The 72089-nt window shown below is 32.8% G+C and overlaps 1 protein-coding gene across 1 annotated transcript; it reads right to left on the bottom strand.

The window, feature by feature from the left end:
• Window positions 1–17137: 17137 nt before the first annotated feature.
• LOC134689935 (uncharacterized oxidoreductase TM_0325-like) lies at window positions 17138–51929 on the bottom strand. The gene is made up of 9 exons (XM_063549901.1): window positions 51765–51929; window positions 29034–29173; window positions 28577–28669; window positions 27678–27816; window positions 26826–26866; window positions 25944–26013; window positions 22550–22586; window positions 18322–18394; window positions 17138–17290 (listed from the first exon to the last, which is right to left on the bottom strand). Exons 1-9 carry the CDS (start codon window positions 51799–51801, stop codon window positions 17138–17140), a joined length of 783 nt encoding a protein of 260 aa, XP_063405971.1. The 5' UTR covers window positions 51802–51929.
• Between the last annotated feature and the right edge of the window lie 20160 nt (window positions 51930–72089).

Genomic DNA, 72089 nt, shown 5'->3' with positions numbered 1-72089 from the left:
ATTTCAAACTAGTTTTTTTCATTGGTTCATAAGGTTCTTTCTTTAGTAAGTCTAAGACTAAAGGTAAATCCCACTCGGGTACAAGTTTTCGTTTAGGCGGTCTCGTATTAAAAACCCCTTTCAGTAATCTTAGAATGTAAGGGTGTTGACCAACAGGGATTTTTTTCAATAGGAGATAATACTGAAGACAGCATAGACCTGTAACCTGCAATTGTCCTATACTGTAAACCTTTGTCAAATAAATGTGTTAAAAAATTTGCACAATTTTCTAAAGAAGCTGTATAGGGATCGATATCCCGTTCAGAACACCAGCTATTGTATTTTCTAAATTTAGCTTTGTAATCATTTTGAGTACCTGCCCGCCAAGATGCTGACAAGAGTTTCCTAGCGTTTTCAGAAAAACCTTTTGTTTTGAGCTGCTGGTCGATAGTAGCCATGCAGTTAACTGAAACACTTCTGGGTTCGGATGTGCCACTTTTCTCTTGCCCTGAACCAGCAGATTTTCTACTAGTGGAAGTTTTAGAGGACAAGCTACTAGTAGTTGTAACAACTGGGGATACCAATGTTGTCTTGGCCAATGTGGAGCTATCAGTATTATCTCGCACTGAAATTTTTGCATGTGCTGTAAATTTTTTGGAATTAGTGCAAGGGGGGGGGAAATGCATAGGCAAACATGTTGTTCCATTCTATGGATAGAGCATCCACTGCTAATGCTTGTGGGTGATTCATCCATAAGCAAAACACAACTGCTTTTTTGTTTTCGTTTGTCGCAAAAAGATCGATTGTTGGATGTCCCCAATTTTGAAAAATTTGATGCACAACTGAATGGTCTAATTCCCACTCTGTTGCCTGAATTTTTATCCGACTCAATTGATCTGCTAATACATTGTTTACTCCCGCAATGTGTGCTGCTTTCAGATAAATTTTGTTTTCTAGGGCAAACATCCATAAATCCCAAGTCCTTTGACATAGCTGAAGTGACCGAGTCCCTCCTTGCTTGTTTATGTATTGGACTACCGTAACATTGTCTGACAGAATCAAAACTAGTTTGTTTTTCAAAAATTTCTGAAATTTCTTCACAGTCAGAAAAACTGCTTCCAATTCTAGATTGTTTATATGTAACAGTTTTTGCTCCTCTGTCCAAAAGCCCTGAGCTGTTAGATTGTTCATGTGACCCCCCCCCCCCCCCCCCCAAACCCGACTTGGAGGCATCCGTCGTGATTGTAACTGAGGTCTGATTTTGTTTTAAAGATCTTCCCTGCATAATGTTTGCTAAAGACAACCACCATTACAAATGAACTTTAAGGTTTGGAGTACATTGAATTTGAAAATCTAAACTCATTTTTGATGGGGTCCAATTTCGAAGTAAATGTAATTGGACAGGCCTCATAAATAACCTGGCATTCGGAATCAACTCTAGACAAGATACCATTTTCCCCAATACTTCCATGTAATGTCTGGCTGTTACCATGCCATTCATTACTTTTTGTACTGATAAAAATACACTCTGTATCCTGTCCTGAGTTGGTAATACCAAACCTTGATCGAACTTGAACACCGCTCCCAAATAAGTGATTGTTTGATTTGGTATTAAACTGGACTTTTCGTGATTGATTAAAAAGCCTAGTCGAACAAGGAGATTCAACATTATTTCTCGATCTATTACAAGTTTTTGCTGAAACTGATTGACACACATCCAATCGTCTAGATATACTGCTAGACGTATGTTTTGTTTTCTTAAATGGGCTGCAACTACTGACACCACCTTCGTAAAAACTCGTGGTGATGATGTTGGGCTAAAACAAAGGGCTTTGAACTGGTAAACTTGACCTTGAACAGAAAATCTGAGGTATTTCCTGTGATTTTTGAATACTTTTATATGAAAATAAGCGTCTTTTAAGTCCAGACTTATTGCCCAATCTCCTTGTTTTACTAAGTTTAACACCTTTGACATTGTGTCCATTTTGAAGTGTTGCTTCCGAAGATACTGATTTAGTGGTTTCAAATTTATAACCGGTCTCATTTGTCCATTCTTTTTTGGAACTAGGAACAATGTACTGTAAAAACCTGTCATTCGTTCTTTGACTGGTACTTTTTCTATAGCCCCTTTTTCCAAAAGAGAATTTATTTCTAAATTTAAAATATCAAAATTTTTGTACTGACTATTGTCTTTTTTATTCCCTGAAAAGGAGTTTTTTTGGCAGAAACTCCAGTTTGTAACCGTCTTTGATTATTGACAGAACCCACTGATCCTGAGTTATCTGCTCCCATTCTTGTAAAAAAATGTGTTAACCGCCCCCCGACCGGTATGTGTATCTTCGGAAACTTCACTTTTCTCACCTTGTCATCTAGAGTATCCTGAGATTTTTCCTCCTCTACTGTTTCTAGCCCATCTTTTAAACTTAGGGATCCGAAAATGTGGAACTTCATTTTTAGTCTCACTATGCCCAACTTTTTTTATCAAACTGTCTACTATTAAAATTTGGCTTATTTGAATAACCAGAACGATCTTATGACTCTGTTTTGTCCTTTACCACAAAAGAGTTCTTAGAACCAGAGGCTTCTGAAGAAGACACAGTCTTTCTCTTACCCAAATAGGATTTTTTTCACACTAATTTCTGGTAGAAAGTTGTCCAGAGCTTTTTTTTTCTCTTAACGAGTCTTGAGAAATTTTTCAAAGTCAGATCCAAACACACAATCTGCTGATAATGGTAAATCAGACAAGTCTCTAGCCTCATCAATTTCATATAAACCTGTATCAGTCATAGCTACTTGCCTTCGTGCAATGAGATGAAAAGTACCTGTACGCCCCACTTGATCTAAGCTTTTAGTGGACATGGCAAATACATCTCTAACCTGTTGTATTACTTTATCTGAATCTACATTGTCTGACTGTAAAGTTTGCATTAGCGCACCCAAACCTTGTTGCATGTACATATGCATAACAATACCCATGTAGGCAGCTTGTTGATCTCTGTAAGCTACTTTTTCAATCATTTTACTAGGTTGACTGAATAAACATTTACCCCCTTTTGTAACTGAAGCTTTCTTGCCATGTTTTTTAATCAAACATCTACTTATCAAATCATCAATAGTAGGAACCAGTAAAAAAATTTCAGTATCTTCATGTACTGGAAACTCATCTTTGCTTTCTTCAGCAAAAGCAGAGACTAAATTAGGATGTTCAGCTCTCCAACTATTTAACAAAACCTGCTTTTGTGCCTCGTCAATTTCAATGCCCATTTTCTTTTCAGACTTTTTTGTCAAGGCATCATCCCTAAAGAGATCAAACAAACACTTTTTTGTCTCTACGGACGAGTGTTCTTCATCAAAGGACTTTGTGTCCCACTCATTGTCACTTTCACCTAATATTTCATCGTCTCTTGGTCTGATTGAAACATTGTCGTCAGAATTTTCATTTTCTGACAATTCCCGGCGCAAACTTTGTGTTTGCTCACGCTCACGACCTTCAGGTTGTCTTTGTGACAAATCTTTTGCCTCAGAATTTTTGTCGCCATATTCTGATCTCGTTTACCTGGACCGGAAGTCATAACAGTACACCTGAGTACTAGTTTTTAACTTCCGGTGGGGAGCGAGTTAAATACCAACGAGAGAAAGAAATCCTAACGGACATATGTCAGGCAGGTTTTTAATTTATGAAATTAAAATTCAAAAATGATAACAGGCTATTTCAAGGTTGACGGGACTATTGTTAAATTGTGCTATATTCACCACTTATGGTCATACTATATATTTATATTAAGGCTAATATTTATACTGTACAGCTGTTTGCAATACATCATACGTTATTATACGCCATCTTCTCCATGAGGGATGTTATGTATGAATACGCATGGTTTGGTTGTTAGTGCATCGGGCTACTAACACAAAGGTTTCTGAGTAGATTCCCCCTCGAGGAGAAAATTCCAGGGACTAAATTGTTGGCTCCCCCTTGGCCCCATCTGGTCTTGGTAAACGATGATAATCCATCGGTAGGAGACGGTAAATGTCTGATCTGTTTTAAGAGAGAGCCATATCTCTTGCAAATACAAACACTATTGTAGATTTCGAAAAAGAGCAGGCTGATGCCGCTACAAGGCATAACTCGCATCTGCAAAGTGGAAAGGGATTTATATAAGTTGCAATAACTTGTTTTTTTTTTATATCCACTATAGACAAATATGTTTGAAATAATGTACGAATACAACAATAAAAAGCAGTTGAAAGCAATTAAAGAAAAACTTATTTGTTTGAATTCTTTATACAATGATATATTTGATTTATATTCAAAACTACAAACATTTTTGTTTTAACTTTGTATTTCACGAAACATCTGTTCTTGATTTTTTTTTAACCTTTTTATCGTGTTTCACCTGATTTCACATTTCGAGAAAAATTCTTAATTCACTAGATCACTCTGCAAACAAAATACTAGATAAAATAGTTAGAAAACAAATTTAATCAGAAGTACACGGAGAACAAAAATCAACCCCACCCCTTCAAAAAAAGAAAAAAAAGAAAAAAGATAACGATACAAACGATATTAGGAATAACAAAACATTACATTTTACTCTGTATAAGGGAAAAAAAACAAAAAAGTTAAACTTTCGCAATGTAGAGTAGTTAATAATAATAATAAAAACAAATGTAACTTAAGTTGTGTGTCCACTGAAGTTGGTCTTTCCGCCATCAACTATTTTATTTAAGCTATAAATATATTACAAGCCTGATCTGCTTACACTTACACAGTACATCGCATCATCCGATTTTAAACATAGATAACCGATAACTTTTTATCTGATTTGGGGTGTGTAGCATTCAAGTGTAAAGTACGTTCAGTATTAATCTTTAGCGTCTATTCGTCTATTCGTAATTTTCATCGAAATTTTCTAAATTTAGTTGCAAAAAATTCATAGCGTATCAATAACTGTAAAATACTTTATCATTTCATAAGGTAAGTTAAAATGTGGTTTTGTACTTTTGTTTGAGCCTAACGATTTTTCTGTTGTAAACAATTAATGCATTTCAATCTTTCACCATAAAACATAATACATTCTTATGTTATTTGATTTCAATTAATTTGTGTTTGACCACTAGTATTTCTGAAAACAATTGAAATTTTCATACTTAAACTTGTCTACTGGATATTTGCCTCAACCGGTTATATTCGTTCGACATCCATTACAATGATCGAAGTCTGGGAATCAAAATCAAAAATATGTTATACTGTCAAATAATTTGCAATCAACTTCAAAGAAAACAAAATTAAAACCGTATTTTTGTACAATATATTTGTGAGATAATGTGGACTTGAATGTTATCTATACAATGACTCCCAGAGCTACAAAATTCAAATAAAATTCAAATAAAATGAATTACAAACATGTTTGATTCTAGTAAACTACGGTAGCATTAATTATTCTTGTTGTTTTTTAAAGAAAAATGTGGCAAGTGTTATTATCTATTGAAAAAAGAAGTTCATGTAGCAGCGGAATAGAGATTGAATCATTCATAAACAGTGTTAGCAGTGTCATTGCAGACAGAGCATCATATAAATTTAGGGTAAGCTATGAATTTATATCAATGAATACCTACATATGTTGTGGCGGTTTTGTTGGTGTATTATCCTACATATTTCCTCTAATGACACATTAATTCTATCTTGACTACTACTCAAAGTGTTTTTTTTTTAATTGTAAAATCACCTTTTTCATTTAGGAGTAGTTCAATAATTTACAAACGAAGTGAGTCTTTCAATTTACTTCAAGTATTAAAATGTTTGTACATATACCCTATTTATGGCAGTCTAACAATAACTTTATTTGATATTTATAAGGAAAATAATTTATTATATTTTCAACAAATACTTTCAGGTTTTTGGAGAAGCAAAGTTTATTGCAAGTATGTTCTCTAACAGTTCTATAACGAAAAAAAAGGGGACTATACGATAAGATATTTTATATTGTTTAAATGTCTTGGGAGGGACAAACACATTTACAAACTATAATATTTAAAACTTTTGTATGATATTCATACATGTCATATGAAAAGTAAAATCACAAAAGTTCTGATCTTCGAGGAAAATTCATAACGGAATGTCCCTCATTTAACAAAAAAATCAAATGACAAAACACATCAACCAAATGAACAATAACTGCCATGTTCCTGACTTGGAACAGGCTTTTTTGAACGTAGACAATGTTGGATTGAACCTGATTTTATGGCGCTAAACCTCGCAGTCGTATCAAACTCCATTATATTTGCAATGATGTGTGCACGTGGACAGAACAGACATTATAGGTAAAATTGTCAAAATAGAGCTACAGCAAACATCACTGTGTATATATAGAGAATAATACATGGCAAAATCCGTATCATATGTTGTATCATCCCGAGACATCAATATCAGCCCAAGGGCCTTTAGGCCCGAGGGATGATATTGGTCGAGGGTGATACGGCATGTGATACAGATTTTGCCATGTATTATACGCTTTATCATATATTTCAACAGAAGAGTATTATATTATATGAACTATTTTCTGATCCATAGCACTGGGTTACCTTCAGTTCTACTTTTGTCTTGTTTCAAAGGCCTTTTATGAAGCACCTTACAATTTGCGTGCTGTTGTTTTAAAAACATATTTTGATTATTATTGTATTTATATGTGTGTTTTGTACTTTTTATAGTTGCATTTCGTTTGCCAAAAATATGAAAACTAGACATTCGTGACGTCACGTACAATATAGAAAACTTGACTGTGACGTTCGTGACAAACAATGACGTCATTAAAAAAATTGACATACATTGTATTTTGAGGAAAATTTTTTCTTGAGCCAAAAAAAAATAAAACTGACTTTATGTTAAAAAAAAAAAAAAAAAAAAAGTAGGGGTGTGATAAAGGGTAGGGGTGCGATAAAGGGTAGGGGTGTGATAAAGGGTATGCGATAAAGGGTGCGCATCAAAGTTGCGCGATATGGATTAAACAGCAGGCTATTTATCACATATGCAAAACTACTGTATTTACTACTAAATATATGATAAAACACCTTAAATAATGAAATTTTAAAAGTATTACATTGCATTTTCAATATTGTCCCTTGTATCAGCCATACTCTCTCATATCAAGCCAGAGGACTAGATATGGGTCGTGTGCTGATACCATGGACCATATGGAAAATGACATGTTATTATCTATTTTTTGACAAATTTTCAAGCAAGAGAAAAAAGATAGCATATACCATAGTATGATTGATATTTTCAACAAAATTATAAAAAAAGATAAACGAAAAAAAGTAAAAAAATGTATCACAGTGAGTAAACAAAGGTCTGTGAAAAGTTTAACAAATTGTTAACAATAAAGATATAAACTCTTAGCATTGTAAATATTAAACGCCTTAAAGCGTTACATTTCCAATTAATGCTGAGGAAGAATACAACATACAAGTTTCGTGACTATGATTTGGAAACATGTTCCGCTTGAACTTCGATGACACAACAATCACTTTTCTATTGTGGCGTCAAACATATTCTAAATTTGTTTATGACGTAAAAATATTACCGGAACTTTATATTTTCATGCATCGTCATTTGATCTGTGTTTCTGATTGTCTACTTGCTTCGGATGAGTACTTGTTTGATTGACAGGTTACCAGAAGTAAAATTTGGGGGCTCGATATGGATTTCGAGGGCTGATATCGATATTGGCTCCGAGGGCTGTTAACCAACATTGACTTCCGGCTTGAATTGGCCATGCAAAACAATCATACATGTATCAGTAAAAAATATGTGATGAACAGTGATACGTATAGATTATAACATGCCCTTTTTCATATTAGCCATGGTATCATCCCGAGACTCCCATATCGATACCAGGGCCAATATGGAAAAGACATGTTATAATCTATTTCTCACATATTTTAGTTTTGCAGGAAAGAGGGGAAACAAGCTCAATTATAACAATGTAATGAAACAAAAAAGGTAAATCTCAAAACAAATTTACAAAAGTTTTATCACATTTTCAAATTTAGTTTTTATCATTTACTTCATAGAAATATATTGTCATATTTTCACTTATTTTAGAACATGGCAATACACAAATGCGATAATTTTAATTTTGGAATACGGCAATACACTAGTGTACCGTTATTGTTCTCTATAGTCGTTTAGGACGCAATTTTGTCACGTCATTTAGAGGGCACAATATCAATATACTCTTTTTTGCCCCGGGTAATTTTAAGGTTATTGCATAGGCAAAACCTAAGGTATCCATAACAAATATGTGATACAACCTATTATACGTTAAACAAAATAGGCGATGCTACTACAAAGATGCGCAATGACTCAACTTCTGAAAGTAATCATATGATTAAAATAATAATTACAAAAAAAATATGAAAAGTCTATATTCAGGCATGACAATATATTAAAAGAAAATTTTAAATTCATACATATATCATGTACATATTCATATATTTATTTTTATATCATTTGTTTTGCTTACATGAGAAACAAAGTAACGACTTTTAACATGATAAAGAGAACTATAGCTAGACGTATAATAGAGGAATTGTGATCTCACAAAATATGTCAACCCAGTCGAATGTATGTGCCTGTCCAAGGTCAACAGTTTCTAGTCTTTATTAGTCTTGAACTGTTTTTTACTTTATGTGTATATTTCAAAGTTAAATATGCCATGGAATTGTTGGATATGGTGAAGATCCATTGGTGGCTTTTGGCTGTTTTCTGCTTTTTGTGGTAGTTGTCTTTTTAACACATTACCCCAGGAGTAGATTACCTTAGACGTATTTGGCACAACTTTTTGGAATTTTGGGTCCTCAATGCTCTTCAACTTTGTATTTATTTGGCTTTTTGAACTATTTTGATCTGAGCGTCACTGATGAGTCTTATGTAGACGAAACGCGCGTCTGGCGTATAAAATTATAATCCTGGTACTTTTGATAACTATTTACACCACTGGGTCGATGCCACTGCTGGTGGACATTTCATCCCCGAGGGTATCACCAGCCCAGTAGTCAGCACTTCGGTGTTGACATGAATATCAATTATATGGTCATTTTTATAAATTTTCTGTTAACAAAACTTAGTATTTTTTTGAAAAACCAAGGATTTTCTTACCCCAGGAGTAGATTACCTTAGACGTATTTGGCACAACTTTTTGGAATTTTGGGTCCTCAATGCTCTTCAACTTAGTATTTATTTGGCTTTTTGAACTATGTTGATCTGAGCGTCACTGATGAGTCTTATGTAGACGAAACGCGCGTCTGGCGTATAAAATTTTAATCCTGGTACTTTTGATAACTAATAAGACACATTATCAAACTGGCGTCAGATATTTTGTTTCGTGTAGTTAATGAAGCGACAACAAAGGAATGTCAATATTTAGTTATTATTTTTTATGTTCTGAAGCATTCTTTTAAGATCGTTGTTTAATATATTGGTGTTATTTTGACTGCTGTAGACACTTCAATTCTTATGTTTATGTTTTTGTTTAATTTTAGTTTTTGAAGTAAATGATGATTCAGTTGTGAACACGGTAACTGCTGATATAATGAGGAATGGCCCCTATAATGTTACATGCACACCTCTCATTGGTATTGGAAGGTTGGCATATATTTCAGGACTCATTTACCAACGAGATTTACCAAATATAAGCCGATTTTCTGAGAAATATGTGGTATGGTTTGAACTGCCTTTGGACATTCATGGTAAATTTAAATTCTATTAAATATCGATTCATATCTTTGCGTTTTGAAAAATGATATTTATATATAGATATTCTTCTAAAGTATCTGTGAGAAATCTGTTGAAGTTAAGGTTTTGTCTTGCAGTTTGGCGATATTATAGCGCTGCCTTCTCTTTACCTCTATTCAAAGGCAGTGCTTGCTTAGTCGTAGATAACAAACAGGAAAATTAAAAACGGAAAGTTCGAATGACACACACATATCAATTGGAAACGAAGGGATATCAACTGTCGTATCCCTGACTTAGTACAGGCATTTGCTTATGTTATTCTAACTATTTTTTCCTTTTAAATTAATCAGATTTTGTTAAGCTAATACCTTGTTTAGCTCAATATGAAAAAGGCTTTCGCTCATTATTGAAGGTCGTGCGATTTTATAAGTTTTGCATGGACGATACAATAATATAGAAATCATTGAACGCTACCAATTCCCACTAACGGTTGAAAAAAATAGTGACACGTGGAATGATAACCAATGAGACATCTATCTACCAAAAAGTTAAATGATAGAAATATGACGACCAACATCGACCCTGCGTCTGGTTAAGGTCAGCTAAATAGAGAATAAGATAGGAACTACATGTTTAGTAGTGCACAAACTTCGATATTCATCTTCAGTGCAGTAATCTGTATTCATCAACATTTTCAATAACTTATAATCGTAATTTTATCAATTTCACAAAAATACTATATATTCACTACTTACTTTTAAATTATATTTTGATACTTTATTAAATAGTTTGATGAAATAAAACCTATTTCAAAATAAAAAAAGAAAAGGAAAATACATGTTGTCCTAAGATGAGCTCATTTGAAATAAAACTCCGTAAAGAATAGTGTTAAATAAATTTAAAATTAAGATGTGATGACAGTAACAGTAGTAAACCGCTGTTCGAAATTTATAAATCGATTGACAGAAAAGCAAAAAAACTGAAAATAAGGGAAACACATCAAATATAAGAGAAGAACAACGACACAACAGAAACACACATTTTAAATGTAACACACTCACAGAAACGAACTATAGTATGACAATGGTCATTTTCAAGACTTGGTACAGGACATTTAAATAAAAAAAATGTTGGGTTGAACCTGATTTTATGGCATGCCAAACCTCCCGCTTTTAGTGCAATGGTGAATATAACACTAAAATGACAACATTACATGATAGGACTACAATTTCAATAAATGGTAGAACATATAGGACAGAGAAACACACGAATGATGGCTAACAAAAGTTGCAAGGTTTAAAATTTAAACGTGTGTTTCGTCTACACAAGACTAACCAGTGACGCTCTGATGAAAAAAGTCCGAAAGCCAAAAAAAGAAAAAAGAACAGTATTGAGGACCAAAAATTCCAAAAAGTGCACACTACGGTCACGTCCTGGGATAAGAACATCCTTATCATTTAGAATAATTCATACTTATGCAAACCGTAGATTGTTATAAAATCTCTTTATATAACATATATCTATTGTGTCTAAAAATAGCAACAATCGGCATGCAATCTTTCTAGGTGTGGATCAGTTTGTAAATAACTGATGCAGTTACTAAATAAAATTATATGAGTGTCTAAGAATGTAACTTTAACACACTAATGAGTGTTACAAATTAGTTGTTATATTTTATATATTTTTCGCTAAAAAAATTAGCTTCATCGGGCGTGTGCATCTATCTATGTGAAGGTGAAATCGGATGCATGACAAAAAAATATTTTTGAGCTTGAGCTACACAAAAATCGTGAAAAAAATTAACATATTGATTGATAGCGTATAAACAACATATTTTTTGCCGTTTATTGTACATAACAATTTTTTAATTTAAACAAATCGTTGTTTTAGTTAAATAGAATTAAAATTCATGATTTATTTCTTTGGTTTTGGGTAGAACTGTTTTTCATTCCTCTCATTAAGTTCATTAGATTCAAGAGTACGTAGCTGATGCATCCAGAACCTTTTTCTCTGTTTTCTCGTTTTGGAGTCCCAATTTCGGTTTACCTCAATTATTTGAAAGGTGATATTATCAAAGGTATGTCCTGTTCTTAAGAGGTGTCCCGTAATTGGACAGTTTCTTCATTTGTATAGAACGACCGGTGATTGTTAAGTCTGATGTTGAATGTGGTTTCTGTTTCACCAACATACTACAGCTTGCAAGTTCCACAAGTAAAAATATAGATACTATTTTCCGTTTTGCAATGAGATTAAACATAGATGTTGTATCGCTGCTTTGTTACTGTGCTGCTGAAAGAGTGGTCAGTGTTGGTAGCTTTACAGCAGTTACAATTACTTCTACCGCATTGTTTGTAACAGCCAAATTAAGACGTTTCTTGTTTCTTTACTTTTGGTGTCACAAGTATGTCTTTGAGATTTTTGGGTCTGCGATAGGCAATAACAGGAGGTCATGGAAAATTTATGTTAAAGAAGAGTCATTTTGATAAGACGCCAGTGCTTTTGGATAGTAGATGAAATATTTGTCAAATCGAGATGGAAGGTTAAAACAAACGGAATTCTATCTGCACGGGTCGTCTTATCTTTGTATTCCATGAGGCTAGCTCGATCTTTTTCTTTGGCTTTATCAAAAGCGTCTGTGATGTTTTTGGTTTTATATCCTCTTGATTTCAGCTGTGTTGTATATATATATATATATATATTATAGAATAGATAAATTGTTGATTTATCATAATGTTATGACAACAAATTAAGTTAAGAATTTGTGTTGTCCTCTTGACCTACTATCCCAATCTTTTTAAGATTGTACAAAACATATCATTAAATCATGGAATGATACAAACTTCACGTGTTATTGTTTTGACAGGTATTCTACCAGAATTGTGCTATTGTCTAAGTGGACAAAAGATGTTCATTCGATCTTGGAAACACTCAGGCATATTAGAAACAAGATAGAGATATTCCAAGTTGTTGGGGAAAGACGAGTATATTTATTTTTATGATTTGTAATATGAGCAAATATTGCAATTAAAACATCACTACCATTATCAAAAATAATAATACACTTAATAACAACAAATAACATATCATATCTACCACTTTCGGTAATACTATTGCAGTCAGTCTCGCCTCATATATTTAAAATTAAGAATGTAAAACACACAGTACAAACTCTAGGTCAGTTTTAAAAGAAAAGTCCATTAAAATTGTTAAAATAAATTGTAGGAATCAACGGAATACAACAACATTCATCATCACAGCCACATTTGCAACGTCCTCTTATTAAAATGTGTATTCGTGAGCAAAAATTGATGATTGATTCAAGTAGTTTGTTTATACTTATCACTGGTCTACCAACTTTTCCTCTCCAGGCGAAGTTTATATGAACCAGACTTCAATGAAAATGAGTCGACAATTTTCTTGCTGGCGGTAAAAGGTTTACCATTCAGCACTTTAAGGTTAAAAAAGGAAAAGAAAGATACCGCCAAGTTTTGCAAGTGAAGTAAGAACCAAAAAAACACACCAACCAAAAATATTATGGAACCATAATATCAAATCAGCTAAAACATCATCACTAATATAAAAGCTTCTAATGATGTAACTTCCATTACCACTATCACACTATCGCAATTGCATTGTTGTTCATGTTGGCACTGCTTCGTTAATAAATAATTTTGGTATAATAATACTTATACTACCCCTGCATCACTGAAACATGTATCTAAACTACATTGAACATAGAGGGACCTCTTCCAAATGAAATGCCGAAATATACTGAATAAAAAAAAATCGTAAAGCTGAATTCATCAAGTCAGAAACTATTCAGAATAGAGCATTAAATACATTGCGCGCCAATTAATTCAATCATTATGTTAGGGATTAATTTGTGATTTGCTTTATAAATAACGCACCAAATTATCAAAGTTTTATGTTAAATGTCACGCTAAAAAAATGTTTCACACGTTCACGTGTCTCTGTAAAGTTCTACTATATATTATGATGAAGTCTTGTCCCTGTTGTGTACTAACGGAAATTCCCGAATGAATGTTTGTATCAATATCTAAAATATCACTTGGAAAATATATTTTGTATACTTAGCATATTCTTGTTCGTCTAATCATAGATAATAAACGAATGCAATCATTGTAAAAGAAGGGCGAAAGATAAAAGAGGGACAGTCACCCTCATAGATCGACAAGAAACCAAGGTTCCGTGTTGAAGACCGTACATTGACCTATAATGGTTTACTTTTATAAATTGTTATTTGGATAGAGAATTGTTTCATTGGCACTTATACCACATCTTCATATATATATTGACAATACCATGGCGAAAAAAAAGAAAAAGACAAACAAACAAATGATAGTACACAAGACATTACATAGAAAACTAAAGACTTAGCAACTGGAACCCCATAAAAGAAAGTGGTTGATCTCGGTTGCTACGGAAGGGTAAGCACATTTGGCGTATCAATTTTGATCGCCAGTAGTAAGCTATAGCATATATGCAGGATTTGTTTGAGGTTTGGTTAAGGAATTGGGGAGGTGGTTTGAGCGAGTTTAGAAAATACATACCAAGCTTATAAAGCGGCTTCATTATGACTACGCTTGTTGATTTGGGTCGTTTGATAATGGCAAAGATCATTAATATTAAATTTTTTTTACTGAATCGAACACATCTTATCTGTGTTTGACACTTTAACTTTATCATGTTCATTATTAACCTGTATCTTGTTTCAGTTATATGTGTTCATCAGTCAACAACATTATGAAGAATTTGAATCGCAACTTCCAATGGGAGACAAGTCTAAGATCCTTACACAAATATAACGATAAAGAAAGACTAAAAAGTCGGTGTTTCGTCTAACTATGCTGACATCTAACGTATTTACAAATTGCTGATGTCATAATAAAGTTTGTTATTCATTTTGTCTTTTGGCTTAAAAAAATCATTATATCTTTTGAAAAATCACCACATGGGTAATGCATTTATGCAACAACATATGAGCAGCAAAAATCAAAAGCCAAAGAACATTAGTTGACAAATACAAACCCTTAATGATGTTTGTACACAAGAAATTATATTACACATTTAGTTTACAAAACACATTGTATCAATGAGTATTTAATATATGCTAGAACTTGTTTATGAAATATACAGTTTGTTTCATTATATCCGCAGTCAGTTAATGTGTTTCCGACCCTAGAAGGTCACAAACATTCATATCTTGCATACAAAACGTTATTCCCTAATAAATATTTCGTACGTACGTCATCTCAGACGGAATTGGAAGTTTGAATGATATTGTGTTGATGCCTTTAAACAGCTTATCATATATTTGAATCATAAATCCTTTAGGAACTGGAAATTACAAACTGTAGTGGAAATTCTTAACTTTTCTGTTTTCTAACAGATTATGCCATTCTACAGAGATAATATTCCTTATTTTCCCCTTTATGACCAACATAAAGATGTCATTGCTTGTTGGCATTCTTTGTTCTTCTTGGTTGTAAACTTTTTGCTACTAAACGTCTTAAGGTAGTATCTAACACAAAAGGGAGATTACTCTGTAAAAACTAAAGTTATTAATGACGTTGTGTTATTTAGGGAATAGTAAGCTTCTCAATGATCAAAATCGGTGTTTATCATGCTGCTATATAACCAGTGTATTTTTTTTTCTCTCAAAACGGTTTGTTTTTTTCTCGTTTAAGGGTCAAAGTAAATACAATTTAATGAAAATAAAACGAGCCAAATTAAACTAGAGCAAGAAGCGGGTTTCAAATGAATGTTCGACTGTCAGAGAACGATTCGTTTGATACTGCATGTTTAGATAAAAATTCCGGAAACACGACAAAAGAGTGAAGTCACGGGATAAGGTCAAATAGCTACACAGAGAATTGACAAAATTGAAGTTAAGGTGGTACCTAACACTACAGGGAGATAACTCTGTAAAATCAGCAAAACGTTTTAATGACGTTGTGTTTTTATGGGCATATTAAGCTTATCAATGATCAAAATAAGTGTTTGTCAAATTACTACATAACCAGTGTAATATTTCTGATTAAACGCCTGGTTCCAATGTTTTGAAATATTTACATTTTTGTCAAAGAGTCAAAGTAAATACTTTGTCAAATTTTAATAAAATTAAACGAGCCGGATTTATTTTAGTAAAGTGTTAGGTATCACCTTAAATATTGAGCTAGAGGCTCTTTTAATCGGATAGAGAATTGCATTAACATTTAGTATTTATAACTGTTTTAACTTAAATGGCACGAAACATTTAACCTATCGATATCTAAATCCATATTATGAATACAAAAATATTCTTTTCTTACACACATTATTATTCACTATAATAACAAATAACACAAGAAAATTACATTTAGTCGGGTTAGAGGGTGGAAAACTTTATTGCACCAAACATGACAAATGCAAACATCGAATGACAATGTCTTTTATTTACAAAACCGCAAAAAGTATAGCACCAAACATTTGAATTAAACTTATTCAAATATAATGGTCAGTTCAAACTCGAACAACGAAAAACAAATATCCTATCGTATAATTTCAACACGTGTAAATGGATAAACAAATACACGTAGTAATATTTACATACAGGTTTACATAACTTTGATACATGTATTTATGTTCTAATTTATAACTTCAAGCGAACATAAATAATTTACAAATGAATACAACACCTTTGTATGGGATCAGTTCGCATGAAAGTAAGCAGTGAAGCTTCGAAAAATAAAGAAAGGATAAAAAGTACATAATTTATTTCAATATTATTTGTTACAGAAATTGTGTCCTCTACACCAGCCGCTGCAGCAGCTGATGCCCCTCTTATACGGAAAATATATCTGGATTATATTTTCCTTTCCTATCTAGGCTTAAATCTGTAGGCTCTAAAGTAGTATTTCCCGAGCTCCTGTACTCCTAAATATAAGTTTATAAGACTTATCAAATTTGGAAAAGAAAAAAAAAAGATCTAAAAATAAATTCATCAGAATTTGATGTTAAACTAGTTAGTTTGAGATATCGTTATAACATTGAGCGAACAAGCTGCTAGATTAGTTCTAGAAATACCTACATACCTCCCTTCTCTGTTAATATCCGTTTTACTCTTCGCGAAATATAAATTTGTGTGTGTAGAATGAATCGTTATTTCGATACCTCTCAAAGTAACTAGTTCTGAAAACCTTATAAAACCAGAATAACTTAATAAACACTTACAAACAGTTCTTAAGTCTTTATGATTACTAATAAGATTAACATAAGACTAGTATGCATAATGTTTCGCAAAATGTCTGGTGTAAAAAGATCTTTCTTCGTTATAACGTCTTTATGTTCTATGAGATATATTATGGTTGTTAACTACACTAAAAGTCTGAAATCTTTATTATATGAGAGATGGAAGGATATTGTTCAAGGATATAAATGTTTTCCACCATCGACATTGTTGATACTTCCGGTAATGTACGATGCTTCATCTGACGCCAAGAAGAGCAAGAGAGAAACAACATCTGCTGGTGTTCCCGCCCTTTTGATGTGAGCTTGTCTTGCTGCCTTTTCTGCATACTACAATGCAAGAGGGAAATTTTAGGCATTGAAATATGCATAAGTATCGTAATTGGTTGACATGGATTTCGGAAAATATCTCTTTTTTTTCTTTTTTTTATTGACATCGGTACATTTGTTAGTTTAAATCATCAAGTAGCGGTACCTTATCCCGGCCTCGCGTTAACATTACATAATTTTCTGTATAACAAATGCACAGGTTTTGATAAAAAAATTCTTTTTTTCTTATTTGCACATGAACATAATAAGTTACACACATGTGTATGCATAATAGTTATACACACTAAAAAGAAGATATATAATATATTTAATAGACACAGCTGTGTTAGTTTGATACTTTGCAGATAATGATTTTAAGACAGAGGCTGTTAGGATATGAAATATATATATATATACATTATATGTGGAGGCTATTTGGTTTTTTTGGGTTTTTTTTATGGTGTTAAAGGAGTCCAGGGTTACCAGCAGAATTCTGCCCTACTGAGTAATTTATTTTTATAGAATATATTTTTTTCTATTAATAAGTTCTCCTTTAAATAAAGTTTAAGTGCTATTATATTGGTTTGTTCCATAGAATATTTACTTCAATAGATGTAGAATTTTCTTAACAAAAGTATTAAGTTTCTTATATCATTTTTTTACAATCTGCTTTAGGTGCGTTCGAGACGTAATGTCTTGAAGCCAAAATTTAAAATGTATGTTAGTATCTCGATAAAAGAGAGACCAAAGTCAAAACACTGAAAATCCGTTCACCGCATTTTTTTTCAGAGGGTAATGAGATAACATAAGTACTTATTTCAATGCACTTGAACCAAGATTCGCATTACGAAAAATAATGTTTCTGTGAATCCAAAGGCTTACATATGTAAAACGTTGATGGGATGCATGTAATAAATCAAAACAAAAAAGACTTTAAAGACATCAAAACCAGGACAGGGAATCATATCAATATCAAGTGTGAATTACAGCGAATTCGACTATTAGATCGAATCTATTCATGATTTATTGACAGAACAATATGTGCATAAAACCTGTTTTTGGTCTTCTTCTGTAGCCTGCAAACCACTATTAACAAGAATATTGGTACCATCAATGAAGCTTGGACTACAATTTAATAATAAAATACAATGGAGTTACATATTAAGTATGACAACAAAACATGAATAAATATTTAGTAATAAAAAAGATTATATTTAAGTACATGTATGTATACGAAATCAATTATCAGAAAAGAAAAACTAAATAATAGAACGAAAAAAGTCAGCATTTGTTATAATATTGTAATCTTATTATTGTCAACATATTTCATCAAAGGAGTAAGTTCGGTAGGGGCCATATTTGGCCCCAATTATAAAGTTCATAGTTAAAAGACAATAATTGTTTTAAGTTGCCTTAAAGACATGTGAGAAAGTTATACAGAACTGTTTTTGTCAAAGTTTAATTCTAACACGTTGATTTTTACATCCCAAAAAGGTCAAGATAGGGGATTTTGCTGAAATTTGACAAAATCAGCTGGATTTCAACCAAATAAAGGACAAGGAAACATAGAGCGCAGGCGTCGACAAGCTTAATATTCAAATAAGACATGTAAAAATGTCTTAAAAACATTACTTTAAAAGATCTTTGTTGTTGACGTATGCGCTCTACGTTTCCTGTCCAACAATCTATGGAAATTTACCCATTTTTATTGTTTTTGTCGTCAAAAGTCAATAAGATTACAACTTTTTCAACAAAATGGCTTATATCCTATGTAGTCAATGCATTATCTATGTTTATCGTGATATTGGTCAATAAATACGAATTTGAAATTTACGCTAAAAAAGGGGGCCATTTTAGGACCTTATCGAACATACTCCTTTGAATATCTTTCTTCTCGTTATGTCCCTTGAAAATGTAACTTGTGCAATACAATTGAAAACAAGACGTTATATACATTTCATACTTCCGAAACTCTTAACTGGATTTACTTTCATCAGGAACGCTAAAAGCCAAATATTTGTAGGCCAAGGATCTATTATAACTGAAACAATCGAAGAGCTATATGACAAAAATAACCTAAAAAAATAGCCAAATCTATCTAAAGTCAAGTTTGCCTGAGGGAATTGAAACCTTAATTTCTTTATAATTACAAAATTTATAACTGGACAATTTTAGAAAGTATTGCTATAAATCATGTATGTATATTGGATGGGAAAGTTAGTTTTTTCGTCCTGTCGCATTCAGAATGTGGTAGGGTAAACATGTTTATGAGAGCATGGATACTTGTACCCTTGGGTAACAGAACATTATTAGAACAACAGTAAATATCAGTTGGAAAGAGCCTGACTCAGTAGATCGATATAAAGATTGATGCAACTTACAACACTTCAAAAAACACAAACAATCATCTAGCGTATTGGAGTATTTTGAAGCTAGTTAGTAAACCAATATCAATAAAGAAACATATATCATGTTTTTAAGACTAAGAATTAATGAGCCATGGCATCTTTAAATGATTTGATGTAAAGATGTCATAGCATTCTGTTGAGCACAAATTTAATGATCGACATGATGCAAGCCCATAACTCGACAGCGATATTTTCCCATTTATTTATCAAAATCAATGTTACATGTAGTGCTGTGAAAGACACCATTCGAGGATTAGTTTATTTCTGTCAGCCTGCCATGTTCACCTTATCAATGTAAATCCATTCTACAGACAAATTACCGATTGGCTAATAATCATAATAAATGAGAAACTGACTAAATGGGTTACATAACACCCAAGGGATTCAACTGTTTAATAATCAGCTTGCGGTTTTAGTCTTATAGCATTCAAGCTCCTCTATGGTATACTATTTAAAAGTTTGTCAAACTGCCATGCATCCAATGAAATATTTCTGCAATATGTGAGGTTAAAATTTCTTGAGGATATTATAATTTGTGAACAGGTCAAAGTTAGTGTTTTGTTATTTTTTAGATTGAAACGAGGCTGCCAAATATATTTTATGCAAAGTGTTGGGACCCTCTTAAATAGTTATCTAAGGTACCAGGATTATAATTCAAATTCGCGTTTCGTCTACATAAGATGGATCATTGCCGCTTATATCAGAATAATTATATATAAAGCCAAAAAAGTACAAAGTAAAACGTTGCTCGCTGATCCGTAAAAAGAGGTAAGACAAGTTCGCTAAACATGTCTGATGGACAGACACCCCACAATAGCCTTTCGCCATTAGATACATTTTGATTTTGTCATTAAAAGAGCTTCTATTCAAGCTTAAATATGAAAAATCTATCAAATATGCCATAAAACGTCACTTTTCAGAAGGTTTTTGCCAAGATTGAAAGTATCCGCATCAGTGTTCACTCTCAACCTTTATATATGTTATGTATAACAATCAAATACAACTTACATTTAAATATTATGAATGGACACGAATACGGCCACTTTTATTTAAGACGGAAACCGTCTAAAATTTATCTAAAATGCTTAAAATTGTGAAGATTTCAGTAATTTAGCATGACTTAATGATGTTAGTATCCGATATATGGGCATTAACTTGTCAAAAACAGCCAATATTTATTTAGCAGAAGAATTCTACTTTCCAGTAAATAGCTAACAGATTACATGTTCACAATTATAAAAAAAAACTGCTATACTTTGGGGCCAAAAAAGGGGTCTTACTGAACCTACTCCTTTATGGTTTCCTACAGCTACTGTATGGTACTGTTGAAAAGGCACCTACACGTATCATATCGACGAAGACTGTAGGTGTTCAATAACTTAATTTTGACAATGCAAATATTGCTCGTAATATCATCGAACTATTTCTTTCACTGTGTGAAAATTGTAACATAAATAAAAAGTATTTAACATGGTTAAGGAAAGGATTAGTAGCGAAATCTATCTTATAAAAACAAGTTAAACAATAGAGTACAGGTGGATTAAATTGATATGTTTAGCAGGTTTAATCTTTAATTCTAGGATTGAGGAATACTACCTACATGTATCATCATCATGATCATGTAGACAATAAACTGTCTGCTAAGGTATTGGCTTATTGCCTAGAATTTACGCTTTATGCATATTTCACATATTGCCGCTTATATAACTACGGAGGTTTGGAATTTTCAGATGTCGTAAATAGTCAGTTCAAAGTTAAAAAGAATATCAAACAACTCTAGGAAATAAAATAAGAACTAAAAAACCGTATATATATCAAATGTATAGGAGAGCTATATATATTCCAACAGCAACATCTCAATGCATCGCGCTTTGATGAAAAATATATCTATAGTTATTAACAATGAGAGAAGTATTTGGATTTCAATCGCAACTTGCCACCCTCTCCCCTGTAAAAAAAACATCATGTAAAACTAAGGAGAAAGTATATAAAACATGTAAAAGTACAAGATTATAAAAGTGACTTGCTTTGAAATCGTAGAGGAACAAAAACAAACCCAAAGCTAGGACTGAAGAGGCTATAGGTAATGTGTCCAGTCATCTCGCTATTGATGCAATCGTTTTTGCCAAATCACAAATTTAAAAAAAATGGTATTGTATATAGTTTTTCTGTCTGGACAAAATACATCCTTTAGCATATTGAAGGTTCTCCTTTTTATGATTTTGTTTTGTTTTCCGACATCATAAAAAGAAGTTGTGGTAAAATTGCCAATGAGACAACTCTTTACAAGAGACAAACATGACATAGAAATGAACAACTAAAGGAAACCGTACGTTCTTCAACAATGAGCAAAGTTCATACTGCATAGTCAGCTATAAAAATGTGAACTTTTTATGAGCCTCCCAAATCTATTCAATTGTAATCATTGACCTGAATAGAAGTTTAATCTTATGAATAAATATGATTAAAACACGAATAAATGGATTTTAAGGATTATCAAAATGAAACAGCAACCCAAGCCATTAAATAACACAAACCCAAAAACAACATCTAGAGGTCACCATATGGTATACATTAATACATGAGTAGTGTGTACATTTGTAATTTATCCTGTATTATCTTGCACTCTGAACAGAAATCTACAACTGAATAAATTGCGGTATTTTTTTAACTGTCGTCAGAAGGTTATTTTCAAAACTTTGAAATAAATCTCAGACTTCTAAAGAAAATGGAGAAAAATATTGTGTATTGAAAGCACATCTTTTCAGTTAATTGATTTTTAAATTTCTGGCACTGAAGGTTAACTGTTTATTGATTACAAATCAAGGAACTTGGTACCACATCACCCACTACTAATGTAATTAGAACTTACTTGATAGCATTCACTCTTACACCGTGAGCTCCTAATTCTGAAATAAATTTATTTAATCAATAATTTTTTCAATGATTTGTTCATTAACTGTATGCATCAATTCAGCTAAGCCCGATATATGTTTTAAGTTAACATCTAGTGTTTTCAAACAGAGGGACTACAGATACCAGAGCGACAGTTAAACTCATGAATCGAAAATAAACTGACAACGCCTGGTTAAAATTTGAAAAAGACAAACAGACAAACAATAGAACACATGACACAACATAAAAAACTAAAGAATAAGCAACACGAACCCCATCAAACACTAGGGTTGATCTCAGGTGCTCCGGAAGGGTAAACAGATCCTGCGCCACATGTGGCAACCGTCATGTTGCTTATGTGATAACAAATCCGGTAAATAGTCTAGTTCGGTATGTGACATTCACAAAAGGGAAGATGATTGTAATTTCGACGTAAGGAACATATCCCATATCATTCGTGAAATGGTTATTCCATAACGGTCACCCAACTCGTGATGGCGTCCGTAAAAGGTACGAAATTATGATTTCAACTTCACCATTTGGAACTCTTGGTTTAATAGCTTCCTTGTCAGTAGCAACCCTCTATCAAGAAAATCATGATAGGAAATGAAAGTACGGATACATCGTATTAATTTGTAGATATATACCCTGTATGCAGTTGCTGTTGGAATTTTGCTACTAAGAAATGGCAAGTTCACAATTGGAAAGCTGAAATCACCTCTATTGTCGTAAAATTATGTTTTCAACCACCCCTCATTGTCAATTTTGTACTCTAAAAGATCTTTGGAATAATTATTAAGTATCTGATTCACGCCCCCCCCCCCCCCCCTTGAATAGGCAGTTGCACAATAATTTTGAAGCCCGTCTTTGATTGCTGATTAACATGTGAGTAATTAAAGAACATAAGTGAGCACGCTCACATCCCCACGTCCCCACATTGTCATTGGAGAAATTAAATAAGTGTTAGAAAAAAAATTGTATAAGAAAAAGTAAAATTTCCTGCCAATATGAACATTTAAATAGTATGTCCTTATTATCTACAAAATTTCATGAAAATCTGTTGTGTGGTTTCAGCGGAGTTCAGATGACAAACTGTTGCAGAAGTACATTGAAGCAAATAAGTTCAAAGGAGTGTAACTCCTACAAAAAATACTGAATCGAAATTTTCCGTCGATATGCACAACTACATAGTGTGTCCTTATTATTTGAAAAGATTTCGTGAAATTCTGTTGTGTGGTTTGAGAGAAGTTGCGATGACAAACTGTTGCAGTAGTACATTAAAGTATATAAGTTCAAAGGAGCATAACTCCTAGAAAAAAAATGAATTGCAATTTCCCGTCGATATGCACAACTACATAGTTTGTCCTTATTATCTGAAAAGGTTTCGTGAAATTCTGTTGTGTGGTTTGAGAGGAGTTGCGATGACAAACTGTTGCAGTAGTACATTGAAGCAAATAAGTTCAAAGGGGTGTAACTCCTACAAAAAATATTGAATCGCAATTTCCCGTCGATATGCACAACTACATAGTGTGTCCTTATTATTTGAAAAGGTTTCGTGAAATTCTGTTGTGTGGTTTGAGAGGAGTTGTGATGACAAACTGTTGCAGTAGTACATCAAAGTAAATAAGTTCAAAGGAGCGTAACTCCTAGGAAAAAAAATTGAATCGCAATTTCCCGTCGATATGCACAACTACATAGTGTGTCCTTATTATTTGAAAAGGTTTCGTGAAATTCTGTTGTGTGGTTTGAGAGGAGTTGCGATGACAAACTGTTGCAGTAGTACATCAAAGTAAATAAGTTCAAAGGAGTGTAACTCCTACAAAAAATACTGAATCGAAATTTTCCGTCGATATGCACAACTACATAGTGTGTCCTTATTATTTGAAAAGATTTCGTGAAATTCTGTTGTGTGGTTTGAGAGAAGTTGCGATGACAAACTGTTGCAGTAGTACATTAAAGTATATAAGTTCAAAGGAGCATAACTCCTAGAAAAAAAATGAATTGCAATTTCCCGTCGATATGCACAACTACATAGTTTGTCCTTATTATCTGAAAAGGTTTCGTGAAATTCTGTTGTGTGGTTTGAGAGGAGTTGCGATGACAAACTGTTGCAGTAGTACATTGAAGCAAATAAGTTCAAAGGGGTGTAACTCCTACAAAAAATATTGAATCGCAATTTCCCGTCGATATGCACAACTACATAGTGTGTCCTTATTATTTGAAAAGGTTTCGTGAAATTCTGTTGTGTGGTTTGAGAGGAGTTGTGATGACAAACTGTTGCAGTAGTACATCAAAGTAAATAAGTTCAAAGGAGTGTAACTCCTACAAAAAATACTGAATCGCAATTTCCCGTCGATATGCACAACTACATATCGTGTCCTTATTATTTGAAAAGGTTTCGTGAAATTCTGTTGTGTGGTTTGAGAGGAGTTGCGATGACAAGAAACAGTACTGACGGACGGACTTACGGACGGAAAGTCGGACGGACGGGTCAAAAAACAACTCGTTGCGTGGGGTATAATTAAGAAAAAGTTTCGTGGAGCACTTGAAAGACCCAGCAATATAATGTTGTTTGTAAGGCCACTGATGAAGTTTAGGTATTCAATACAGAGATGGAAAATCAAGTTCTTCGTCTCAGGTTGAAATTCCAAAGGAACATAGAACAGACCTATAACTGTCCAGGATTTCCTCTTTGGTAAGTGTCGTGAGGGTATAAGTTGAGTTTCCAAGTACATTGTCAATACTTAATTCTTTAATCGAGCAGTTAATGTAATGCATTTTACATACACAAACGATATTCTTTAGGTCTTTATCTTCAGGGACAACAACATATTTGTCTTGGAGGTAGGTTAAATGTTTTGCAACATCTGTTTTTTTTAAGATTGACATAGAATGGGCATTAAAAGACCCATTCATTTTCTTAATTCTGATTTGAACAACGACCTCACCGCTTTAATCCATTCGGAAAGAGTGTTTATATCTTTCTTCTCGCGCTAAGCCCATTGCCTCGACTGAATCCTCGTAACACATTTTTTGGATAAAAGGGGAGATTTTAAACAAAGTTTTCGAACGGAAAAGACCAATAATTTGGTAGACGGATAGACATAACCAGGGAATACTATGTTATAAACATTATTGCAAAACTTATTTAAATAACCTTTAGATAAGAAAAAATGAACAGTTAAACAACAGATAAAATGATGTCAAGCATTGTACCATCCCAAAATAAATTGTTGAAAGTCTTTTCTTTTAAATAGACAATGCAATCAATTACAAGACAGAAAATGTACCAATGATCTTGATTGTTTAACGAAACCGGCAATTCCCGCTTATTCATTTAGACATATTACTGTACACTAAATATATGTTACCTTTGGCTAGACATTTTGTAAGCATATCAATAGCTGCTTTTACCATGCAGTAAACTATTATTCTCGGTTGCTGAAAAACATATACAATTGATTTTTTATTTACATTTCAATTTTATATAATAATTTTGCATTATATATAAAAATTCATATTACACTTTAAGTATCCAAGTTACTAAGGAGTGAAATATGTTATGCATTACACATGTACTTGTATGATCTATATATAGATTCCACAACAGCAACAAGTGTTATACTATATTTGTCCACTCGAAACAGTAGTATTTTACTATTTATAGCGCAAGGCTTGCCGAGCTTTTTATTTTTTTTAAATCTAACTGTCGAGAGTGGATAGTCGAGTTACAGTGGTGGAATCTGTTTATCTTATGAATTTTATCCCTCTTTTTCAAATATTTGAGGAAAGTTGTGTACTTTTTATGTGTCGTTATCCGGCATGGTCACCTTTTTCATGACGTCACACTAAGAAAATGCAGATGAAAACAATAAAATTTAACGTCATAATTAAAATTCAACCAATAATTTGCCGAGAACAGATTTTTCACTATTGAGGAGAAACATTTTTCTAGCATCGTTCAGGAAATGTGAAAATAGCACAAAAATTAGAGAATCTATGATGCAAACATTTGGGGCTTTCTTTATTTTGCAAGCGCAAATAAAAGACTAACTTAATTCCAAGGAAACTGCTTGCCTTTTCAGATGGCAATTAAACAGCATGCAACTGCACACACATTATTGTTGTGTTGTTGGGTGTCGTTCTTAATAACACAGTGTTCGAACAAAACTGTACGATTTTATTTTTTATTTGATAATGCCTGATTTAAAGAATTTACATGAAATATGAAACTATGAATAAAATATACTTACCGGTATCGTGGAACTGTTACTTGACATGTAGATTATATTACCTACATTAAAAAGTTTAATTGCTTAAAATATATTTAGATCGATTTTTATGAATGTATCTATTAAAAAGAAACGATTTTTTTTCATAACAGTTTAAAATTACGTGATATATTCCATATTGGTTATTGAAAAATGTATATCAATCTCGATTTTTGATGCAATGAAAGTTATCCTACAATGTATCTTTTGTTACATTCTCCTGAAAGTATGAAGTTGTACAAAAACATTTGAAAATTGAAAAACAAAACTTGTTACTTCGAGATAAGACAAGCACAGTACCGAAAAAAAGAATTTAGTTTTCCATTATACTACTAAACATTTTGATTCTTTTAGATACGGCAAGCATAGTTGTGACAGAAAACAATAGTTTTCCCTCTTACTAACAAATATTTTATTTCCTTGAGATAAGGCAAGCATAGTTGTGCCAGAGCAAAATAGTTGTCCTTTATAATAGCAAACATTTTGTTTATTAGAGATAAGGCAAGCATAGTTTCGCAAGAAAGATTACGTTATCTATCAAACTAGCAAACCTTTAGTTTCTTTGAGGTATGGCAAGCATAGTTCTGCCAGAAAGAATCAAATTTTCCCTCATATAAATAAAAACTTTTTTTTTACACTTGTCTAGTAGTTTTTGGGGCCTTTTATAGCTTGCTGTTTGGTATGAGCCAAAACTTCGTGTTGAAGGCCGTACCTAGACCTATAAAGGTTTACTTTTATAAATTGTTATTTGAACGAAGATTTGTCTCATTGGGCTCATACAACATCTTACTATATCTATTTAGAAAGAATTAATTTCCTCCCATACAAACAAACCTTTTGTTTCTTTGAGATGAGGCAAGCATAGTTGTGCCAGGAAGAATTTCGCCTTCTGGTTAACATTGAGGAATTTATCGTAATCCTCTTCCTTAGTTTCACTTACATGAGAAAACATGGCATACCCTGCAATGTCAGCCTAAAACGTATGTACATAATGTGGTTTCCTTTATTTTCTTGGGTATCAATTTTCGTGAATTCAGTAAACATTAAACATTGTATTTCGTGGACATTTAATATTGTGGTTTTGCCAAAGTCTACACACAAACATATAGAACATGTGCATTTCGTTGTTTGATTATACCCACGAAATCCACGAAAATTGATATCCCATGAATAAGAATGAATCCACAGTGTATGCGATATAGTCTGTTCATATCTGGGGGGCGTCAGCCACAAATATTTGGGACTACATATATCTTATTTGTATAAAAGTAATACATAATTATTTTCTCTTTTCTCTTATTCGATGAGAGCAATTTATTTTGATACATTGTAAAACAAGAACAGTGTAATTATCTCAGATTTACTAGATACACTTTGCAATGAAAACCTAATAGCTTCTGTTTTTCTGTGATCAAGTTTGTCGATACCTTATCGCTGCTTTTGTATGGCAGAATGAATCGCTGTACTATCATATGATGTGGTTTTTTTTTATTGCCAAAGCATTAACGTTTTATCAATAAATGATACGTTCCGATTACAAAACTTGTATTAAAAAAGGTATGATTTCCAATGTTAGCACTATGTCATATAGGAATAATGAATGTGTGTATCTGTTGATCGAATATTAACTGGATGTTGACTTAGTTTTGTTGGTCGCTTCTTTTTTAGTGGTTACATCATATTTTCTTTCGTAATGGTGAATAAAAGGTATATTTGTATAATATCAAACAAACCAATATATCCAATCTTCCAAATTTCTGTATCAAGTTCTGTACAATTTCTTCCCTGAATGCAGATTGAGATAAGTCACCACTGCAAAACCCTATCTAAGAAGATAAAAAGTAAACTGCCTATACATTACATGTGATAATATATCAGTATTCATAGTAAAAAAGGCTACACATTTCAATTTGTTAACAAAAAACGCAAGACGGCGATAACCATGTATTGGTTAAAGGGGCATTATCTACTAGAAATAAAAAAAAAGAATAAGTATGATTTAATTTTGTTTTGTGAAATCATAAATACAAATGAAGTATTGAAACAACAATTCATTTTCAGTAGTCAGTTTAGTTAAATTTCTATGAAACTCTATAAAACAAGATTGAGTATACCTTTTATAAAATCATTCTGATGATCTAAATAAATGAGAGACAAAATCTTATTCATATCAAGATTTGAATTACTTACTTTTTCTTCTTCTAAACCCTTTTCCATGCATTTTTGTTGTACAATTTGCAGTTTGTCCTCTTCAAGAGCCACTAAAAATAAGCTGGCACCATGTTCTGCTAACTTGATAGCAGTGGCTTCTCCTATACCAGAACGTGCTCCTGAAATATCAAATGAAATACAATCTACAGGTGCGGAACCAGCCATTTTGAAAACTGAGGGTTGCAACTGCCGGAACATCATGAAACGTTTAAAATGTTCAAATAATTAAAAACATTAAGAATATAAATAAATAAATAGAATTAGGGGGTTCCGGTCCACGAACCCAAAACCACTAGATCCGCAAACTAGCTCTGCATGTTGTAAAAAAACAATAATTTTAGAATGGCGATCTTTTTCTTATTTTTACTGATGTCACATTTAAAAAAGAAGTGTTGTGTACATTAAAGGTTAACAAGTCTACGACAAATTAATTGACAGTTGAAAACATATCATTTTTTTCGGATTACAGACGGTTACATAGTAAAAAGAAAAATTCAAATAGACAAACAACCGATTAAAAAGTACGCATTTTTGCGCCTGTCCCAAGTCAGGAGCCACAGGCCTTTGTAAGTCTTGTATTGTTTCAATTTTAGTTTCTTGTGTACAATTTCGAAATTAGTATGGCGTTCATTATCACTGAACTAGTATATTTTTGTTTAGGGGCCAGCTTAAGGACGCCTCCGGATGCGGGAATTTCTCGCTGCATTGAAAACCTGCTGGTGACATTCTGTTGTTGTTTTTTTTAATACGGTCGGGTTTTTGTCTATTTGACACATTCCCCATTTTCATTCTCAATTTTACTCTAAAATCAAATATTGAGCAAAACGAACAGCTTCAAAAAATATTTTTTGTGTCAAATGCCAACATTTCCTGTTCTACTGATAACATTCGTCGTGTTGCTCCTGTTCAATTCGTTGGTAATCATATATCTTGATAAGACATCACTCAACATTATATTAATAAATTAACGTTTGAAAAATATGATGTCCGTTATGGTAAGATTGATATTTGCATTGGTCTGTCACAAAAATGCACTTGAATACTGCTCGATGTTTTAATATTTGTCAGTGGGTTATTTTTGTTGTTTGGTTGCTATTTAATTGACATGTACCCTATAGTCTTTTTATTCATTTGAAATTTTGATAAAATGTTATTAAAACCTTTTAAAACTTGTGCTTAATATAATTTGTACTTCCTGTTACATTATATATTATATCAGAACACACCTGTGATAGCGGCGGGTCCGTGACTTAATTTAGATAACTTATTATGTGTAAGCCTCATTCTAGCCTGGATCTTAACATGCTTAAGTATTGTCACCTGATACAATCATTAAGATTATAAGATGCAAAATTTTCTTTTCTTTCAAAATGTTTCACTTTGAACCCGACGACTGACTTGGAACTTATTAATTATAAGTAATATTAATTATTTGGAAAAACAAAAAGGCCTGGAATGCAAAGAGTAGTATTTAATCAATAATAGTGTTCTTTCTATGCTTCTAAAACAAAAGACTGTTTTTTTGTCTTCTCCTGATAAATTTTGAGAACAAAAAGGCATTGAATTGGTTATTTTTAATCAATAGCATTGTTCAATATTAGATATAAATAAAGTTGAATTCTTTGATTCGCTGTTTTAACGTTATGTCGGCTACCAAATTTGAAACTGTGCCTTTTTTATGTCTAGATTTTAAAAAATTGTATTGTCATTTCATCAAGTCAGTTCAGTTAAAATTAATGTCTCCTTGATATTTTTTATGACAAGGTAATTATTATCGCCAAGGACTTTCCGTAAGTAATATATTACTATGAAAACAATTCATACGCATTTGCAACTGAATAATATACAACAAATTTAAGAATTTTCAAATGTTTTAGAAAAGTTAGACGGATAGCAGAACATGATTCCTACCTGTTATAAGGAAAACTTTTTCTCTAAAGTTAGCCATGTTTTTCAATCAGAAATTGTCAGTGTTCAATCGGAAAAGTATCGGGTCACTACACTTCTCTTCTTCTATCTGATCAATCGGCAATCCTCGGGAGACTCCGCTACACTCCGTCTATCCGATGAAGGTACGAAATCGGCCGAGTTGGGCCGAGTTTTGACGAATGTGTACGACATAATACAAAATATATAAAAAAAAAAGATTAACTTGTCCATGTTGTCCAAGCTTACAGCTATATTGTTATTAACGTATCATATGAAACATCATGAACACGTTGCACATCGATGTAATCGTAAGGTAAACATGCATAAATATCACTGACCTTTATTTTCATTTTGGCAATATCAAGGAGCAATTTAACTGAAACAGGTGCGTATATAAGTATACCATGGCTCGTAAGAATATCTTCTGTACTTATTTATGCTACCAATCGTGCAGCAAGAATGTCTTCTATAATAAATCTTGCTACCGGACATGGTACTGGAATTATGTTGTAAGAAAAATTGATATCGAGGAAGTAATGCTAAAACATCTGCCGTAATTAATCTTGAAACCAATCTTGGAGCTGCATATAGAATAGAACCTCAAATGTCATAAATCTTGATACCGCACGTGAAGCTAGTACCTCATGAAATATTTGCCACTGAAATTTATGCAAACACAGTGATGTGATTGCCAATGAAAGAAACTATGCTTGACCAATGCAGGTAATTTTATGACCTTCAGCAATCAGCAAAACCCGTACCATATAGTAAACTAATAAGGCCCAGGTATAACAAAAGTGGAACAATGCCCAAAAAAAATCAACAGGCTGATTGTTGCTATAAACAATAGAAGAAACACAGATATTGCAGACACTATTCAATGGCAATCAATGAATTTCAGTCTCCTGTTGTGGGACATGTAGATACATAAAAAATCATATGGGATAAAACAATCCTCTCGTAGCCTAGGACATAAGTGTAAAAGTACAACATAACAACAGACTATAAAATAATTTGAAAGGGTTTGACTGAATGATCAGCACGACAAATTAATTGACATCATAAAGCGGATGACAAACAGACGTTACAAAGTAAATAGAAATATTCAAATAGACAAACAAGCGATTAAAAAGTACACTACACTGAAATCAAATATTGAGCAACATGAACAGGTGCAAGGAGTATTTTTGTGTCAAATGACAACATTTCCTGTATTGCTAATAACACTTGATTGTTGATCCTGTTAAACTCGTTAGTAATCATATCTAGTAATTAGGCATTACTCAACATCATATTGATAAATTAACGTTTGAAAAAAATGGAGTTGGTCATAGTAAGATTGACATTTGCGTATGTCTGTCGCAAACATGCACTTGAATATTGCTCGGTGTTTTAGATGAAGTATTTGTCATTGGGATATTTTTGTTGTTTGGTTGTTATTTTATTGACATGTACCCCTTATCTCAGTCTTTTTATTCATTTGAAATGTTGATAAAAATGTTATTAAAACCTTTTAAAACCTTTGCTTAATCATGTTACTATAACTTGTTCTTCCTGTTACATATCAGTATTCATTATATATTACATTATACTAGAACACACCTACGATAACGGCGGATCCGTGACTGAATTAAAATATCTAATTATGTATAAGCCTCATGTTAGTAATATTATTTATTTGGAAAACAAAAAGATCTGGAATGTAAAGAATTATATTTAATAAACAACATTGTCCTATCTATGCTACTAAAACTAAAGACCTTTTTTTATCTTCTCCTGATAAATTTCGAAAACAAAAAGGACTGGAATTGGTAATTTTTAATCAACAGCATTGTCCTATATTAGTAATAGATAATAAATAAATAAAGTTGAATGTTTTGATTCGCCGTTTTAACGTTGTGTTGGCTAACAAATTTGAAACTGTACTTACGCCTTATTTTATGTCTAGATTTTAAAAATTCATATTGTCATGCTGATTAAATTACTACAATAAAAAAAATATTGTACTTCATATCCCATCGGGGACTTTAGTGAAATAAAATGCCTTATGTCTTACGTGTAATGAAATGAGTTTCATAATAGAAAAAAATAACAACATTATCATGATTATATAAGTATTCTCATTATGTTTTATTTAAGGTTGTTAAGTCTGAACTAATGCAGTTTTTTTTACAGTTTAATTGAAATAAAACATAAAACCAGGGAATACGTTGAATCACTAATACCATACTCATATCAGATGCTAACAATTACATCGAAAACCATCGATATATTCAAATTTAGGGTGAGATATAACATTGCTAGGAGTCTCCAATCGTACAATATTTGAGGGAGGTCTTTCAATTTTGTATTCTTTAGTTCTTGGGCAATTTTGCAATATTCTTCATATTCAAGAACCTGGTTATTATCTTTAGTTCTTTTTTGGTGAATTCTTCTCTATTCTTTATATTTTCTCCCTATTATTCTCTATTCTAAAACAAAACCTCCGTACCCTCAAATTCAATATAAAACGAGTGTTCTACTTTTTTCAAAACAGGAATTATTATTATGTTTACATTCGTAACAAAACTAGAATTAAATTTCACGCGTGATTTTGAATTAATGTCTCCATTGATTTTTTTTTATGACAAGGTAATCATTATCGCCAAGGACAGTACGTACGTAATCTATTACTATGAAAAAAATACATACGCATTTGCAATGTATAATTTACAGCAAATTTGATAATTTTCACATGTTTCAGAAAAGTTCGACTTAAAGCAGAACATGATTCCTACCTGTTACAAGGACAACTTTTTCTCTGAAGTTAGCCATGTTTTCAATCGTTCAATCGGAAATTCTTTGTTGACTACACTACTCTCCTTCTATCTGATCAAACAGCAATCCTCGGAAGAATCCGCTACACTCCTTCTATCAAATGAAGGTACGGAATCGGCCGAGTTATGACGAAAGTGTACGACATAAAACAAAAGATCTCAAAAAAGATTACCTTGACCTAGCTTATACTAGATAACGTATCATATGATACACCATGCATACGTTGCACATTGATGTTACTATATAGAGAAAACCTGCATACATGACACTGGCCTTTATTTTCATTTGTAAAGATCAAGGAGCAATGTAACGGGAACACAGTGTGTGTATATATATACCATGGCTCGTAAGAATATCTTCTGTAATAGGTTTTGCTACCAGACGTGCAGCTATAACCTCTTCTGTAATTAATGTTGATACCGAACGTGGAGCTATAATTTCTTCATTAATACATCTTGTTACTGGACATGGCACTAGAACCTCTGTTGTAAAATATATTGATACCGCGGAAGTGATGCTAAAACATCGGCCGTAATTAATCTTGATACAAAGCTTGAAGCTGCATATAGAACCTCATCATGCTCATATCTCATAAATCTTTATACCGGACGTGGAGCTAGAACCCATGAAATATTTGACATTGGACTTAAATCAAACACAATCAACCACTCAATATACTTTTTACATTTTATAAAAATAAGGTTTGATGTGATTGCCAATGAGAAAACTATCCACACTATACCAATATAGGTCATTGTACGGTCTTTAACAATGAACAATGAATGAATTTTAGGCTCCTGACTTGGGACATGTAGACACATAAAGAATTAGACGGGATAGAATAATACTCTCGTGGCCTTAGAAATAAGTGTAACAGTACAATATAAGAATACACTAAAATTTACACGAAACAATTAGAAAATATAAAACAAAATACCGATCAAAGAATGATCTCAGTCACTGAAAGCTATTTGAAAACAAATGTCAACTTATAAATAAAACAATCATGATTTTTACACATCACGTGAATATCAAGTGAAATTCACATAAATTTAACATGAAAATCACAGGATTTTGTTTTCACGTGAATTTTCAAAATAAAGTTACTCGAATAACATCCTTATTATGAAATCATGAAAAATGCTATTTTTTTGTGTGAAATTCAAATGTGCCTGTCTTCCCATCAAGACAAGTTCAACAAAACTTAGTGTAAAGACGCCATTTACCTAATAGTTATCCCATGGGGACGCGGTGTGTTAGTGCAAGATCACCCCGATGGCCAGAGAACGGAGGTTGAACTTAAACTGACACACCAATCGAGTTGGATAATTGTTTTACATCCCAGCTCTTCTAGACTATATTAGTGGAAGATATTAGCAAGCGAAATCGAGGGAATTGTGCAAATGATGATACAAGCATGAAAATTAGCAAGAAGCATCATTATTATATACTTTTTAAGAAAAAACTGCTGGGCATGAAAAAAAATCATTTTTTTCACGATGGCCACGGCCTTTTTCAAAAATGGCTGTCTTTTCGAGTTCGAAAATATTTATTTTTTTACAAAACTAGTTCATTTGTTCCTTGACCTTCTTTTAGTGAAAAATATTATATGGTTCGGTGGCAACATTCCTTGCTTGTGACATATTTAATAGAAATAAATATTTGACTCTTCATGGTTTGTGCAAGTGCGAAAATTTAACAAAACTTACACATACACATTTGAACTATTCACTATTTACTTGGTGCTTTTGGATTTTTAATGATATTATCAATTGGTTTGCTAAAATTATTTATGGTTATGAAACAAATGCGTTTATCAATTTTGCGAATGCGCCAACTATTTAAAGATATACAGAGCGATTTGCACCCACTACCAGGGCAAACTGATGTAAATCATAGTTCATGTAACAGAGGATTTTAACTTCGTAATTTGGTTGTCATTTCATTCCTCTAAAAAATTATACTCTTCTATTCAAGTAAGTGTAACTTCTATGATGCTACTCTTTTAAAACACGCCCATTCAGTTGAATTGATCAATCATACAATGGATAGGTGAAAAAAAGTAGTTAAACTTTCAAAATCCCGGCCAAACATCAATTATAGCTGCAGATCAACCACTTTTGGTATTGGGTAAGTAAGTTCAGTGGGAATGGCCAGATATGTACGGAGAAGATAAGTTTTTCGTTATGTTTGGTGGAAAGTACATAAAAATGGTTTCTTCAAAAAGTATAGGGATATATTGCCTGAAAGTGGATAGACTTGTGCCCTCACTGAAGCCGACATTGCATCACCTAGAACGTCATATTATTGGCATGTATATTCAAGTGTACCTAGGTCTAGACATGCGAATCAGATAACTGCGTGTGTTTTACTGAACCAGTAATGTCTAAACGCAGAAAATATATCTCATGACTCTGTGTCGTTCGATTATTTTATAGACTGGTGCAGGGAAAGAGAGTCATCTCGACCACAGTTTCATATCTGTCGTTCAATTAAGAATTAAGAATTTTGTTCTTTCGGCGGTTCGCTCATTTTATGAGTCAGATATCGTACCTCACTAGCAGTCCATATCAAGCATGATACCTTATTTTGTTGGTCCAGATCGTGAACATTTTGTTCGACGGTTACGGATCCATCTCAGAGATATGGCTTCCTTTTACTAGCATCCCCACAAGGTGCCAATGGTAATTCAATCACTGTACGTAAGACAAGCAAGGTGTTTTCTTATATCACAATTTATCAGGCACAAACACAGAATAATGCAATTGTGAAGGGCGATGTCGGTGTCATCGAAGATCCCATTGAGACGATGGATGGATGGATGTCAGAAGACTAGTAGATGAGTTTGAACGAAAAAATGGTTTTAGTCATCAAAAACAGATGGACGACATCATGAAGACTCTACGAAAACACAAAAGGATCTTTTTTAAAAGAGTCAAAGGCTTTCCAAAGTGATGAACAAGTTTGGAAATCCATCTTCTGATTTAACTTTGTTCTAGAACAGTCGTAAGATTTGTACAAAATTGACTCTTTCAAGAAAATTATTGATTCGGAGGCAGGTGAGATATCTATATAAACTCCAAGATATTGGGTCAGAACAATGCGAAGATCTTTGAAAGTAAATGCAAATCAAAGGAAAATCTGCTTTTTATAACCAGATAAAAAAGAACAATTTCCTATTGTAGCCGTAAAATGAAACTGGGTTTATGGATATGTCAAAAACAAAGCTGAAGAACATGAAAAGTGATTGCGATATCTTTTCTAGATTTTTAATTTCTTGTCTTAACTTTGACTTAGAAGATGTCGTTATCCATGAACACAAAGTTACTTCTCTGTCTTTGTCTAAGGATGTCACTTTGAACAGTGTTATTAAATCGCAGCTATGAGTATACTTGAAACATAGTACGATTTGCCATCAACTGATCCAAATTCTAACGCATTTACCGTTTTGGGGACCAGTAATGGTCAATTCCAAGCCACCACGTGCACAACTATTTGATGATTATGCAATCGTTGTCATACTGCCTCACATAAAATCTTGCTGCGATAAGTATTGAAGAGTAGACATTGTATTTGATGTTTACTAAATGAATAATTTAAAAGCTGGACCGAGAAAAAGGCAAGGTGCAGGTGCTAGACGGAAAGTTGTTGATTCTGATAGAACGCCAAGGATTTGGAGTTGTTTTCTTTGAGGAGGTGACAACAAAACGGAATGATTCAAGTGTGTTGCCGACAGAATTGCTTATTTACAGACTTGAAAATATGTATGTTACTCAAGGTGAAATATTCTTTGCAATTTCAATACGGATACTTCCCAGCTATCCCTTTATAACCAAAAACAAGCAGATGCATTTATGATAAGCTTGCTGCTGAAAATGGTTGTTAAAAGTAATTTTAAGTAGTAGTGAAACAGATGTAGTAGTATTAGGATTACAGCTCTCGCAGCATTAGGTATGGACAAAGTGTGGATAGGTTTTTGAGGGAATAAAGACTTTCGATGGCTTCATTTATATGACATATCAAATGTGTTTGGTCCTCGTGCAGCTGCTATTATTTCCGGCCATGCATTCTGTGAATGTGACACTGTCAGCATTTCGTAGGAAAGTGAATAGGTCAGCTTGGTAGCCATTGGAATTATTTCCAGATATAAAGGATGTTGTTGCTCGCTTACGTTTTGTATGAAGACAGAGACATGGCCATCATGGAAGCATTTGCTTGCATCATGTTCGGCAAAGAAAACCATTTGCTGTTAATAAGGCACGATTTGAATCATTTATAAGGCAGCAGCGACCTTATGGTGCTATTCCCCCTACAAGAGATTTGTTTTGGCTCTTTGGCTGCTTTTGTACCCTCGTATCAGGAACTTTTGAAATGCTGATGCTAAAAACCCAGCGTTGTTGATAACTGTAAACGCTTACGTTCTGACCAACCTTGTACGCGTTTGTGTGTTGGCAACTGTTAGACAATTATACGGAATGCAAACTGCCTTCTCTAACCAAACTAGGTATTTGAACTCAACAAATTAAGTGATATCTCTTTTAAATTAGAAGAAAATGAAAGAAATAATGAAATTTTAAACGTTTAGGCAGCCAATTTGTAACCGAAAGTTACTGTTTCGTCGTGTATGTATTGTTTCATCGTACTTTAGGAACAGTAATCTACGTTTTATCAAAACTTACATTGATTTATACCTGCAACACAGCTTCTAAGGGATTTACGAAATGTAACGATTTTCAACGTTTTTTGCTACCATTTTGGATCCGGAAGTAACTTTTTCGTGTTTTATATATTGTTTAATCGTGTTTTAGGAACTGTCATTTATGTTTTATCAAAACTGACTTCGAATTGTACCTAGAGCACAGTTTTCAAAGGATTTACGAAATGTAGCGAATTGGATATGACGCTATTTTTAAAATGAGCGGTGGCCATCTTGAAAAAATGGGATTTTTTTATGGCCAGCAGCTGTTTTTTTTTAATTATCGTTTAGTCAACCTTTATACCAAATTTCATGCTTGTTTCACGATTTGCAGTTATCTCCACAATATCTCCCACTTTATGGAAAAAAAAAACATTTACGCTTCATAACATCTAGTTCAGAATGGCATTCTGAATTAGATGTTATGAAGCGTTAATGTTTTCCATATAGTCTAGAAGAGCTCCGATAGTATTGGGAAAAAAACATATTAACCTTGCGCAATGCCAAAATATAAGAATTTAGTATCGACAGAGTTTTGACATTACAGTAAATATAAGGATGGGATATTCAGTTCGTAATAAGAGTTATACAGATAAAGCCAAACTTCCAACTAAATCTGTATATGTAATAAATAATTTAGTGAAGGTTTCCATTATTATAATTAGTGGTGACGAAAACCATTACTTGATATAGGAAATAGAAAAAAAATATATATAAACACGGTACAGAACAAAAGAAAATGAACAATGATGATAAAAGATCGTCTCGTCGCTTTTGGAGTAAATCTTTTTACAGTTTCCTGATTGAATAAAAATACCATAATTATAATTGATATGTTGTTGTTTGGATAACCTCCAGTGGCAAATATTTCATCCATTCTCATGACAACCAACTATTAAGGAAATCGTTGCAAAATTACTACTTTTTTGTCGAGCCTTCGATTTCTGTCGAAGAAAGCGAGACATAGTAAAAGTGATCCGACGGCGGCACTAACTGACCTTTTAAAAGCTTAATATTTCAGAAGGTAGAAGACCTTAATACTTCATACTTTGTATACATATGCCTTCTGTTTGTCGTGTGTTCCATGTCATTGACCTCATTTTCATTTTCCAATGACTACTTGAAAAAAATCTAAGATTCTTTGTAATGTTAATTTCTCTCTTATAATGAGTGAAATGATATTTATATTTGGTATGTGCGTACATTGCAGGATCCTCATATCTATCAGACAGATTTTACTTGACCTTGACCTTATTTCATGGATCAGTGAACAAGGTTAAGTTTTCGTGGTCAAGTCCATATCGCGGATACTATAAGCAATAGGTCTAATATATTTGGTGTACGGAATGATTGTAAGGTTTGCATGTCCAACTGGTAGGTGTCATCTGACCTTGACTTCATTTCCATGGTTCAGTGGTTAAAGTTAAGTTTTTGTGTTTTGTTCTGTCTTTTCTAATACTGTATGCAATAGGTCAACCATATATGGTTTATGGAAATATTTTACGATATTCATGTCAATCTAGCAGTTTTTTTTTTACCTTGACATCATATTCACGGTTCGTTGCTCAATGTTACGATTTTGTTTTTTGGTCTGTTTTTTTTTAAACTATACGCAATAGGTTAAATATATTTAGTGTATGTATAATGATTGTAACGTGTATATGTCTGTCTGACACGTATCATCTGACCATGACCTCATTTTCATGGTTCATTGGTCAGTGCTAAGTTTTCCTGGTTAAGTTTGTTTCTTAGATACTATATGCAATAGGTCAACTATATTTGATGTATTGAATGACTGTAAGGTGTACATGTCTGTTGTGCAGGGTTCTTCTGACCTTGACCTCCTGTTTTCTTAAGTTGGTGTGATACTTGTAGTAAAATTCATTTCGAGGACTATTAACCTATAACCAGTGGCCAGTAAAGCAGGCGAGATATTTCAGCGTGTGTCTTCTTGTTGTTCTGTCAGAAAGTGTTTTAAAGCTTAATTTGAACAAACAATGTTGGTATAGTTCAATTGGGAGGATACAGGTCGGGGTGCAATCTTCATTGCAGATCTTTTAAATGTTCCGTTCATCATTCGCATAACTCCACTGTATATGTTTGTGTAGTGTTACGTTACAATTTAGTATGGCAAATGACGGATATCAATTCAGGACCGGAAAGTGACATAACGTTTAATAATAATAACTTATCTAAAAATTAACTGTTCATTTCACTTTTAGAAATGCTTACATCTAACTTTTCCTTTTGAATATATTTTCCATTCTACAATTGCCTTTAGTCATAACAAGAAGACTAGTCATTTTAAAAATCTACCTTAATAAAGTAAGGAGATTTTGTTTGATTATCAGCTGTATGATATCGTACGACCTTCAACAATGAACAAAACCAATACCAATCAATAAGCTCGACAAAATGTGATACAATTCATGTGAATACAATAACGATCTGGTCTTTTCTAAAAACTATAAACGAAAATCTAACATGGCAAAGCAGTCACAATAAGCATTCTGTTGTCCACTTTATTACAACCTTCAACAATAAAAACAACATATACCGTATAGTAGGCTATAAAAGGCCCTGCCATTCGTCCTTTTTTGTTTTTGAATTGTTGGGTCTTAATGGTCGAGGGTCTATTAACAAGAACATGCAATTAATATTAAAAAGCAAGAAATCTCATTCCAATTTTTATTCTGAAAATGATGCATCTTTTAATCATGGAATGTCAAAATAAAGACTGAAAATATAATTGCTATTAATTACACTAAAAGTCTGAAATCTGAATTATATCAGAGCAGGAAGAATATTGATCAAGGATATAAATGATATCCACCATCGACATTGTTGATACTTCCGGTAATGTACGATGCTTCATCTGACGCCAAGAAGAGCAAGAGGGAAACAACATCTGATAGTTTTCCGGCCCTCTTTAGGTGTGCCATATTTGCATACTTGTTTGCAAACTATAAAGAAAAAAAGTAATTTTAGACATTGAAATGCAAGATGCAAAGATATCAAAATTGGTTGCATGAATTTCGGAAACAATCTCTATCTGGTACGTTCGAGACGTAATGCTTTGAAAGCCAAAATTTAAAATATTTGTTCGCATATCGATAAAGAGAAAACAAAAGACAAAACACCAAATTTCAGTTTAGGTGATTTTTTTTCATAGGGTATTGCAATAACAACATTCACGGTTCTAGTTACAATGCACCTGACACTATATTCGCATTTGACAACGTGTGTCTCTTCAGTGAAACATAAGGTCTACATATGTAAAAACCAAACAACTAATACAAACGTTGAAGGGCTAATAACCCCCCCCCCCCCCCCCCCCCAAAAAAAAAAAGTCATCAAAAATCTGAACAAAGAATCATATCTATGTTAAGAGTGAATTACAGCGATACTGACTCCAAGGTCGAATCTATTCATAATTTATTGATGGAACAATATATGTATACAACCTTCTTTTGGTCTTCATCTGTAAACTTCCTAGAACTATTACGAAGTATATTGGTATCATCAATGAAGCCAGGACTACAATTTGACAATAGAATACAATAAAGTAACACATGTACGATAAACTTACTAAACAAAAATGAATAATGAATATTAAAATAGATTATATTTACATATACGAAAGCATATATAAGAAAAGAAACATAACTAAGAAATAGAATGACAAAAGTTGGCATTTCCTATAATAGTAATTTTATTATTGTCATCATATTGAACTAATTACATTACTTGTATGTTTCATTATAATACGTTATTTTGATTGGTTAACAGCAATCTCGCGACATTCTGAAACTAACCTTCATTATAAAATAAAATGCACCATTCTTAATGACACGAGCTTCCACAATAAAGTGCTCAGGTAAATAAAAGAAAAACTTGGTAGAATCGTGTTTTCATAATCCTAGCAACAAAAATGTAATTATAAGTATTGAATGCTTCTTTTAGTAATTTTATAGGGTTGTTAAAGCGTTGTCCGTTCGCAAATTTTTAGAATAAAGCGCTCATGGCCTTCATACAAAATGTACCTTGGTCAACGCTTTTACATCCCAATCAATCTACAAAAGAAGCATTCAAGTCTTAATCAAATTTAAATATCTTTTTTTCGTTATCTCCCTTAAAAATGTAACTTCTGAAAACTTGGAGGGGACAGTTTTTCATCTTCCAGGTGCTTTCAAAATGTGGTGGGGTTAACATATTTGTATAAGCTGGGACAATGGGGTAACATCATTAGAATGAACATTTATATCAGATGGAAAGAGCCTATCTCAGTAAATCGGTAACAAACAGCATGTCAAAAGACACATAGAACCAGAGTACTTTGGTAATTTGAAGCTAGTTAATAGACCAATGTTGATTAATAAATTTAGACCATGTCTTTTTTTAGACTAAAGACTTATCATTGCATCTTCAAAGGATTTAGTGTGAAGACGTCATAAGCATTCGGAGAAAACCATGAAATCGTGTTGTTCAAAAATATAATTATCGACCTGATGCAGGCCCGTAACTCAATAGCAATATTTGTCCAGTTATGTATTAAACTTTTTAGAATAAAATCAGTGTTACATATAGTGCCGAGAAAGACCATTTTCAAAGATCAGTAGACCTCTGTCAGGCTGTCATATGCACCTTATACTTGTAACAACCATTCTATAGACCAAGTAATCATAATAAATGAGAAACTGACTTAAATGAAAACTTTAAAACGTTGTTCACTGATCCGTGAACAGAGGTCAGACCAGCTCGCTAGTCATGTCGGACGGACAGACACCATACAATGGCCATTCGCCATTGAATACACTTCAAGCAATTAAAAAGTTCTGAAAATAACCTTCTGAAGTCCAGTTTCAAATTACAGATATTATACAATTTTAGATTAGATTTCTTTGCAGAATGCAGGACAATGCAAGACAAACTGTAGTCTCTGCCTATTAAAAGCAAATAGCAAAAGCATTGTGGTTTGAAATCACATATACTCTATTACATAATTTTTAAATATCTGGTGTAGTATACGCGCTGAAGACACCTTGGAATAGACATACAACTTTATGGTTGCATGGTTTAATATAAACTAACTAGAATCAACAGCAACAAATGTTTATATAACAAGCATTTAAGTAGAAATACGGATCGTGGGATTCCTGGATAAAGTCATAAATTATGACGCTGCATCCGACGATGCAGTTTATAGTACCGACAGCTGATTAACGTAAACAAACTTGAACTGACAAATATCAACATAATTGTAAATACTACATCTGGCACTGAAGGTTTAGGGACCAACTGTTTATTGATTACAAATCAAGGTACTTAGTAACAACGTTCTAGGTACTACATCACCAACTAATTAGAACTTACTTGATGGCATTCACTCTTACACCGTAAAGACCTAATTCTGAAAGAAATTTATTTAATCAATATTTTTTTCAATGATTTGTTCATTAACTGTATTCGTCGATTAAGTTAAGCCCATTATATTTTCTAGATAAGATCCAGTGTTTTGAACATGTATATAGAGCTTAGCACATTTTTTAAAAGAAGGTGGTAAAAGGGGGGGGGGTGGTCAAAGATGTTTTTGAACGTAAGGGATCAATAAGTTGGTGTAAGGACAGACAACCGGGGAAGCATATGTTTTGAATATTATTGCACAACTTATTTAAATAAACGTTAGATTAGAAAAAAATAGACAGATGAAAAAAGATAGAAATGATATCAAGCATCAAGCACTGTACCATCACACAAGAATTTTTTTAAAATTATTTTTATTTTGAAATATTCAATACAATCAATTACAAGTCACAACATTTTACAATGATTTTGGTTGGTTGACGAAACCGGCAATTCCTTTATTTTTTTCATCTAGAAATATTACTGTATAATAAATATCTTTTACCTTTGGCTAGACATTTTGTAAGCATATCAATAGCTACTTTTGCCATGCAGTAAACTACTACTTCCGGTTGCTGAAAAACATAAAAACTTTTTTTTTATTTGCATTTTAATATTACATAGTAATTTTGCATTACAAATTTAAATTACAGTTAAAGTAACGAAGTTTCTAGGGAGTGAAATATGTTATACATTCCAAATGTGTTTTTATGATAGATTCTATGATTTTAAACATTTGTGGCTTTCTTTTTATCTTTTAAGTGCACATATATGGTTAACTTCCCAAGAAAACTGCTTTCCTGTTCAGATGGTATTTAAACAGCATACAAATTATTGTTGAAAACAATATATTGACATATGAATGTTTTGGTTGGGTTGTTGGGTGCCGTTTCAATTAACACAGTGTTCGAACAGAACTGTACGATTTCATTTTTATTTTCAGGGTCAGTTTAAAGAATACATAAAATATTAAATTATAGATTAAATATATTTACCGGTATCGTGGTTCTGATACTTGACATGTAGATTATATTACCTACATTGGACATTTTAATTACTTAAAAGTATTTTTATATTTTATATTCATACGCTGTTTCTTATGAGTGTATGTATAAAGAAGAGGCGAATTTGATTCATAACAGTTTACATAGGCATGCAATATTCCATATTTGTTAATTAAAAAACGATATTCATCTTTATTTTAAACATGAAAGTAATCCGACAGTGTATCTAAACAATTTTTGTTGCATTCATCTGAAAGTATGAAATTACGCCAATACTTAGTTCTGCCTCTTTTGCTTCCCCTTGGTAATATTTAATTTGTTCTAGCCAATTCCATTGTCACGTCGTCTCATCGATTGTATAGTTTCCCTTCTGCCTGGTTATTAGCAAACACGTAAATTTACTAAACCCTATATTCTTTTCTTAAAGTCAAATTCAATTAAAAGTGTCATTCCCTATACCCTCCCCCCCCCCCCCCCCCCGTACCAACAGACCTTTTGTTTTTAGATGAGGCAAGCAAAGTTGTGACAGCAATAAATTAGTTTTCCCTTATGCTGACAAACCTTGTGTTTCTTTGAGATAAGAGAAGCATAGTTGTGCAAGAAAGAATTTAGATTTCCTTCATACAAACAAACCTTTTGTTTCTTTGAGTTGAGGCAAGCATAGTTGTGCCAGTAAGAATTTAGTTTTCTCTCATACTAACAAATATTTTGTTTCTTTGAGATGAGGGAAGCATAGTTGTGACAGAAAAATTTAGTTTTTCCTCATACTAACAAACCTTTTGTTTCTTTGAGATATGGCAAGCATAATTGTGCCAAGAACAATTTCGCCTTCTGGTTCACACTGACGAATCTGTCGTAATCCTCTTCCTTGGTTTCACTTACATTTGCAAACAAAACAGAGCCTGCAATATCAGCCTAAAACGTATGTGTATATTTAGGATGTAGTCTTCTCATATCTGAGTGGCGTTAACCACGAAGATTTGGGACTACTTATATCTTATTTGCATATAGTAATAAATAATTCTTTTATCTTTTCTCTTATTCTATGAGAGCAATCTGTTTTGATAAAATTTACTAGATGCAGTTACACTTTCAGCATATATATTATTATTATGTTTTGCAATGAAAACTTAATTGCGTCTACTCTTCTGCCATCAAGTTGATACTTTATCATTGCTTATGTATGTCAAAATGAATTTCTGTACTATATATCTTGTATTTTTTTGGTTTGATTGCCAAAACATGAACGTTTTGCCGATAAATGATAACACCTCTATGTAAATACAGATTCTGAAATAGTTAAAATCCACAAAATATCTAATCTCTCAATATGACTTTCTTTTAGAGAAACAAAAGTTGTCGGTCCTGATGCTACTATAGCACTATAGCTAAGCTTTACTTCTTTATCCTGATTCATTCGTTTAAGACATCGTGAATGTTGAATCATAATAAAATATAATTATATTTATATAAAGGATCCGCAGAAGGTAAAACAGTTCTGCATGTAAAATATTAGCCTTAATTACTTCCAATTGTTGTAAATACTGTGAGAACATACCGTGAGATCACAATATCTTGTTCTAAATCAAAGTATGTCGTTGAAATGATGGGAATTAAGATTTTTATTTATGTGACAGGAGTTTGGTTACATGTAGTACATGTTGATTCCAAATCGTATTCTCTCAAACTGTGTCTAGACGATTAATTATAAACATTTTGGAACAATTTGATACGTTCCGCATACAAAACTTTAATTTGGAAAGGTATCATTTCCAATGTTAGCACTATGTCATATACAAATGATTAATGTTTATATCTGTGGACCGAAAATTAACTAGATGTTGACTCAGTTTTGTTGGGTCGCTGCTTATTTGGTGGTTACATCATATTTTCTTTTATAATGGTGCACAAAAAGGTATATTTTATTATATAAAACATGTAAAACAAACCAATATATCCAATCTTCCGAATTTCTGTATCAGGTTCTTTACAATTTCTTCCCTGAAGGCAGATTGAGATAAGTCACCACTGCAATACCCTATCTAAGAAGAAGATATAATCATGCGTATACATTTAATGGGATAATTTATCAGTACTTATAGTAAAAAGGGTTATTTTCAATATGAATAAATTTGACCTACTCACAAACTAAATCAGGACAACATGGTAAATTTGTTAAAACAACCAGAGTAAAAAAAAAACAATTAACTCATTAAAAACAACCATCATTATTTAAAATTCCTATACAAATGGAATGCACAACATTTCACGTGCGCATTACATTTGGGCGCATCAGAGATTTACATTTTTGTTTTAGATTGCACACACGATTTTATTACTTTTGCGCATATTCATTTTACAAGTCGCACAAGTAAACTATAATGAATATAGACCATTCATGAAATATGAAGCCAACTTTGAGAAAAAAAAGAGAGAAAAAAAATCATAAATTAAGTCACTGTTGGCAAAAATGTTTGGAAAGTTAACATAAAGGTTCGTTTATCAGAAACAAATCACAGAGAAACACAAATGGACAATTGAGTACTTGATGATGTAATTCTAAGAATATCTGAATGGAAACAGGGTTCGTAGTCATTTTATAAAAGTTAAGAGCTACCAATATTAAGCAAGAACAGGCATGTCAGATTGAGATTTGAGTGATTAATTTAATTTTTTTATGTTTTTTTTTCTTGTACTTAGGATTCGTTTTACTGGACAATAACAAAACAAACGAGCGTTTCCGGCTAGAAACCCCTCTTTCATCGTGTGGTAAGTGCACAGCAAGAAGGCGTTAACTAAATGGACAAGGGTATATACAATGTGTTACATATACATGATATAAGCTAACAAGTTAATTCGTCATTTTAAACAATATCTGACGTATTTTCGGATACATGAAAACCCTATTTCCTGATACTAAGCTAACATTTACCGCTGTTATTTTGTTCAACGAATGTGCTCAAATACATTAAAAAGCTGTGCGCAGAAGTAAGGCTTTCTACACACATTGTAATGCGTCGAATTTCACAAACTTCGTTAATACATCTACATGACATGATTTCTTACACCAGTCAATTAAAATTTGATATTTGAAATAATAATTCGCTTTTAGCAGCCAGTTTGGTTCAATTTTGTCAAAATGAGCAAAAAAACATCGCTGATGAATTATTCACTTGAAAGTGAATAATTCGACCTCATTGGAACCGTATTCATGTGACCTTCTATTTAACCCCTTAGTTAGATATTAGTTACGCATGAACTAGGCGTGTTCGGCTATCAAAAAGAAAAGAATGTCAACATTGAAAGTGAAACAAGGGTAAATCATTTGGTTGACTAATTTGATCCACAATATCTCATTCTTATACAGGAAAAAACGATGATTAACATATTTGTTTAACCTATAAAATAAAATCAAACAGACCTAGAAAAATCCAATTGCACGTTTTGCTATCTATTTATATTTATATTTATGATGATATCAGGTTATATGATCGGCTGAAGTCTTCAGAGGTCACCTCGATGTTTAATTAGATGGCGTCTAGGCTAAAATACACCCGCAATGCGGATACATATTATCGAGTCCTTGCATTGTTAATTCTTCACTTTAGACCTTTTGTTTCAGTTCGATATACCTTTTAGTAGATTATAAATCAAATATGAGAATTTGATTCAATTCGGTAAACATGAATTTGACAGCTAATGCATGCCCCTTTAACAATGTATTTATCAAGTGAACTCTACATTTTTTTATATAGATTAGATCGTTGGATTTCACGTTTGAATGATTTTACACTAGTATTTTTTGTTGGTTCTTTATAGATTGCTGTTCGGTGTGAGCCAAGGCTCCGTGTTGAAGACCGTACTTTGACCTATAATGGTTTACTTTTATTAATTTTCACTTGGATGGAGAGATGTCTCATTGGAACTCATACCACATCTTCTTATATCTATCTACAATATAGTATCTAACAATTCTTAACACTGTGTACGTGTTTATACATGTATAGTAAAGATTGAATGAGATGATATTTTCGTAACTATGAAACCGAACTTTCACAAAACTTGGTTTGGTAAACAATGTTATCTTTGACAAAGGGACGACCATTTGATACTGTTTCATGGGGGAAAGAGGGGATAGGGGGAAAGGGGTCAGCAGGATATTTTTTCTTCAGATTTACGTTTCATTTTCATCTGCTGCTGTGCATGCTTTTTTTTAATTTTCACTTTTGTACACGATTGATTCCTGCTTTGTGCTGCAGAATATTCATTTTGCTAATAATTCTCTACTCTGTAAAACCCATCCAGACCCCGATTTTGCTGTAGATGTGGCTTATTATTCTCTACTCTGTAAAACTCATCCAGACCCCCATTTTGCTGTAGATGTGGCTAATTATTCTCTACTCTGTAAAACCATCCAGACCCCCATTTTGCTGTAGATGTAGTTGATTATTCTCTACTCTGTAAAACCCAAAGCATGCTGGCCTCGAGTGCGAGAGTTTGCGGGTTCGATTCAAGGAATTATCAAATCGAAAAAGAGGCACACATCATTAAAGCGTACGTCAAAGACCGCATGGTCGGCTCGGATTCAGAATAACATGTTCAGGTATGGTATTATATTCATAAGCACTGTTATCTTGCAAACTAGTGACTGTACGGTATGGGGTTTGCTCATTGTTGAAGACCGTACGGTGACCTATAGTTGTTAATGTCTGTGTCATTTGGTCTGTTGTGGAGACTTGTCTCATTGGCAAGCATACCACATCTTCTTATTTCTATATTTTATAGCGTGTCGCAGGGTTCATGTTCGTAACACATTGACATCTTCTCGTCCTAGTATGCGTGAAACATTTGCCACTGGACGTTTAAAGGTAATTCATTCATCCTTCAATCCAGGTATTTCAATGTAAGCCTATGAAACACTACAAAACAAGATTGAGTATACGTGTTATAAAATGGTTATGATGATCTTGATAAATAAGCGACAAAATAATAATCACATCAAGATTTAAATACCTTACTTTTTCTTTCACTAAACCCTTTTCCTTGCATTTTTGTTTTACACTTTGTAATTTGTTCTCTTCAAGAGCCATCAAAAACAAGCTTGCACCATGTTCTGCTAACTTAATAGCGGTGGCTTCTCCTATACCAGAACTTGCTCCTGAAAGATCAATATAAACACAATATCCAGGTGCGGAACCAGCCATTTTGAAAACTTAATGTTGCAACTGCCGGAACACCATGAAACGTTCACATAATTTAAAAAAAAAATAGGAATAAAAAGATCGAATAAGGGGGATCCGCCAATTAGCTCTGCATGTTGTAAAACAACAATAATTTCGGGAGGGCGTATTTTTTTCTTAATTTCACTGATGTCACAATTCACGGAGTACCTTTGTGTCAATTCAAGGATAAAAAGTCTACAACAAATTAATTGACAGTTAAAGGATGTTCGCATCTCTTGTTTTTGATTTTTTTGACAGATATTCCGAATCCTCTTGTTTTATCCATGTTCAGTCCAGTTTGGTATACCTTTTAGTAGAATTTGATTTAATTTGGTAAACATGAATTTGACAGCTATTGCAAGCCCCTTTAACAATGTATTTATCAAGTGAACTCTACATTTTTTATATAGATTAGATCGTTGGTTTTCACGTTTGAATGGTTTTACACTAGTATTTTTTTTGGCCCTTTATAGCTTGCTGTTGGGTGTGAGCAAAGGCTCCGTGTTGAAGACCGTACTTTGACCTATAATGGTTTACTTTTATAAATTTTGACTTGGATGGAGAGTTGTCTCATTGGCACTCATACAACATCTTCTTATATATATCTACTTGAATACTGCTAGGCTTTCTAGACTTATTAATAGTCTTTGGGTTATTTGTGCAGTTTAGTACCCCATATCTTAGTCTTTTAATTCATTTGATATTTTGCAAAAGTGTTATTTCAACCTTTTAATACAAAAAGTAATGTGCTTCATCATGTTACTTTAATTTGAACTTTCTGTCACATATCAGTATTCATTATATATTATTGCACCTTTGTTTACCACGTTGGTCTAATGTAACTATGTTCACACTTTTATTGTTAATGTTGTACTAACATACCCCATGTGGGGGATTCACAATTTAGTGAAATAAAATGTCTTATATCTTTTGAAATGACTCTCATAACAGAAAAAAATAACTATAGATATAAATATTCTGATTATGTTTGTTTAAGGTCATGTCTTGACTAATGCAGTTTTTCATAAACATAAAACCGGGACACACGTTGAATCACTCATATCAGCGGCTAACAACTACATCGGCAACCAGCGATTTGAGGGTCTTGATGGGGGTTTATCATTTTTATATTCATTAATTTTTAGGCCATTTTTCTATATTCTTTATAATTTTTATCATTAATCTCTATTTTTTATATTTTAGCCTCTGGCTATTCTCTATTCTTTATTTTTTTGGCCCATTTTTCTCTGTTCTTTATATTTTCCCCTTATTATTCTCTATTCTGTACCCCCCCCTCCCATCCGTACTCTCAATTCTAATATAAAACGAGTATTCTGCTTTTTCAAAAGAGATAATATCATAATGTTTGTAACATTTGTAACTAAACTAGAATCAAATGTCCCGCGTGATTTTTAATTGATGTCTCCTTGAATTTTTATGACAAGATAATCATTATCGCCAAGGACGTCTTTCGGTCAGTCCGTAAATAATCTATTACTATGAAAAAATATATACACATAATTATGCATTATATAATATACAGCAAATTTGATAATTTTCACATGTTATAGAAAATTATGGCATATGAATGTCTCCATATTAGTTAGAGTTTAGACGGATAGCAGAACATGATTCCTACCTGTTACAAGGACAACTTTTTCTCTGAAGTTAGCCATGTTTTAAGGTCCGAAATTGTCCGAGATAATACAAAATATCTTAAATAGACTACCTTGTCTTTACATCTAGATAACGTATCATATGATACACCATGCACACGTTTTACATCGATGTTACTATATATAGAGAAAACATATTTAAATGACACTGACCTTTTTTTTTATTTTGTCAATATCAAGGAGCAATTTAACGGGAACACAGTGCGTGTATAAATATACAATGTCTTGTTAGAATATCTTCTGTAATAGGTTTTGCTACCAGACGAGGAGCTAGAACCTCTTCAGTAATTAATTTTGACCCCGAACGTGGAGCTACAACCTCTTCTGTAATAAATCTTGTTATCGGACATATCACTAGAAACTCTGTTGTAATAAATATTGATACCGCGGAAGTGATGCTAAAACCTCGGCAGTAATTAATCTTGATACCAAAATTGGAGCTGTATATAGAATAGAACCTCATATCTCATAAATCTTGATACCGGACGTGGAGCTAGTACCTCATGCAATATTTGCCATTGGACTTTAAGCAATCACAATGATGTGATTGCCAATGAGAAAATTATGCACATTAGACCAATACAGGTCATTTTATGGCCTTCAACAATGAGCAAAACCCGTACAATACATTAAACTAGAAAGGTCGGTGTGACAAATGCGAAACAATTTAAAAGAGAAAATCAACAGACTAATTAATGCTATAAACAATAGACGAAAAACAAATATTGCAGACACCATTCAGTGACAATCAATGAATGTCAGGCTCCTGACTTGGAACATGTAGACATATAAAGATTTGACGGGATAAAAAAATCCTCTCGTAACCTAGGACATAAGTGTTACAGTACAACATAAGAACAAACTATGAAATAATTTGAAAGGGTTTGACTGAAGGATCGGAACAAAATCAAAAAATAAAATAAAACAAAGTACCGATTAAAGAGTGTTCGCAGTCACTGAAAGCTATGTTAAATTAAATTTCAATTTATAAATAAACCATCATGATGTTAACACAGGGAATTTTCTCTCACGTGAATCTCACGTGAATTTAACATGAAAATCACAGGATATTTTTTCCACGTGAATTTTCAAAATTAAGTTATTCAAATACATGTAACATCTAAATTTTCAAATTTTACTAAAATCTTAAAAAAATGCTAGGTTATTTTTGTGTGAAATTCACATGAAAAAATGTTCAAGAGAGTTTCACGTATACATAAGCTCGTTTGAGGTCAATTCCATGTGAGATTTATGTGATATTCACGTAAGTAAAATTTGCCAGTGTACCCAGACTCAAATACCCATCATTACAAGTTCGAACGAACTAAGTGTAAAGACGCCGCTAACTGTCTGAGAAAAACATACTAACCTTGCGTAATGCTAAGATATAAGTATCGACAGAGTTAGGACATTACAGTAAAATTAAGGATGTGATATCTAGTTCGAAATAAGAGTTATACAGATAAAGCAAAACTTCCAACCAAATCTTTATATGTAATAAAGAACTTAGTGAAGGTTTTAATTATTATAATTAGTGGTGACGAAAACCATCATGACCTTATATAGGAATTAGGATATATACATGGTACAAAACAAAAGAAAATGAACAATAATGACAAAAGATCGTCTCGTCGCTTTTGGAGTAAATCTGTGTATAAAGTTTCCTGATTGAACTGAAATACCATTATAATTGATTGGTTGCTGTTTGGATAACCTCCAGTGGCAAATATTTCATCCATTCTCATGACAACCAACTATTAAGGAAACCTTTGATAACATTTCTACTTTTTTGTCGCAGAAAGCGAGATATAGGGATATTGATATGACGGCGGATGCGGCGGCACCAACTAACCTCTTAAAAACTTTTAAATATTTTAGAAGGTAGAAGACCTGGATACTTCATACTTTGTATACAGATGCCTTATGTTATGAAATTTTTGTCTGTCATATGTTTATTGTCCTTGACCTCATTTTCATGGTTCAGTGACTACTTGAAAAGAGTTCAAATTCTTTGTAATGTTCATTTCTCTCTTATAACTAGTAATATGATAACTATATTTGATATGTGCGTACCTTGCAATGTAATCATGCCTGTCAGACAGTTTTTACTTTACCTTGACCTCATTTCATGGATCAGTGGACAAGGTTAAGTTTTCGTGGTTAAGTCCATATCGCGGATACTATAAGCAACAGGTCTACTATATTTGGTGTACGGAATGATTGTAAGGTGTACATGTCCAACTGGCAGGTGTCATTTGACCTTGACCTCTTTTTCATGGTTCAGTGGTTAAAGTTTAGTTTTTGTGTTTTTGTCTGTTTTTCTTATACTGTATGCAATATGTCAACTATATTTGGTATATATAAATATTTTACGATGTTCATATCGGTCTGGCAGATTTATTTGACCTTGACCTCATATTCACGGTTCATTGCTCAATGTTAAGTTTTGTGTTTTGGTCTGGGTTTTTTAAACTATACGCAATAGGTTAACTATATATTATGTATGTAATGGTTGTAAGGTGTATATGTCTGTCTGACAGATATCATCTTACCATGACCTCATTTTCATGGGTCATTGGTCAATGTTAAGTTTTTCTAGTTAAGTTTGTTTCTAAGATACTATATGCAATAGGTCAATTATATTTGATGTATTGAATGATTGTAAGGTGTACATGTCTGTCTGGCAGGGTTCATCTGACCTTGACCTCATTTTTTCGATCCTGTTAAGTTTATGTGATATTTGTATTAAAACTTTATATTGAGGACTATTAAAATAAAATCATTGGTCAGTAAAGCAGGCGAGATATTTCAGCGTGTGTACTCTTGTTGTTCTATCAGAATGCATTTCTAAACTTAAATTGGCAATATTGGTAAAAGGCAATTGGGAGGATACAGGTCGGGGTGCCATTGTTCATTGCAGATCTCACAATTATTCCGCTCATCATTCGCAATACTCCACTGTATCTGTTTGTGTAGTGTTATTGCAACCTTCAACAATAAGAAAACCATATACTGTAAAGTAGGCTATAAAAGGCCCTGACATTTGCCCCTTTTGTTTTTTAATTGTCGGCACTAAATCTTCGATGGTCTATTAACAAGACCATACAATTAATATTTAATAGCAAGAAATCTCATTTCAATTTTTATTTTAATTGAATCAGAGATGGTACAATACTGGTCAAGGGTATAAATGCTTTCCACCATCGATATTGTTTATACTCCCGGTAATGTACGATGCTTCATCTGACGCCAGAAAGAGCAAGAGGGAAGCAACATCTTCTGGTTTTCCAGTCCTATTTAGGTGTGCTTGTCTGCATACTATAAAGAAAAAAAGTAATTTTAGACATTGAAATACAAGATGCAAAGATATCGAAATAGGTAAACATGAATTTCGGAAATAATCTGTTTTAGTTACGTTCGAGACGAAACGCTTTCGAAGCAAAAATTAAAAATATATGTTATCATCTCGATCAAAAATAAAGACCAAAAACAAAACGCCGAAAATCCATTCAGGTCATTTTTTTCAGAGGGTATTGCAATAACAACATTAAAGGTACTTATGTCAATGCACTTGGCCCACGATTCGCATTATAACAAATAATGGCTCTTCTGTGAAACATGAGGACAACATATGTCAAACCCAAAAACTAATACAAATGTTGAAGGGCTAATAAAACAAACAAAAAAGGACTAAAAGTCATTCAGAACCAGGACAAGGAATCATATCTATTTCAAGAGTGAAATACAGCGATATCGACTCAAAGGTCGACTCTTTTCATAATTCATTGACGGAACAATATGTGCATACAACCTTCTTTTGTGTTCATCTGTAGCCTTCAAAGCACTATTAAGAAGAATATTGTTATCATCAATGAAGCCAGGACTACAATTTGATAATACAATACAATGAAGTTACACATGTACGATAAACTAACAAAACATAAATTAATAATGAATATAAAAATAGATTATATTCAAATATAAGAAATCATATATCAGAAAAGAAACAAAACTAAGAAATAGAATGACAACATTCTGCATTTGTTATAATATAGTAATCTTATTATTGTCATCATATTTCATCAAATTTAAATATCTTTCTTTCGTTATGTCCCTTAAAATTGTACCGTGTGCAACAAAATTGAAAACAACACGTTATATACATTTCAGGCGTCCGAAGCGCTTTTCTGGAGTAACTTTAATCAGGAAACACTAATAGCCAAATATTTGAAAGCCAAGGATTTATAAGAACTGAAAAAATCGAAGAGCTACATGACAAAAAATAATATAAAAAAAAATAGCCAAATCCATTTAAAGCCAACTTTGCCTGAGGGAGTTGAAACCATAATTTCTTTATAATTTCAAAATTTATAAATGGACAATTTTAGAAAGGATTGCAATAAATCATGTCTGTACCCCAGTACACTTGGAGGGGAAAGTTTTTCTTCTTCCAGGCGCATTCAGAATCTGGTAGGGTAACCATGTTTCTGAGAGCTGGGACACTTGTACACTGGGGTAACATAACATCAGGGTTTCCGCTGGCGGTCGCCATTTTCGCAATTTGCGAAAAAATTATAATTATGGCGATTAAAATTCGTCATTGGCGAAAGAATTTGGCGAAAGAAATATATATAACGATTTATTTTCAGCCATCTTGTTTATTTACTTTTTTCGGGTTTCGCTAACTTTACCGATCAGACAATACTCGGAATTCACCTTGAACTCGTTAAGATTTTGACAGAAAATCAATAATCAGCTGATTGCATTCATAGCTATCGACATCAAAAGACTAATTAATAAAGGTGTTGATTGTATGGTTAAATGGCTTCTGTCACTTGTCACAAAAGGGATTTATCAACCACTGTGCGACGCACGTGTTTAAAGTAAAAAATTTACGCTTCCTTTCCTTCTTTTTATGATAGTCCAGAAAAGAAAATTGTTGTTATGACGAAAAATGTTCAAAAGCAAAAAAGGTCTTTGATTTAAAACTTTATCATTTAATGTTCATATAGATCATTGATTTGATTTTGTACTTCAGAGTCGTTTCAGTGACACACGTGTTTTAAGAAAACTTTTGATAACTTTTTCAAGCATATAGTTTAACTTATTTACGATGGTCTAGAAAAGAAAACTGTCGTTATGAAGAAGTCTATTTTACACACGGGATCATTTCCAATTGATAAGATGCTTCGTTTTGTTGTAAAAACCACTTCTTATTTAGGAGGGGCTGGAAAAAAGGAAAATTGGAAAAGAAATATAAATTTGTCTTACTTGGCGAAAAAAATAATAAAGTGGCGAAAAATATATTGTTTTGGCGAAAGAGGTGGCGACAAAAATAATTGACCCAGGGCAAACCCTGCATAACATCATTGAAACAAATTGTTTAAGATTCTGACTCAGTAAATCGATTTAAAGCTGAATGCAGCTAACAACATTTAAAAAGACACAAAAATCATGTAACCGTACTGGATTATTTGGAAGCTAGTAAATAGACCAATGTTAATTTAGAAATATAACCATGATTTTAAGACTGAAGACCAAAGACGAAAGTATTATGTGTGATGACGTCATAAGCATTCTATAATTATCGACATGATGCTGGCCTATAACTCGATATTTGTCCAGTTATGTATTAATTTCTTTAGAACAAAATCAATTTTACATGTAGTGCCGAGAAAGTCACCATTCGAAGATCAGTTGATTTCTGTCAGACTGCCATGTTCATCTTATGAATGTAACAACCATTCTATAGAAAAAGTACCGATGGGTTATTTAAAAATCAATCATAATAAATGAGAAACTGACTTAAGGGGTAACAGAACACATAAGGGATTCAACAATTCAAAAATCAGCTTAAGGTTTTAATCACATACAATGTAACATACAAGCTCATGTAGTCATGTCGGACGGACAGACACCATGCACCAGCCTTTCGTCATTGAAAAAACTGTGATTCTGCTAATATGATTATCACCGCCACATTCTGAATATATAGGCCTGTCTAAAGTCAGGAGCCTGTAATTCAGTGGTTGCCGTTTGTTTATGTGTTACATATGTGTTTTTCGTTCATGTTCTTTATATTATAAGGCCGTTAGTTTTCTCGTTTGAATTGTTTTACATTGTCATATCGGGGCCTTTTAAAGCTGACTATGTGGTATGGGCTTTGTCGTACGGTAACCTATAGCTGTATCATTTTGGTCTCTTGTGTAGAGTTGTCTCATTGGCAATCATACCACATCTTCTTTTTTATATTTGAAGTAGTTTAAAAGTTTTCAAAATAACCTCCTGACGTCCAGTTTCAAATTACCGCCATTTATACAGATGTAGGTTTCTTTTCAGAATGCAGGACTATGGTCTTAGTCTATTAAAGGGAAATGGACAAAATATTGTGTATTGAAAGCACACATTTTCTGTAAAATAATTTTTAAATATCTGGCACTGAAGGTTAAGGTGAATCATGGTACTTGGTAACAACGTTCTAGGTACTACATCACCAACTAATTATAACTTACTTGATAGCATTCACTCTTACACCGTGAGCTCCTAATTCTGAAAGCAATTTATTTAATCAATATGTTTTCTCAAACTTTTTGTTCATTAACTTATGCCTGTACCAAGTCAGGAATATGACAGTTATTATCCATTCGTTTGATGTGTTTGAACTTTTGATTTTGCCATTTGATTTGGGACTTTCCTTTTTGAATTGTCCTCGGAGTTCAGTATTTTTTTGTTTTTACTTTTTTTTTTATGCATCAATAAAGTTTAGCCCGTTATATGTTTTAAGTTAATATCTAGTGTGTTCAACATGCAAAGAGAGCTTAACACATTTTGAGGATTGAGGAGGACTGTTTCGGCAAAGGTTTTGAACGATAAGCCTCGGTCACACATTACCGGATAGCACGAAAAGATGCCTAACGGATATTTTTTTTTCAATCCGTTCATGTCCGTTAGACGTCCGTTCATATCCGTTAGACATCCGTTCATATCCGTTGCATGTCCGTTTAGCCTACGTTTTATCCGTCGACGTCCGTTCTGTCCGGTGGAAAATTTTGAGCATGTTCAAAACTTTGAACGGACGCCCAACGGATGAATTGTCCGTTGAACGTCCGGTAGGCGTCAGTTTTGTACGGTACTTGTCCGTTTCGTTTCCGTTTTGTATCCGTTACGTGTCCGTTATACATCCGTTATACATCCGTTGGAGGTCTAGCAGATAAATTTACCAACGGACTCCTAACGGACGTGTAACGGATAAAACGGATGTTGAATGAATGTGAAACGGACTTCTACCGGACGTTTAACGGATACAACGGTTGATGAACGGATCTGAAACGGATAAATGCCAATTGAAAATTTAGCGTCATAAATGCAAATTATTAGTATGTCAGATTTCTTAAGGTTCATGAATTCTTATTATTCTTAATCGATCTAATAGGTAAGGGTACGTCTTAACAATCAAACAGCTCTTGTTCAGGACAGACACTGACCTTTGGTGGCATTTTGAAGAACAAACCAAAACAAGTTACACAGAAACAATTTGAATATTTATGAGATTTACATGTATTATTATTGTCTTGTATATCTTGTTTATCCGTTTTATCCGGTACGCTTCCGTTAGGTGTCCGTTTAAAGCGGTACTCGTCCGTTGGATGTACGTTCGACATCCGCAGTGTCCAGTTCGTTTCCGTTACTCGTACGTTGAATATCCGGTGTGTGTCCATTATGCATTCGTTACGTGTCCGTTTTACATCGACGGACTCCCAACGGATAACAATTTTGTCAATGGACAACTTTTATTTTCATCCGTTAGTCGTCCGTTCGTGCTATCCGGTAAGGTGTTACCGAGGCTTAAGGGACCAATAATTTGATGTACGGACAGAATTTGTACTTTATTTGGCCGTTTTAACTTTTTTGGATTCGAGCGTCACTGATGAGTCTTTTGTAGACGAAACACGCGTCTGGCGTATATACAAAATTTAGTCCTGGTATCTATGATGAGTTTATTGACAACCACTGGGTCGATGCCACTGCTGGTGGAGATTTATTTTCCCGAGGGTATCACAAGCCCAGTAGTCAGCACTTTTTGTGCTGACATGAATTATCATCGATATGGTTATATTTATAAATTACCTGTTTACAAAATTTAGAATGTTTCAAATACGGAGGCTTTAATGCCTCAGGCATAGATTACCTTAGCTGAATTTGGCAAAACTTTTGGGAATTTTGGTCCTCAATGCTCTTTTACTTCGTACTTTATTTGGCCCTTTTTTTACCTTTTTGGATTCGGGCGTCACTGATGAGTCTATTGTAGACGAAACGCGCGTCTTGCGTATATAGAAAATTTAGTCCTGGTATCTATGATGATTTTATTTATATCCAGGGAATAATATGTTTCCAATATAACACAAATTATTAAAATAAACGATAAATTAAAAAAAAAATGGACAGATAAACAAAAGATAAAAATACAGATATCAAGCACTGTACCATCACTAAAGGATTTTGTTAAAAATCTTTTTGTTTTGAAATAATCAATGCAGTCAATTACTTGTCATAGAATTCAACAATGATTTTGATTGTTCGACGATACCAACAATTCCCGCCTTTAAGTTTTTTATCTAGACATATTACTGTATACTAATATCTTTTACCTTTGGCTAGACATTTTGTAAGCATATCAATAGCTACTTTTACCATGCAGTAAACTATTATTCTCGGTTGCTGAAAAACATATAATTCTTTTTTTTACTTTACATTTCAATTTTACATAGTAATTTTGCATTATATATACAAATTTATATTACAATTCAAGTAACAAAGTTACTAAAGAATGACATATTTTATACATTCCAAATGTGTTTTTATGATAGATTCTATGATTCAAACATTTGCATGAGTGGCTTTCTTTAAATCTTTCAAGTGCAAATATATGATTAACTTAATTCCCACGAAAACTGCTTTCATGTTCAGATGACAATTAAACAGCATGCAATAAGCCGGTTCAGAATCCAAGTAATCATGGGTAATATATTGTTCGTACCCCAAAATAAAAATAATGTCAAGTCATCGGTAAACATTTCCATTGATTATGACATTTTTTTACCAATCAGAACGTTTTGGTGTACACTGTTGAAAATATTACCCATGATGCATTAGATTCTGAAACAGCGAATTGCATACAGATTATTGTTGAATACAGTATATTAACATATACATGTTTGTTGTTCGGTGCCGTTTTAATTCACACGGTGTTCAAATGGATCTGTAAGATTTCATTTTTAGTTTGATAAGGTCTGATTTGAAGAATTTACATAAAATGTGAAATTATAAATAAAATATACTTACCGGTATCGTGGAACTGTTACTCGAAAGGTAGATTACATACCTACATTAAAAATGTTAATCACTTGAAAATATGTTTTGATTCATAGGCCGTTTCTAATGATTGTGTGTATCAAAAAGAGTCGAAATTGTTTACATTACAGTTTACGTATACGTGTTATATTCCATATTTGTTATTAAAAAAATGTATATTCAACTCGATTTTTGATGCAACGAAAGTAGCCCTACAATGTCTCTTAACCATTTGTGTTGCCTTCTCCTAAAAGTATGAATTTGCAAAAACAATTGAAGACAATCATACTTGTACCAAAAAGAAATTAGTTTTCTCTCAAACAAACACACCTTTTGTTTTTACACTTGTAATTTTTGGGGTCCCTTATAGCTTGCTGTTCGGTGTGAGCCAATGTTACGTGTTAAAGGCGGTACCATGACCTATAATGGTTCACTTTGTTAAATTGTTATTTGGATGGAGTGTTGTCCCATTGTCACTCATACCACATCTTCCTATATCCACTGTTGTTTCTTTAAGATACGGCAAGCATAGTTGTGACCCAAAAGAATTTAATTTTCCCTCATACTAACAAATCTTTTGTTTCTTTGAGATGAGTCAAGCATAGTTCTGCCAGAAAGAATTTAGTTTTCCCTCATACTAACAAACTTTTTGTTTCTTTGAGATAAGGCAAGCATAGTTGTGACAGAAACAAGTTAGTGTTTCCTCATGCTAGCAAATAATTTGTTCATTTTAGATACGGCAAGCATATTTCTGCCAGAAAAAGTTTTCCCTCATACAAACAAACCTTTTGTTTCTTTGAACTAAGGCAAGCATAGTTGTGACAGCAAGGATTTAGTTTTCCCTCATATAAAGAAACTTTTTGTTTCTTTGAGAGAAGGCAAGCATAGTTGTGACAGAAATAATTTAGTTTTCCCTAATACAAACAAACCTTTTGTTTTTAAACTAGTAATTTGTGGGACCCTTTATAGCTTGCTGGTCGGTGTGAGCTAATTCTCCGTGTTGAAGGCCGTACCTTCACCTTCAATGGTTTACTTAGATAAATTATGATTTGGATGGAGAGTTGATTCATTTTTACTCATACCACATCTTCCCATATCTACTTTTGTTTCTTTTAGATATGACAGGCATAGTTGTTACACCAAGACTTTATTTTTATTTTATACTAACAAACCTTTTGTTTCTTTGAGATAAGGCAAGCAAAGTTGTGCCAGGAATAATTTCGCCTTCTGGTGTACATTGACGAATCTGTCGTAATCCTCCTCCTTAGTTTCACTTACACTTGAAAACAAAACAGAGCCTGCAATATCAGCCTGAAACGTATATACATTCTGTGGATACCTTTATTTTCGTGGGTATCAATTTTCGTGGATTCTGTAACATGGCATTTTCGTGGATAATAATGCTGTGGTTTATTTGTATTTCGTTGAACATTTTAATTTGTGGTTTGCTTATACCTAAGAAATCCACAACAAATGATATCCGACGAATAAGAATCAATCCACAGTATGTGAGATATAGTATTTTTTTATATCTGCGTAGCGTTAGTCACGAATATTTGCGACTACCCATATCTTATTTGCATAGAAGTAGTACATAATTATTTTATCTTTTCTCTTATTCTATGAGAAAAAATTGTTTTAATCCATTGTAAAACAAGAATAGTGTCATTATCTCAAATTTACTAGAAACAGTTATTCTTTCAGCATTTATTTTATCGTTATGTTTTGTATTGAAAACCTCATTGATCTATTTTTCTGTCATCAAGTTTATAGCTACCTTATAGTAGGGTGCCCAATCAACAAATTTGACGGATTTGCCTTAGCGGAATAACACATGGCTATATTTTATATTATTAGAAAGAGGAGAACAAGCCTCATCGAAATACCGTTGACGTCGTTGTCTGACGTGCTGACGTTTTTTTTCAAATCAAGGTCAAAGGTCAAAGCAAAAATTCCAGAAAAATGCACAGTCACATTTAGATAGCTTGTTTCTCCTACAAATATGCGTTTGGTTCAAAATAAAAACAACTATTTTATAGAAAATTATCTTTTGTATCTAAATTTAAAACTTATTTTAAATTTTTATCGCCAAAAATGGCTTCATATTGCCTTTTGCATATAGGGTGCAAATATGAAATTTTCAAACCGCTGTTAAATAACAGTGAAATTGACCTATTTCAATTTCTAAATTTGAAATTTTAATATTCATATTCAATTCATTACAAGTAAGAATTTAAGATGTTTTTTAAATCTTAACTTTAATAATTTGTCGAAAACAAAATGTAATTTTAAGTCGTTTGATAGTAAGGTCTTCGTCAATTTCTAGGTAAATATAGAATTTTTGTTATTGGGATTGAAAGAGTATATATTTATGATTTGTTTCGAAATTTGTGTAACATTAACGTCGAACTTGGTTGGAAATAAAGCTCTGTTAATAGCTTTGCTTTACAGAAGTAAAAAATACTGCAAACGGAGAAAAAAAAGGGGGGTTAAAGTTATGAAAACAAAACTTCTATTAGAAACAGGTAAAACAACCCATCCTACTTATACAGAAGACTAAATTAGCAACAATTGGCTATAATATTCACAAGTATTCCAAAAATATAATAAGGAAGAAGGTCATGTACAGCACCGATATATTTTACAAACAATTACAAACGAAAAAGACGTGAGAAACCATAGGGACATTAAAAACTTATAGGGTTCAACTCCCTCAGGCAAAGTTGGCTTTAGATGGGTTTGGCTAATTATTTTAGGTATTGTTGACATATAGCTCTTCAACAGTATCGGTACTTATACATCTTCGGATTTCAAATATTTGGCTTTGAGCGTTCCTGTTGAAGGTATATCCAGATAATCGCTTCGGACGAAAGACATTATTAAACGTGTGGTTTTCAATTTTCTATAACCTACTACGTTCTATGGTCTCCTGTAGTTTAAAACCACCATCCACGTTTTTTTTTTGTTGGTTTTCTTACATATATTTCCCCAATAGATAGATTATTACTATATTTCACACGATTTCAAAATTGAGTGATAGTTTCTTTATTGTTTAGAAAATAGTCTGAACTGCTTAATTTTCAGTCGATAGCTAACAACGTTTCATATAGTACAAACAGAAAAATGAAATCTTATACAGTGTCATGTTCGTCGTCATTAATATTTTTAACTTCAACCAGACGAGTATTGACATGTTGACATATGATAGATTTTGTTCAAAGCAAACGCAACACTTTGAAAACACAGATTTCCCTTTCAAGAACAAAATTAAATGATGCTGAAAGATAGACAGGAACAAGTCATTCTTTTTTTCCATCCGAACTGAAGGAAGAATGTAGGGTAGTTTTGCTATATGGGGAGACATCACATGTATGTCTTGAGTGAAGCTCTTATTACATATTGTTTAAAAATAGATTCACAAGGAAGAAGTGTGACAAGGGAGAAATTTAAATTGTAAAATTGAGAATGGAAATAGGGAATGTATCAAAGAGACAACAACCCGACCATAGAACAGAATATTTTAGCCAATTTTACATTCAATTTGTTCAGGTCACAATGATTTATTTTACATATTTCGTGGACAGGTATATAGCGGCGCAAATGTTTTGTGCAAGTTATAGTGTCTGTTTACAACCATAGCTCATGTGTATGCTTCATGGAGGTTATGAACGCATAAGATCAGTATATCTGTATCTTGTGACTTTATTATTAACCTATCCCTGTTTCCTTTTACACCGACCTCTTTGTCTACACGAATAGCATGTAATATCATGCAAGTATCTACTTCATCGGGCATACAAAATAATTCTTAAAAACCTGAATACTCCTTCTGAGCAGAATTAGGGTCCTTGGAAGTGCTAGCTAGATAAATGACTTCCTCATGTATCATAGTAAATGTTGATATACCATGATGCTGAACAATTAATTCGCCAAGAAATCTGATTATGGTCTACTGGTTCTCACTGACTCAAAGAACAGTCAGGAATTAGACGACCTGCTTTATATGACCGCAAACACTTTTACAAACGAACAAAAACTTGATTCAGTTTTAGAATAACTTCAGTTGCGTCTGCTATTGTAAGATTTATAGCAAGAATGATGGTACAATATTTTGTAATCATGAGTACGAAGATGGTCTAGGTCTGAAGAATCATGCGATATACTAAACTATACATAATCTTTCCGTGCTCCCTAGTGGCGGATTTGGGGGGAGGGGGGGTTGAAACCCCCCTTTTTTTTTAAACGATCAATGCATTTGAATGGGAGTATATAGTTGGAACCCCCCATTTACTCTGGGTTGGGACCTCCCCTTTTAAAATGGCTGGATCCGCCACTGCTCCTATACCGTCGATACAGTTTGTGTGTACTAGTATGCTAATTCCTCGCAAATTAATAAGCAATTCACAAGGAGAACCCTGACATATAACACATTTATCCCATTGTATTTCACTCCTACTTCGATTAGGGCTTAATGGAAATAGTTTAACAGGACTGTGAATGTGTGCCATATTCCGGGTCTGAAACGTGACCATAGGATTTGATTTGAATATTACAATTATAACATAACTATCAATTAAAAAAAGCAATAAAAGTTATAAAAACCAACGAAAAAAATATTTCCTAAAACAAAACAATGATCTTCAAACTACCTGGACTATTCAAAATATACAAATCGACCATACAATTAGTAAAAAAGAGAAATGAAGTAAGTGACAATTGTCCTAGTTAATGGCCTGATAGTGTAAGCTACAAAACGATTAACGGTACGAGAAAAGGCGTGTTTGAATCAAGGCAGAATTATCACTAAATTTGTGTTTTAAATTGCTATTTTCTTCTCACCGATTAACATTACACGATAGATATTTGGCACACATATGAAAAAAATCCGTCCAAGTGACACGCAATAAATTTTCTTTCGTTCAAAATGTGGTAAATTTCAGCGAAAAAAAAAGTCTTACTTAAATTATATAAATCTTTTCAGCTTTCGTTATATGATAAATTTAGTTTTCTCAGCTATATTATAAGTATCATTTGAACAAATAACACAGAAAGCAATAATTTTATTTTTCGTGTTGAAGATGGCCTGTATGAGGAGGTATTTTTGGGTACCCTAAGAAACTACAAAATTTTTAAAAACGTGACCACGGTAGCGTACGACGACATTCATGATTGGAAAATATAATGAATTTCCAATAGTTTGCATATAAATATAGCCGTGTGTTATTCGTTAACTTAAACTCGTTAACTAGACGTCTTTTTCGATACTGGGCACAATACTATTATCCCTGCCTTTGTATGGCAAAATGAAACACTGTACTATCATGTATTTTTTTTTATTGCCAAAGGTTGAGCGTTTTGTCGATAAATGATACGTTCCGAATACAAAACTTTAATTTGGAAAGGTATAATTTCCAATGTTAGCCCTATGTCATATAGAAATGATGGATGTTTGTATCTGTGACCGAATATCAACTGGATGTCGATTTAGTTTTGATGGGTCGCTGGTTTTTTGCTGGTTACATCATATGTTCTTTTATGATGGTGAACAAAAAGGTTTATTAATCATTCGTCACAACTCGGCCGATTCCGTACATCAGAAGAAGAGTAGCGGAGTCACCCGAGGATAGGCGATTGGTTTATTTATATCATATAAAACAAACCAATATATCCAATCTTCTAAATTTCTGTATAAGGTTCCTTACAATTTCTTCCCTGAAGGCCGATTGAGATAAGTCACCACTGCAATACCCTATCTAAGAAGAAAATATAATCATGCGTATACATTACATGGGATAACATATCAGTACTTACAGTAGAAAAGGTAATTTACATGGTAAGTTTGTTAAAACAATCAGCAAGAAGGCGTTAACAATGTCATTGGTTAAAGGGACATTATATACTAGAAATAAAAAAAGACAAAATATGATCTTTTTTTGTTATATCATAAATGCAATAAAAATAGTACAACAATAATTCGCTTTTAGCAGCCAGTTTGTTTAAATTTTGTGAAAATCAGCTAAGAAACATCGCTGATGAATTATTCACTTGCAAATGAATAATTCAACCTCATTGAAACCGTATTCATGTGACTTCCTATTTAACCCCCTAGTTAAAGATGGGTAACGCATGAACAAGGGTAAACCATTTGGTAAGTAATTCGATCCAAAAAACTCTTTATCATACAGGTGAAAACCATGATTATTATATTTGTTTAATCTATAAAATGAAATCAGTTTTCTACATGATTGATTCTTGCAATTTGTGATGCAGAATATTCATTTTGGCTCATTATTCTCTACTTTGTAAAATCCATCTAGACCCCATTTTGCTGTAGATTTGGTTCATTATTCTCTACTGTGTAAAGTCCATTCAGACACCCATTTTGCTGCTGATTTTGGCTCATTATTCTCCTTAGTAAAGCCTATCCAGACCCACATTTTGCTGTAGATATGGCTCATTATAGTCTACTATGTTAAATCCATGCATACCCTTATATTACTGTAGATTTGGCTCCCCATTAACTTCCCTTTAAAACCCATTGCTCATTGTTGAAGGTCGTACAGTGACATATAGTTGTCCATTTTTGTTTCATATGACTTTTGTGGAGACTTGTATCATTGGCAATCATACCGCATCTTCGTATTGTTATGTTTCATAGCGTGTCGGTAAAGAACAAAGCAGGATTAATGTGTTCGTATCACATTGACATCCTCCCAATATGCGTGTAACACTTAAAACGGTTATTCATTCAACCTTCAATCCAGGTATTTCAATGAAAGTCTTTTAAAAACTAGAAAACAAGACTGAGTTTACATTTTATAAAATCAATATGATGATCCTGATAAATGAGAGACAAAATTATATTTATATTAAAATTCAAATAACTTACTTTTTCTTCTTCTAAACCCGTTTCCATGCACTTTTGTTGTACAATTTGTAATTTGTCCTCTTCAAGAACCACTAAAAATAATGTTGCACCATATTCTGCTAACTTAATAACGGTGGCTTCTCCTATGCCAGAACTCGCTCCTGAAAGATCGATATAAACACTTTATCCTGGGGCGGAACCAGCCATTTTAAAAACTGAGGGTTGCAACTGCCGGAACACCATGAACCGTTCAACATGTTCAAATATTTAAAAACAAATAAATGTAAAATATAAATAGATAAATAAATAAAAGAAGGGGGTCCGGCCCCTGGACCCCAAAACACTGGATCTGCCAATTAGCTCTGCATGTTGTAAAACAGCAATAATTTGAGGAGCGCGGGTCTTTTTTTTATATTTTTACTGATGTCACAATTAAAAGAGCCCTTTTTTGTCAATTTTAGGTTAAAAGGTCTACGAACAATTAATTGACAGTTAAAAAGAAATCATTAAGCGGATGACAAACAGACGGTAACATAGTAAAAATAAATATTCAAATAGACAAACAACTCATTAAAAAGTACACTACACAGAAATCAAATATTGAGCAACACGAACAGGTTCAAGGAGTATGGTTGTGTCAAATGCTAACATTTCCTGTTCTACAAAAAACACTCGTCGTGTTGCTTGTGTTAAATTCGTTGGTAATCATATCTAGTTATAGGGCATCACTCATCATCAGATAGATAAATTAACGTTTGAAAAACAAAAATGGAGTTCGTTATAGTAATATTGACATTTGTGTAGGTCTGTCGCAAAAATTCACTTGAATACCGCACAGTGGTTTAGATTAATTATTTGTCATTTGGTTATTTGTGTTTTTGGTTGCTTTTTAATTGACATGTACCCCATATCTCAGTCTTTTTATTCATTTGAAATTTTGAAAACAAATCTTATTAAAACCTTTTAAAACCTGTGCTTAATCATGTTACTATAACTTGTTCTTCCTGTTACATATCAGTATTCATTATATATTACATTATACTAGAACACACCTACGATAGCGGCGGATCCGTGACTGAATTAAAATATCTAATTATGTATAAGCCTCATGTTAGCCTGGATTTTAAGTGTTGGTATTGTCACCTGATAAAGAAATGGTGATTATAAGATGCACAATTTTCTTTTCATTCAAATTCTTTCAGTTTAAAGGCGACGACTGACTTGGAATAATAATTAGTAATATTAATTATTTGGACAACAAAAAGGCCTGGAATGCATGAAGTAATATTCAATCAACAACATTGTCCTACATGTATCTATGCTTCTAAAACAAAAGACCATTGTTGTCTTCTCCGGATAAATCTTGAAAACAAAAAGGCCTTAAATTGGTTAGTTTTAATCAACAGCATTGCCCAATATCGGTTATAAATAAAGTTGAATTATTTGATTCGCCGTTTTAACGTTATGTCTGCTAACAAATTTGAAACTGTACCTACGCCTTATTTTATGTCTAGATTTTTAAATTTGTATTGTCATCTATCAAGCCATGCTGATTTAATTACTACAATAGGTAAAATATTGTACTACATATCCCATCGGGGGCTTTAGTAAAATAAAATGTCGTGTGTCTTATGTGTTATGCAATGAGTTTCGTAATAGAAAAAAATAACAACATTATATAAATATTCTCGTTTTTTTTTTTTTTTAGATTGTCAAGTCTGAACAAATGCAGTTTTTATTCAGATGTGTCTACATTTTGTGTTGCAAATGTCTGGTTATGTAATGTATTTTAGTTGTTTCCTGTAATTAGTTAATACTTCAGTTTTATCATGTACATCTTTTGTATAGTAATTTTATAAATTTACTGTTTGCAAAAGTATAAATTATTCTAAATAATAGGGATGTTCTGGTAACTAACAGAAAACCCTGGCCGTTTTTGGCACAACTTTTTTTATCTTTTGGTCCTCGATGCTGTTCGACTTTGTGCTTGTTTCGGCTTTCAAACTCTTGTATCTGGGCGTCACTAGTAGATCTTGTGTGGACAAAATGCACTTCTGGCGTATTAAAATGTTGAACTTGTTGCCTTTTGTTGGCTGTTGTTCGTGTGTTTCTTTGTCAATTGTGTTCTACTTTCAATTTATTTATAGTGTAGTCCTGTGGTGTTGAGTTGTCATTTTAATGTTATATTTCACATGGCTATAACAGATGGAGGTTTGGCATGCCACAAGACCAGGTTCAACCCACCATTTTTTCCTTTAAAAATGTCCTGTACCAAGTCAGGAATATGACCATTGTTATATTATAGTTCGTTTCTGTGTGTGTTACATTTTAACGTTGCGTCGTTTGTTTTCTCTTATTTTCTAGTGTAAATTCACATTGCGATAAGACGTGTCACGGTACTTGTCTATCCCAAATTCATGTATTTGGTTTTGATGTTATGTTTGTTATTCTCGTGGGATTTTGTCTGATGCTGGTCCGTTTCTGTGTGTGTTACATTGTAGTGTTGTGTCTTTGTTCTCCTCTTATATTTAATGCGTTTCCCTCAGTTTTAGTTTGTTACCCCGATTTTGTTTTTTGTCCATGGATTTATGAGTTTGAACAGCGGTATACTACTGTTGCCTTTATTTTACAGTTCAATTGAAATTAAAAATAAAACCAGGGCATACGATGAATCACAAATACCATGGGCTAACAATTACATCGGAAACCAGCGATACATTTAGATTTAGGATGATAAATAACAATGTTAGGAATATCCAGTCGTACAATATTTGAAGGTCTTGATGAGGGGTTTTTCTTTTTTGTATTTTTTAGTTTTTAGGCAATTTTGTTATACTCTTTATACTTTTTACCATTATTCTCTATTTTATTTATATTTAAGAACCTTGTTCTTCTCTATTATTTTTTTGGGTCCAGTTTCATCTATTCTGTATATTTCCCCCCTATTATTCTCTATTCTGTAAACCCCCATCCATACCATCATATATAATTTAAAACGAATTATCTGCTTTTTCAAAAGAGGTACTATAATATATTTTGTTACGTTTGTAACTAAACTAGAATTAAATTTCCCACATGATTTTGAATTGAGATATCCTTGAATTTTTTTGACAAGGTAATCATTATCGCCAAGGACGTCTCTCGGTCAGATCGTAAGTAATCTATTACTTTGAAAACATATATACACATTATGCATTATATAATATACAGCTAATTTAATAATTTTCAAATGTTATAGAAAATTTAGACAGATAGCAGAGCATGATTCTTACCTGTTAAAAGGACAACTTTATCTCTGAAGCCATGCGCGTAGCTACGTTTACGTCAAAACGCCCGGGCGTACACTTGAATTTTGAAATTATTTTTTTTATCTAAATATTTATATAAAAAGAAAAACTTATCAACAGCACATCAGCCTTGTGCTTCTTAGATAGATTGTAATTTTCAATAAAAGGGACTAAATTTACTTTAATCAAATAGTTCATTTCATATATGTGTTCCAATTTTCTGTAAAAGTCTAAATCTACTGTGAATTCTGCGTACTTTCCTTATATTTCTAAAGCAATTCGTTATCTGCTGAGATTGGATATGCGGTTTGCATTGTTTTAAAGCATGTGACTTATGTCGCAAAAGCGAGACATATAGCGTCGTCAGTGCCGTCAATATTTAGGTTCCGAATATGGACAAAGTTTTTTGATTGACTCTCTGTGAAAAAAAACTGTTTATGATCAAAAGAGTATCTAATGCAAAATAATAATGCAATTCATGCATTTCCCACATTTTACGGATAGAAGGTATTTCTTTCTGCAATTAGTAAGTGGTCACAGTTTGGGCTGATTTGTTTTATTATTATTTCTCAATTACAATTAACTTCTTGTCGAACCTTCATCGAATATTATGAAAATTTGGAAGACGTTTTTTTCTATGATTAATGAAAGCAAAATTTTTAAAGCATCTGTTTTCCTTCATTTTTCTGTTCATTACTAATAGCCGGACTTTTCTTTGTGCAATTCATTGTTTTACATGCTCAATTTATAAAACTTCATAAATTGTGATATATTGGCACACG

The sequence above is a fragment of the Mytilus trossulus genome, chromosome 11 (assembly GCF_036588685.1).
Source record: "Mytilus trossulus isolate FHL-02 chromosome 11, PNRI_Mtr1.1.1.hap1, whole genome shotgun sequence".
NCBI classification, from domain to species: Eukaryota; Metazoa; Mollusca; class Bivalvia; order Mytilida; family Mytilidae; genus Mytilus; species Mytilus trossulus.
This window is presented reverse-complemented; position numbering and strand designations above follow the sequence as displayed.

Excerpts from the sequence above, each read along its gene's own strand:
- LOC134689935 (XM_063549901.1), bottom strand. The coding sequence starts at position 51,801 with ATGGCTAACTTCAGAGAAAAAGTTGTCCTTGTAACAG. Across the intron at positions 26,867-27,677 it reads TCATCTCAAAGAAACAAAAG|GTAATATAATCTACATGTCA; the intron begins GTTTGTTTGTAT and ends TTTTTAATGTAG. Across the intron at positions 22,587-25,943 it reads TACAAAATGTCTAGCCAAAG|AATTAGGAGCTCACGGTGTA; the intron begins GTAACATATATT and ends AATTTATTTCAG.